Source organism: Aulostomus chinensis, chromosome 9 (genome assembly GCF_037954235.1).
Source record: "Aulostomus chinensis isolate RoL2024-O1b breed Wild chromosome 9, RoL_Achi_v1.0, whole genome shotgun sequence".
Lineage (NCBI taxonomy): Eukaryota > Metazoa > Chordata > Actinopteri > Syngnathiformes > Aulostomidae > Aulostomus > Aulostomus chinensis.
The window spans coordinates 11,841,181-11,901,713 of record NC_141328.1 but is presented as its reverse complement, the minus strand read 5'-3'; the positions used below and the strand labels follow the sequence as shown (position 1 = coordinate 11,901,713).

General features: G+C 41.6%; 2 protein-coding genes across 4 annotated transcripts in view; one reads left to right on the top strand and one right to left on the bottom strand.

Annotated features, from left to right (window-relative positions):
- Positions 1 to 8,531: 8,531 nt before the first annotated feature.
- Positions 8,532 to 41,614, bottom strand: prpf6 (PRP6 pre-mRNA processing factor 6 homolog (S. cerevisiae)). The gene is made up of 21 exons (XM_086213831.1): positions 41,318 to 41,614; positions 40,014 to 40,176; positions 39,812 to 39,930; positions 39,636 to 39,714; positions 39,021 to 39,197; positions 35,768 to 35,896; positions 35,473 to 35,567; positions 35,219 to 35,375; positions 30,950 to 31,112; positions 29,211 to 29,329; positions 28,866 to 29,084; positions 27,339 to 27,461; positions 26,066 to 26,187; positions 25,772 to 25,910; positions 24,862 to 24,981; positions 23,117 to 23,293; positions 22,871 to 23,004; positions 21,446 to 21,537; positions 18,673 to 18,787; positions 18,449 to 18,575; positions 8,532 to 9,991 (listed from the first exon to the last, which is right to left on the bottom strand). Exons 1-21 carry the CDS (start codon positions 41,503 to 41,505, stop codon positions 9,839 to 9,841), a joined length of 2,910 nt encoding a protein of 969 aa, XP_086069957.1. The 5' UTR covers positions 41,506 to 41,614; the 3' UTR covers positions 8,532 to 9,838.
- A 15,846-nt stretch (positions 41,615 to 57,460) lies between these two features.
- Positions 57,461 to 60,533, top strand: part of samd10b (sterile alpha motif domain containing 10b) — a 113,667-nt gene continuing 110,594 nt past the window's right edge. For all 3 annotated transcript variants that reach the window (XR_015117875.1, XM_086213830.1, XM_086213829.1), the window contains exon 1: positions 57,461 to 57,737. Coding sequence is in view for 2 of the 3 variants with exons in the window: in XM_086213830.1 (XP_086069956.1) it covers positions 57,725 to 57,737 (13 nt within the window). In the remaining variant the exon portion in view is untranslated. The remainder of the gene's footprint in view (positions 57,738 to 60,533) is intronic.

The following is a 60,533-nucleotide window of genomic DNA, read 5'->3' as shown; positions in this document are numbered from 1 at the left end:
ATATATATATATATATATATATATACAGTATATATATAATATATAGTCTTTGTTTTCTCTTCTTTGCTATTTTTCGATGAGGTATCATTTCTGTCTATTCTATGGTAACAGTGCTGTGAATGAATGTTGAGGAGAGTGCAATTTCCCTGGCAGAACGTCCAAAAGGGATTAATAAAGTAATCTGTCTGTCTGTCTGTCTGTCAATGTGTCGCTGTTATCTGTTTACATCCCACAGTCCTTTAAAGTGGCAGTGATGAGACCCCTTCTCAAAAAAGCAACCCTGGATCCAGAAGTTTTGGCCAACTACAGACCAATATCAAATCATCCATTTCTCTCCAAAATTCTGGAGAAAGCAGTTGCTAAAAAGCTCTGTGACTTTCTCCATAGCAACAGCCTATTAGAGGACTTCCAGTCAGGTTTCAGGATTCATCATAGCACAGAAACAGCACAAGTGAAAGTTACCAATGACCTCCTACTAGCATCAGATGAGGGACTGGTCTCTGTGCTGGTCTTATTAGATCTGAGTGCAGCTTTGATACCATTGATCACCATATCCTTCTACAGAGTCTGTAACATGTCATTGGTATTAAAGAAACTGCACTTGGTCATATTTACTAGGTCGATCTCAGTTCGTACTAACTAATGATAACCCCTCGGAAACCACTGCAGTCACTTATGGTGTTCCACAAGGCTCTGTGCTTGGACAAATCCTCTTCACCCTTTATCTGCTTCCTCTCGGTAACATTATTGGGAAACACTGAATTCATTTTAACTGTTATGCTGATGACACACAGCTGTACTTATCAATGCAGCCACATGAAATAAATCAGCTGACTAAACTGGAGGTCTGTCTAAAGGAGATAAAAACTGTGTAATTGTTGTACGTCGCTTTGGACAAAAGGGTCGCTTTGGACAAAAGCATCTGCTAAATGAAATTGTAGAATTGTAGAATTGTAAAAACTTGGATGAACCATAATTTCCTTTTATTAAACTCTGATAAAACCGAAGTCATTGTCCTGGGCCCAAAACATCTTAGAGACACCCTATCTAATGAGATAGGTACCCTTGAAGGCATTACCTTGGACCCCAGCATGACCGTAAGGAGCCTAGGAGTTCTTTTCGATCAGGATCTGTCCTTTAATGCCCACATTAAGCAAATTTCTAGGACTGTTTTCTTTGATTTACGAAACATTGCTAAGATCAGACACATCCTGTCTCAAAAAGATGCAAAAAAACTAGTCCATGCCTTTGTCACTCCCAGGCTGGATTACTGCAATTCCCTCCTATCAGGTTGCACCAGTAGGTCTCTAAAGACTCTCCAGCTGGTCCAAAATGCTGCTGCCCACGTGTTGACGAGAACTAGTAGAAGAGACCATGTCCCTCCTATACTGGCTTCTCTGCATTGGCTCCCTGTCAAATTTAGAATAGAATTCAAAATTCTCCTTCTAACATACAAAGTCCTCAACCATGAGGCACCTTCAGCTCCTAGTTCCCTATTATCCAGCTAGAACCCTTCGCTCCCAGGATGCAGGGTTACTGGTGGTTCCTAGAGTTTCTAAAAGTAGACTGGGAGCCAGAGCCTTCAGCTATCAGGCTCCCCTCCTGTGGAACCATCTCCCAGTTTCGGTCCAGGATGCAGACACCCTCTCGACCTTTAAGAGCAGACTAAAGACCTTCCTTTTTTGATCAGGCTTATAGTTAGGGCTGCTTAGGCTAGCCCTTAGATATGCTGCTATGGGCTTAGGCTGCTGGGGGATCTCCCATGGTGCACTGGGCTTCTCTGTACTCCTCTCTGTCCTTCTATATGTATCATACATAAATCATACTCATACGTATTACTAACTCGTCTTCTTCTGCGGAGCATTCGGGCTCCCCACATCCCAGATCCCAGGTGCTGCTGGAGGAGGCTGCAGACCTGAAGAGGCTCAAGCTACCACCCATAGCTCCACCTGCTTTCGTCTCTCTCTCTTTATCTCTGTCCCACTCTTTCCTTCTGCCTAAATGTCTTCCTACATAATCTGTCTTTGTCTCTGCCCCGCTCTCCTGCTCTCTTCCCCCCAACCGGTCAAAGCAGAAGGCCGTCCCCATTAAGCCTGGATCTGCTCGACGTTCCTGCCTGTTAAAAGGAAGGTTTTCGTCGCCGCTGTTGCAGGATGTGCTTGCTCATGGAGAATTGTTGGGTGTAAATTCATTGAAGGAGTGTGGTACTAGATCTGCTCTACCTGTAAAGTGTCATGAGATAACTTTTGTTGTGATTTGGTGCCATACAAATAAAATTGACTTGACTTGATATTGTCCATGTCTGCTTGAGTGATCACATTCAGCGTATTCCCGGTAAACAGGAGAAGAAGGTCTGTAGTGAGAACCTGAACAAAGATCATCACACTGGTCAGGTGAGTAACATGCAGTGGAATGATGTCTGGCATGGAATGGTGAAGGAGAAGGGCTGCGCATCCTGAAACGAACATCACAGGAGGAGGATCTGTCAGATCTGGAGTCCAGTTGCTGAGTGAGGTAGCTTTGTGTGTCTTTCAACTGCTGTACTTCACGTTGCACGGTAGTAACTGTAAGAGTGAGCTGTTCAACTGCATGTAGAAGTTTTTCTTCAGCTTGCTTAGGTCGAACCATGGCCACCTGCTCTGATGATTGGGTAAATGGAGATCAAGCAGTGGTCAGTTGCATCGCTGCTCATGCTCTTTCACAGTGACTGGCAATGCGAACAGCATCATCCATATTCTCAGCTCCCATTTCATATATTTTGGACAGTAGCGTGGAGTCCAAGCCAGCAACAAAGCGACGAAAGTTTTCACCTTTCGAGGCATTTCTGTCATAGTCAGGAAAAGCTTCCAAAACAAGACGAGTGATATGCGCACTATAAATGTCCAAACTCTCCCCCAATTTTTGAAGACAAGCATTGACATGTGTTTGAAAAAATGGTAGAGAATGTTTGGGACCAAAAACATCTCAAAGTTTGTCCTTCACTGAATCATAATCAGTCTTTATGGAAGGAGGCAGACTGTCCCAGTTCAAAAATGCACCATCAATCAAACGAGTTGACACCATAACAGCAGACAGAACTATAAATATATATATATATATATATATATATATATATATATATATGTGTGTGTGTGTGTGTGTGTGTGTGTGTGTGTGTGTGTGTATACAGTATTTGCTTTACAATTGCATTAGACAGCAGAAGAAGCTTTCTAAACAAAATATCTTTCATGCAGAAATATAAGAATTTTTGGTATCCATGAATTTTCAAATTTACAGTTTTACAAAAACCTATAAAAATAGTAAATCACGTTTTTATTTATTGAATTATATATACATGTACATAAACAAACAGCATAAAATGTCTTATTTTTAATTCATAATAAGCATATGCTGTTAATATAATTGCAAATTAATCATATTTTATTCATTTTTGATTTCCTCAAGTAATCACTACTGCTACTACTAATATAATTAATATTAATAATAAAGGTGATGATGATGATGATAATAATAATAATAATAGTCATCATCATCACAATCATTATCATAATAGTTTTTATATAGAATATATAACGGATATATGCAAAACATATTTTTATTATATGGCATACAGTATATTCCCCAACATGACAACTGACAGCTCACAAATACAATTTTTCAAAAAGGGAAATCTTTGAAATGTGTACACTTTCAAAGAACTTAAATGCACTTTGACCACTTTTTAGCTTATGTATGGTCAATATAAAACAGCATCATAAAACATTGTGCAATGGTGACATGGATGGTGGTGGTATTGTTTGATCCCCAACAGAACATTGTAAAGCAGTTACCATTTAAAATGCTGCATCTAGACAAAAACAAACAAACAAAAAAACATATACAGTTGGGCCGGCATTGGAACAGTTTTGGTTAGTCTTTCCTAATATTTCAGTGTATAGACACTCCAAAGTTTGTACCAACAAGTTATCAGTGCCTTGATAACTTTAATCATCCTGATCCTCTTTCTCTTCTTTCCTTGTATTTTCTGTACAGATGAACAAGAGGCTCTCTTCCCCTGAAAGCATTCAGTCAGAGGAAAAGTATTTTTAGGCAACAAAATGCTAGCTTTCACACAGGTTTATTCTTGTAAGATTCACAACACCATGGATGCTACACCATCATCTACAAAAAAATTCCCTGGTCCAACCTTTGGAAGTTCAAAAGAGAATTATTAAAAGTATTATTTATTATTTTTATTTTCTTTGTTTGTTGCTCCTCCATGTACAAGAAGTCAGTCAGATTAGGATTCTACTTTTCTCTACAATTTAATTTTTTTTGTCGTCATTATAGGTTCTTGACCTTTATTGGTATTGGGCAAAAAGTGAAAATCAACATACTCAATCAATTAAAATGAAAGATTAGGAAGTTTTTGGTGGCTCACCAGATAACCAGGACTGCAGTTATGAGTGATGAGCTGCTCCATACTCTCTAGGGGTTTTTCCAGGTCAGACCGCTGTTTGCCAGCGGTCTGACACCGCATCTGCTGTGTCATAAAGTAGATGGAAGCTAGGATGCGATGTGCCTGCCAATGAAAAAAATCATAAAAGAGTAATATTTGGAATAATCTGTCTAGTAATCTGTGCATGGCAGTGAAAACTAAATTCTCTGCTGGGAATATTTCCTTTGCATTTGCACCATGACAGAATAGAGTTAATATTACCCTGTCCATGGTGCTGAAATCACGCCTTGTGTTTACCTTTCCTGAGGGGCAGGTGTCTTGCTCTTTGGGGGAATCAAATGAGCCAGTCAAATTCTGAAAAAGAAGATTCATGAAATTCTATTAAAAGTTACTATACACAGGACACGGTTGGACCTGATCTTTACTAGTAGAGTAAACATGGTGGCAAACACTGGGTAGCACCCCACTACCTGATTTTAGAGTATCGCCCTCATGTTCAGTTGTACAGTAGCAGCAACTGATTCATTTAGATCCATTTCTTAATTGATCTGGGACAATGTTCTGCTTACCATATTCTGTAGATCAACAGAGATGACCTCTCTGTAGGAGCCAAGTATTTCTTTATAGTTACATCTACGTTTACCACAAGAGTTGGCCAACAAGAGAAGCACAAGGACACTACGGAGTGGGGCTCCGTTGAGACACTAAGAAAGATAGAGATGTCTGTTATTGCTTACAGTAAGAATAGTTAAATCAAATATATATGAGCAAAAACAATGAAAACAATCGATCCTCATGTACAAAGTCAGCAAATGGTGCTTTATTTTAGCAGTACTATAAGCTCTTCAGCTCCGTAAATCAGATGTTAGAACCACACTTACCATTTATCATGTTCTTCAGGATCCCCAGGCGAGAAGGATCCAGTTAATTACGGGCTTTATTTTATCCAAAAGATTTTGTCAGAATTTCTTCACGTCCTAGAATGGATAAGTGGACTCTGTGGATTTGAGACTTGCGATGTGGTGCTCCGTGGTTTCCAGCATCACCAAAATCACCGCCGCTCCAATTTCCTTTCCCCGTCATGGATTCCTGACTCTTAGTTTAAAATTTCACAAAACTCCAGTCGTAACAAGTCAAGGAAAACATCTGCAATCAATCACAAAGCTCAGTCCTTTCGGTTTCGCTGGAAGACGTGTTAAAAAGGAATGGTGACTAGAGCGGCTGTAATTTGTGGATGCTTCTATCCGAAGCTGTGTTTTTCTGACATCACTTTTCAGGGGGATCCCGTTTAAATAGTGATATTCATGTATGTTGTGCGTACACCAAACAAGTGAAGTAGGCTTGCAAGCCGGTATGAACGGGGTTCAAGCCCCACCCGCACAAGTCGAACCCTGCGCCCAGCGGACTTGATATGAGTCGGACCTCGCGACCAGTGGAAGTCAGACCGGGCAAAATTTTGCCGAGACGAGATTATATCTCATACTGAATCAATAGGACTAGATTTGCCGAGGCACTCACCACCTTCTGTGCAGAAATTAATACCATCCATCCATCGTCGTCTTCCGCTTATTCCTTACTAGTAAGGGTCGCGGGGGGGCTGGAGCCTATCCCAGCATCTACGGGCGAGAGACGGGGTACACCCTGGACAGGTTGCCAGTCCATCGCAGGGCCAACGTACAGAGACGAACAACCATTCACACTCACATTCATACCTACGGTCAATTTAGAGAATCCAATCAGCCTAGTCCCCAAATTCCATGTCTTTGGACGGTGGGAAGAGTACCCGGAGAGAACCCACGCAGGCACGGGGAGAACATGCAAACTCCACACAGAAAGATCCCTTGCCCGAGCCGGGACTCGAACTGGGAACCTTCTTGCTATGAGGCCACAGTGCTAACCAATGCACCAGCATGCAGCCCAAAAGTGATACCATTTTGTCTATATCGCATATATTGCATTTTTGGGGAAATCAATATTACCTTGATAACTTTTAAGTATGTCGACATTATTTGTCCCAATTCTTGTTGGAAACCGAGCCAAAGACAAGTTGGATCAATCTATGTAATCTATGCATTATTTTATTTTGAATTGCTTTTTTTTTGCTGTGATATGAGTTACTGATTGATTGGCATAAAATTTGAAACATAAATTAAGAGGAAATGGTAAGCATTTAATGCAAGTCGCATGTTAATCGGACCATTTTTAGCGGAGGTACTTAGTACTTCCTGTTTTGACGAATACATTGTGCGATATGTCTGCATTATGAGTGCAAATTTTTGTCCAGAATGGAGTGACATCTTGGCGGCACGCTGGTGCAGTGGTTAGCACGGTCGCCTTACTGCCAGAAGGTTCCGAATTTGGGCCCTGGCTTGGACACGGGATTTTTTTGTACCACAGAATTTGCATGTTCTACTCTTCTCTGTTCTCTCTGGGTACTCTGCTTCCTCCCACAATCTAAAGACATGTAAATAGGGACTAGGACGAGGTAAATTGGATACTGTGAATTCGGCAGCTGTGGCTGAGTGTGAATGATTGTGTGTCTATATGTGTTGGCCCTGCAATAGATTGATGACCTGCCCAGGGTGTGTCCTGCCTCACACCTGAAAGCTTCTGGGATAGCTTCCACCCCCCCCCCCCCCCCCCCCCCCATGATCTACCCTGTAACATGATTAACAGTAGAAGATGGATTGATGGATGGATGCACCACTCTTAAAAGTTAGGGGAAAAAAGTTTATTATGTTTGTGATTTTGTAGTACCATACCCCCACTATTGATTGATTGGCACCAAATTTGGTATGGAGTCATGATGAGGTGATTTACACTTGAGCCGAGTTTCATACTTTTCATCAGTGCAATTACATTATGCATGCATATTTTCATACAGGGCGGCACAGTGGTGCAGTGGTTAGCACTGTTGCCACACAGCAAACAGGTTCCAGGTTCAAGCTGGGGCAAAGGATCTTTCTGTGTGGAGTTTGCATGTTCTCCCTGCGCAGGTTTTTTCCAGGTACTATGGCTTCCTCCTTCAGTCCAAAGACATGCAAATGGGAACTAGGCTAACTGGATTCTCTAAATTGACCGTGAGTATGAATGGTTGTCTGTCTATATATGTTGGCCTGCTGTGTTGTCAAAAATCTTATTTTAGACCACACTATCAGATGTAATGAGTAAGTGGAAGATGGAGTATGGTATGGTATGCATCCATAGCAGTCCTCCGGGTGTTTTCAGTTCATCTCCACGGTCTCAAAATGTGTTCCTGATCTTGCCTGCTATTTTTGCTAAGATCCCTCCTGTCTTCTTCTGCCAGTTCAGGACATGTTTGGATTCAGCACACCACAGCTCCCCATGGTGGGGCTCTGCTTTTTCACAACACTTCCGTACCTCTTCCTGCTGTTTCTGATGAACAGAGAACAGTGAGGTAAGGGAACTGCAACAAGATACATGCATTTTTCACCTAAGATTTTTGGAGGGACAAACAATTTAGGTAACTTAAAATTGAAGTGTACCTAAGATGATAATTACAGGCCTCTCTCATCTTTTAAAATGGGAGAACTTGCACAATTGGTGGCTGACAAAATACTTTTTTGCCCCACCGTACATGTAGCATTTTTCACATGGTCACAAAATGTTTTCTACCATTAAATATGGGTGTTTCATTGATCCCCAGATTCACCTGACATCATAGAATACAGAGTTTATATGATGTATGTAGCAGTCAAAATTTGTACTTTTTTTTTTCATGCGTACCCTATTCCAAAACCCTCCTTTGACTTTCATCAGCTTTGATTAAATTTTGGTTTGGATATGAAAAAAAAAATTATTGCACCATCTCATTGCCAAAACATGTAATTGTTATGTTGTAAGCTAAATTGGTGAGGCAAACTACTGTGCTAAATTTGGTATTGATTGAGCTTATTCTTACTAATATGAATTATTCAAGTTTTGGCCATACCTAGCGGTCAATTGTGGCCAAATATGATGACTTTTTGTCAAAAGCATCAATAGATTATGTCTAGTTTCACATTGATCGGGCATACTGAATTTCAAACTGTGCACCCTTTAGTATTTTGCACACGATTTTATTTTTTTCCCTTTTCTTCCATAGGAACAGGAACTGGTGCAATACAATGTTTATTGGAGGCATTCAAAGTATTTCAAACATATTTCAAAGAAACTCTTTAAAACTTAACTAAAACATGAGAAATCATACAATAGTCACTGACAAAAAAATTTATGAACACTGTCGTGCTTATTTCAGTACAGCCAACCTCTCCTTTATCAGCATGAACACAAAAATCTAACAACAACGTTTGGACTTCTCTTTCAACCCCAACTACTGGGTTCATTCTGAACATACTCAAAAAAAAAGTGGAATCAAATTGCATGTGATTTATGTGTTATGTCTTTTAATTTCTGCCTGCTCACATTTAAGGTTTTCACAGTTTTGAAATGACAATTTGGACAATGATACTCTTCAGAAGATGATTCTATGTGAAAACAAGTTTGACCAAAATTAAGAACAAATGTAAAACAAAACCGCATATTGTTCACTGCACCACCTGAATAACTGCTGGTGCTATCAGTTATCACAAGAACTTATGATAAATTGCAAAAGGTTAACAGAGGCATTAAATACATGTTTTAAATGAGAATAATCACAGCTTTGACAAAAGTACTCCTTTGTATCTTAAAGACTATAGAAACATTTTGTCTGCAGTTAAAATCAATGGGTTATAATGGTTGAACATATTCACAATGACAATTTTTCTAATGAAGTTACAATGTAAGGTGCTGAATCAAAATAAAGACTACCCGCTGCCGTTTCTTCAGCTGGCAGGTATTCCAGACCGCATTTCAGTAAACGGAATACCAGGACCACTTGAACAGAAAGATGGAGAGCAGCCAGGGATTTTAGTGTAAGCTAACCAAATTCACACCACCTAAATAATTGCCAGCACAGAAAATACAACATTGTGGTGACAGCAGAAGGCAGCAGGCCCTTTCAACTGAAGCACAAAACAAAAAGTTGGAAGGAAAACTTCCTAGGTCTTTTAGTTTGAAAAAGCTCTCAAACTAACTAATCTACCCAATTTAAAAACAACTTCAGAGACTAACTCCATGCAACCCACCAGAGTCTGAGCAATTGCATATTTAAGCAAAGCTAAAATTGACTCAAGAATTGAGTTGCTGACACTGGTTTCACTACTAAATAAAGAGGATAAGCTGTATTGTTTAACATTAAAATACCTTACCTTTTAACCTTGTATTTAAAACATTTTTGTTGTCAAAAAATCTTATTTTAGACCACACTATCAGATGGAATGAGTAAGTGGTAGATGGAGTATCCCTGGTATGCATCCATAGCAGTCCTCCGGGTGTTTTCAGTTCAACTCCACGGTCTCAAAATGTGTTCCTGATCTTGCCAGCTATTTCTGCTAAGATCTCTCCTGTCTTCTTCTGCCAGTTCAGGACATGTTTGGATTCAGCACACCACAGCTCCCCATGACGGGGCTCTGCATTTTCACAACGCTTCCGTACCTCTTCCTGCTGTTCCTGATGAACAGAGAACAGTGAGGTAAGGCAACTGCAACATGATACATGCATTTGTACCCTAAGATTTTTGGATGGACAAACAATTTAGGTAACTTAAAAAAAGAACATTTATGAATACAACAGGAGTACCTGAAATCATGCTATAATCATTATTATTAATGGTACTTTTAGTCAATTTAAAAACACTTGTAATGAGAGGAAGTGGTTTATGTGACTGCAGTGTAATTTCACCCCTGATGTGCAAATCTGGGACAAATTAGGAGAAAATCTGATTAAATCCCTAGGAGGAGTTTTTGAATGTAAATGGACATGACAAAAGTAAACCATTTAAATCAACATGGTATCGTTAGTAACCCAGGTGTCTACTATGAACAATGCACCATACTTCTCATCAAAGGGCAGCATTGCAGCTAAGCATCCTCTCCAATGTGTGGTGATGGCAGCAACATCTGACACCCTTGCATAACAACATGGCTTATATAGACAATCTGAGCTCCTTCTGGGGAAAGCCTGGTCTGATTCGGAGAGATGGCGTTCATCCTACTTTTGATGGTGCATCTCTCTTATCTAGGAACATAGGGCAGTTTATGAGCCATACTAATCCCTGACAAGCACCCAGAGTTCAGACCGGCAGGCAGAACAGTAGTTTAACACGCCCCTCTGCTGGTTCCTTCGTGTTGTAACCCACCCAGCCGATAAAAACTGTGTCAGCCTCGAGGCTATATAAGCCTAAACCCAAATCTGGAGAAGTAACTTATAGCAACCTAGTTAGGGCCCGAGCCCAGAGGTCCTCCTTTTATGTTTGCTCAACACACTCGCCACTTCAAAAGTTAATTTGACCACCTAAACATGCTCAAAAACTCACCAAATTTGATACACACATCAGGTGCAGCGAAAAATTTGATAATTAAAAAAAGCTGCGCTCTACTCAATAGCACCACCTTGATACACAAAAAACTATGCCACAGCCTGTAGGAATGTCCTACAGACATGGGACTAACACCGTTTTATTCATCTCATCAAGACGGACAAATCATATAAGACACCCCTGACGTATCTCTAACAGTATGTCCACAATTTGGACACGAATGTCCAATTTTGGACAATTTTTTAGGGCCTGAGCCCAGGGGTAGTCCAGGTACTGTTTGCTAAATATTCAACCTCTCCCATCCAAGTCTCTCCGAGTGAATGATTTAATCACAAATTATCAGATTGGTGTATTAGCACTTATTGAAACCTGGGTGCAGCAAGATGAATGTTAGTTTAAATGAATCTTTCCCTCCTACTTACATTAACTACCATGTACCTCGTATCACTGGCTGAGGAGGAGTAGCTGCAATTTATCAGTCAAATTTGCTTATTAACCCTCAACCTAATTGTTCATTTAATTCATTTGAGAGCCTTACTGTTAGCTTTTCCCACCCAGACTGGAAAGCAGAGAAACCACTCTTACTTGCTGTGGTGTATCGTCCTCTTGCACCTTATTCTGAGTTCTTAGAAGAATTCCCTGACTTTCTGTCAAACTTAGCATTGAATTCAGACAAAGTCATTATAGTGGGTGACTAACATCCATGTGGACGTAAATGATGATTGTCTGGCCACTGCGTTTAAGTCGCTTCTGGATTCAGTTGGCTTCTCTCAGAGGGTACACAAACCCACTCACACTTTTAATCATGATCCTTGATGTAGTACTTACTAATGGAATAGAAGCCGACTGCATCAAAGTTCTTCCTCAAAACCCCGCCTTGTCTGATCACTCCTTAATCACATTGAATTTACTTTAACAAATTATATCCTACCTGGAAAAAAATCCCCCTTCAGTAGATGTTTATCTGACACTACTGTTTCTAGATTTAAGGAGCTTATTCCAGCAGAGCTTGCTGCCACATTTTTTAATAATATAATGGCCAATTATGCTGATTTCAGCCCCACGCAGGTAGACTATCTTGTGGACAGCACTGCAGCAGCACTTCTTGGGACACTTGACGCTGTAGCTCCCCTGAAAAAGAAGGTTATCAACCAGAAAAGAATAGCTTCCTGGTACAGCCCAAACCTGCGCGCTTTGAAACAGAACACCAAACAACTGGAAAGGAAGACACATTCCAACCAGCATGAGGAAGTCTGCCAAGCCTGGAAGGATAGTTTTTTAATATATAAAAGAAGAACTCTGTAATGCTAGAAGTGCTTACTACTTATCCTTAATAGAAAAGAATAAGTACAACCCCACGTTCCTCTTCAACACCGTGGCTTGGCTAACCAAGAACCATAGTGCTGTTGAGCCATATATCCCCCCCAACTCTCAGCAGTAACGACTTCCTATCTTTCTTGACTGAAAAGATTGTGAATATTAGAACAAAGATTGCCAGTAATCGAGCACAGATTACAATACCCATAGAAGCACCTTGCAGACTTGGTGCATACTTGGACAGCTTCTCCCCCATTGACCTGTCAGACTTAACTTTTGTAATTACTTCCTCCAAGTCAGCCACTTGTCTGCTGGATCCCATCCCTACTTAAGGATGCCTTCCCCTTTATCAACACATCTATATTAATCCAAATCAATTTTTCCCTGGTCACAGGTTACGTGCCACAAGCCTTTAAGGTGGCTGTCATTACCCCTTTACTTAAAGAAACCTTCTCTTGAACTAGATGTATTAGCAAACTATAGGCCTATATCCATCCTCCCCTACATCTCCAAGATCCTTGAGAAGGTTATCCTGGAGCAGATACACGAACATCTGCACAACAACGAGCTCTTTGAAGCCTTCCAATCTGGATTCAGAGAACACCATAGCACTGAAACAACATAGGTCAAAGTCTCTAATGATCTTCTTATAGCTTCAGACAGAGGTCTTGTCTCTGCACTTGTACTTATGGACCTCAGTGATGCATTTGACACCCTCAAACACAGCATCCTGCTACAGACACTGGACCATGAAATTGGGATTAAAGGACCTACCCTAAAATGGTTTAAGTCATACTTATCTGACAGGTTTCAGTGTGTTCATGTTAATAATGACCATTCATAGTATAGCAGAATTACATATGGTGTACCACAGGGTTCACTTTTAGGACCAATTCTCTTCATTCTTTACATGCTGCCATGAGGTGACAAAATCTGGAGGTACTCAATCAACTTTCAATGTTATGCGAATGACACACAACTCTACTTGTCGATGAAGCCAGATGACAGAAGCCAGCTCACCAATCTGCAAGACTGCCTGAAAAACATTAAATCTTGGATGTCTTGTAACTTCTTACTACTGAATTCAGATAAAACTGAGGCCATCGTGTTTGGACTGAAACACCTCAGGGACACGCTCTCTAATCAGATCGCCACTCTAGATGGCATCACCCTGACCCCGAGTACAACAGCAAGGAACCTCGGAGTCATTTTTGACCAGGACCTTTCCTTAAACTCCCACATAAAGCATGTAACTAGGACCACCTTTTTCCACCTGCGCAGTATCACTAAGATTAGGAATATCCTTTCCCAGAGTGATGCTGAGAAACTGATGCATGCATTTATCACTTCTAGGCTGGACAACTGTAACTTTCTCCTGTTAGGATGTCCAAAGAACTTTCTAATGAGTCTCCAGTTAGTACTGAACACTGCAGCGAGGGTTTTGACAGGAGTTAGGAAGAGAGAACACATCTCTCCCACTTTAGCTTCTCTTCACTGGCTTCCTGTAGGATTTAGAATCAACTTCAAAATCCTTCTGCTGACTTATAAGGCTCTTAATTATAATACTCCATCCAATCTGAAAGAGCTAATTATTCCTTACTGTCCTGAGCATTCCACTCCCAGAACGCAGGTCTGTTAGTGACTCCCAATATCTCTAAAAACAGACTGGGAGGTAGAGCCTTCAGTTACCGGGCTCCTTTACTGTGTGTTTACTCCATGGGTCAGAGAGCCAGACACTCTAACTACATTTAAGTCTGGGCTTAAGACCGTCCTCTATAACAGAGCTTTCAGTTAGGGCTGGTTCAGGTTAAGGCTGCAACTAACGATTTATTGAATTATCGATTAATCTGTGATTATTTTATCGATTATCAGATTATTCCACTTTTTTGCAATTACCTTTACAATTTAGCATGAAGTTGTTTTAGGCATGTTCTAACAACAATAAAGACAATAAAAATTAAAAAAGAAATCATTTATTTTTCATTTGAAAAAAATACATTCTAGTCATTTCATGTTTCATGTTGATTCTATAATCTGGCACGCAGCAGGTATAGCTGTATAGATGACGTAGATGTCTTGGCTTTAAAGTGCAGGGCTGCATGCTAAAGCCTGATTTCAATTACTGCTCAAAGCTCTGATCCGATCTAGACCTGCCTACTGTATCCGGTAATTACACATATACACATACACGCACATCGTGTTTCCACTCCAGACCAGATCAGCAACCTGCTAAGTGAATTGATCACGTCTTTGCATTCATGTTTCTATAGCACAAATACAGCAATAAATAGACTGATGGGACTCAAGTCCTGACCAGTACTGAGCCGTAAAAACAAACCAGGCTTTCCGCTGTGGAAAGTCCATTTTAAATGTTAAAAGCCAAGACAACTCAGTCTGCTACAGGCAAGCCCACAAGCTAACTTACCGAGGTGAGTCTTCATCCAGCTCCGCTAAAACTCCTACCTACTTTCTGCTCAGATGTTCATTCATGACAGTCCTGCTCCCGTGCCAAGCAAAGTCCTCCTTGCAAAGTTTACAAGTAATTTTTTTTCTTTTCTTTAATGAGAGTGAAATACTCCCAGCCTTTAGCTCTTTTCAGCCTACCGCCACATGCTGCAGCAATGGACGCTGCCATTGTTGTTGTGATCTGTGGTCACTAGTGCGCGCAACTCTTACGGAAGAGAGATGGCTCGTCTCCCCCTAACATTCGCAGCATTACATGACGTTTCTTTAATGATGAATTATCGAAAATCAAATTTGTTTGGCAACAAATTTATTAATCGACTTTTAATCAATTTAATTGATTCATTGTTGCAGCCTTAGTTCAGGTAACTCTGAACCATTTTATAGCTATGCTGCTATAGGCTTAGACTGCTGGGGGACACATCTGTTTACATGGAGCCCTCTCCTCTCCTCTCTGCACATTTTTTAACTGTCATTACCATTACCTGTTGTACTTTGTAGTTTGGCCTTGGTGTCTCGCAATCTCTCTGTTTCCACAGATCCACTGGAGCTCCATCTCTCGGCACCAACTGCCGCCTGCATCTCAATGAACATGCACCTAACCTTCCAGCCCTGCTTTTGGCAATCTATAACAAGGTGCACATATTTGGTCTTCTTCCAGAAATGCGCCTCCTCCAGATGGTCATCCCATGGCACACTTAGTTCCAACAACACAATTCTATTGGTTGCCTCTGACACAAAAAAAGGATGTCTGGCCTCTTGATGGTTGTGCTGCAGGACCTTCAGTTGTTTTCAGGTCCACTAAGAGCTTCAAGTGCTGTGCCATTGCAAGGATTCTAAGTGTACTCTTAGCTCCTGTATTTCTTGGTAGCCAAGTTCCAGTCCTCACAAAAATTAAAATTGAGTCCATAAAATTGAGTCCATTCACAAAGGTGATAGTGCCTTGGAATCCTAACTACCAGCAGCTAATTCTGGCTAATAGCTTCTGCAGTGGGTTTCAAGATGAGGTTGTAGGGCTAGATGTACAGTTTCTGCCCCAAAGATTTTAGGTAACAGCTCAGGATGTCCTGCAACATTCCCATGCCTGGGCATTAAGGGACATTTGGATACTCTGCATTGCCCCAAGTGAAGAGGTTTGATTAACTGAGAGGGAGATCGTATTACTGCCTGGACAAGGAATTTTATGCACAGCTGTTCAGCCTGCCAGACATCAGTTCATTTCAATTTCAAGTCAATGGCCTGTTCACCCTCGTCCAGGCCCACAGGCAGCTTTGTGTGACAGCTTTGCTAAACCTCTCCACTTCAACCGCTGCACTCTCTTCCCCTTGGACAAACTTGCACCTCTCCTTTTCTAAACTGAGGAATAGGGAAGGTGCCCTGACTATGTGGTCCCCGCATCACTGCTCCCACTTTGCAACGTATCCACTCCGACTCTGCTTGCACAGCTTCAGCAGCTCACCATTTTCTCCCAGTTTTCACCTCTGCTCCAGCTTGGGCCACCTTATGATTACTGGAGTCCCCGTAGAACATCAGTTCCCTGGCCCCAGTCTCTTTACTCAGTTTCTCTGAGACAGTTGGTATAGGTTTCCCTCCTATGCTGAATTGAAACATGTCCACAACTTTGTCCTAATCAGGACCAGTTACCTTGAGTTCCTCGGCTTATACTTCATCTTTGCCCATGAATAATCCATCTGGTTCCTGGCACTGACTTGGTGGTGGTCAGGGTGTCCATGAAAGCTCTGATCCGTGGTTAACATACCACTGACTTGGTCTGAGGGCCCTGGCACTCCAGTTCAGCAGACTTAGTGATCATGTACATTTCCAAGGCAAACAGGATGACAGAGATTGTACTGCCTGTGATGCTCCCAAACTCTAGTCTGTGCCAATCTGGCATGACTGACCCCACTGAGACTCTTGTCTTGAACCTGTTGTAACAATCCAGGATGAGGTCTATCACATGGTTTGGCATAAGATGTTAGCTGTGGTCATCTGGACCAGCTTGTGGGGGTGGAGCTGTTGGCAATGGTCGGATCAAGTTAGAGTACTTTTAGGTTTCCCTTGTTCTCCTGGGCTTCTCTGATAAGCTGAATCACCACTCCTGTGTGCTCTAGACACCCCAACACTCCAGCTAAACCTCCTCTTTGCACAAATGCATTGATGTAGCCATTGTTGGAGAGAAAAACAGTCAGCTGCCTTGCCTAAATGCTGAAGAATGTCTTGCTCTAAACAATTTCCAAGAAGATGACTGAACTGGTTGATTCTTGTGGAGTCCTCTTCCTTTGAGATGCAGACTCCCTAAGAATCCTTCACAGTCATTTCAATAGCAGGGGGCAAATTCTTATAGACCTTGTTGGGACTCCATTTTGGGCCAGGGTCTGAGGCTGCACTCGCTCTCCTCACAATGTCATGGACCTGTAAATAATGTCTCTCTACTGTCAAACCCTTTGGCAGGTAAAGGTAGTTCTAGCAAGATGTTGCACGGACCAAGCTCACATGGCCTGTTGGGGTCACTATAAGGTGGTCTGGATGTGCAGGTCAAGCTCCCTCTTAGAGCAAACCAAACTGATGCTGCACTTCTACCTGACCAACTGTCTGGGGAAGCCAAATGGATTGGCTGTGAAGGATGCTCTCTTCCTAGCATTATTCTGAGTTAAGCTTAATCATTGCTCAACAGAGGCTCATGAGCATCTTCCTCAGAATGGTTCACAGTTCAGCCAAAGGTGGCCGTTGCTTCCCACTGGCCTCTTTTTGTATCGCTTCTTGCAGGACTTCAGTTCTTGTGGGGTCTCATGGATCTTAGCTTGATTCATGATGTAAGGTGTTCTAGAAGGCTTCTTGTCCTCTACTCCAAACTTCTCTGCTGTTAGACTGACAATGAATGTCATCATTGTCCGCAGCCTTTGATCTCCCTTTCTCTATCACCTCAAGCAGCTTGTCCACATCCTTGTCTAACAGTTGCCTAATTACCGACATGACTTGAACCTTCTTTGGTGTCTGTTCTAAGGGGTTGACTGCTCTCATGGTGGCTTTGGGGTATGTGGGGTGCTTCAGGACCTCCTGCATCTCAACAGGATACCTGTGAGTTGTAGAACTACCTCTCCTTCAAAACACCTCCTTTGAGTCTGATGACTCTTGAGGCCTCAACTGTTCTTTCAGACCTTTCCACATCTATATTCAATACAAATAGTGGTTTGTACATTAGTCTTTCACCTTTGGTTCATCAGATCAGGATGTTCCCCTTGGATGTTGAAAGTTTGACAGCAAAGTCCTTGAAAGAATACATCTCTTGATGATCCTGAACAAATCTTCAGTGACATGAAGTTTGAAACAGATCTGACTGTGATGGGAGTTATAACACTTTTGTGTTTCATTGACCACTGCAACCACAGTGTGGAAATAACTCAAAAGCTTTCCTATTTAACATCACTCAGGGGTTGAGTACACACTGTATAAATTTGAAAAATTGGATAAAGCCCCTGTGAGGAGTTTGTGAAAGTATGACCCTTGAAATGGACAAAAAAAACACGCCAACGTTGTTTTAATTCAAATTAAAATGTTGGGCTTCTTTTCGGGGGGACATCAAAGGCCAACAGTGCATTTTTTAGGTCTAATTATGTTACGTGTACCTACCAAATTTCATGCATGTAGATGAAACCCATGTCTTGTGGGACTTCTGTGATTTCTAGTGTCCACTTTTGAGGCCCTCAAAAATGTTAATTGTGGAGATTAAAGAAAATAATAATTCCTTGCATTTCAAGAGGGCTTTTGCATTGTCAAGTGCTGGGGTACAAAGAATAAAAAATTCTTACTTCTATGCCATGCTGCAGCTCAAACTTGTAGAAGAGGGCCCAAGCATCTCCCAGGTCTGGCTCAATCTTTACTGTCCGGAGGAACCACTCTCTGGCTTTGGTGATCTTTCGCTCACTCCAGAACAACCTAGGAGGAATACACAAGACATGATTTGTTTTATGCATATTTGTCCCAATAGCAGAGTCTATGTATGAGAGGGATAAAAACAAAGATGCAAGAATACTTTGCTACAGCGAGCAGGACATGGGGATCATGTTCACACTTTTTCAATGCGTCTACACTCTTTGTCTTCCTCTGTGGCCTGGCCTCCAAAAACACTGCTTCAGCCCAGAGGATGCCTAATTAAAAGGAAAAAGGAGATGAGGTAAACAGAATTTGAGTAAATGAAAAAAAAACATTATAATAATACAATATAATAAATGCAAAATGTATTCATGGATAGGATGTATTTTTCTGAACATGTTTTTAGGAACATTTAACAGAAAATTCAGGTTGTAAACTTGAATTAATTCCATTGTTTGGTGGACCTTAAGTTGCAGAACTTGAGTGAACGGGATTTGTTTCATTTTATATCTCCATGAGATGATGAAACGTAAATGCAGAACATTCAGCTGGTATAGAGCTGGGCGATAAACCGAATTAATTCGATTAATTTGATTTTATTTTTTCAATCGATATGAAAAAAATTTAATCTCAAAATCGAGTTTAATGTTTCAACTCCGGTGTGTGTAATACACACAGTCACCACAGCACGCACATACATTAGGAGGACTGGCGCTGTTTCCTAAGCAGACTGCGGTCCGATCAAGAAGAAGAACATCGGCTTATGCCCATGCTTGTGCCTGACGGACATGTAACACAGACATACATGAGGGATGGAGGCGGCAGAAGTCACGGACACAGAGCACAATATTGTTCAAAAAAAGGGAAGCGTGACTTCGGTGGTATGGACATGGTTTGGATTTGCGAGGTCGGACATGGAACAGACCGGTGTGTTGTGCAAACTTTGTAAAAAGATGGTGAAAACGAAGGGAAGCAGCACAACAAATCTTTTCCAGCACATCAAGAAACAGCACCTGCCAGAGTGGGAGCAATGTGTGAGGCGTTGCCTTACAAGCATTGATGCTAGCTCTATGAAAAAACCTCCACCAAAATCACAGCCGAGTGTTGCTGCGGCATTTTCCAAAGCTACGCCATATGACAAGTCAGAAAGAGATGGAGGGACATTACTGATGCGTTGGCTTTTTACGTATTTAATTTAATTCAAAAAATGATTATCTTTTAAAAATGTATCTGATGCTTTGGCATCAATAAAAATTATATTTTTCGAATTATGTTTAAGTGTGCTTTTTTACACAGGAAAAAAATCGATTAAAATCGTGAATCGGATTTTAAAATTAAAAAAAAAAAATCAAGATTTAATTTTTTGGCTGTATCGCCTAGCCCTAAACTGGTATGTTGATAACTTTACGGGTTGTCAGAAATGTACAACAAATAATCTATGGTTGCTTCTGAAAATACTTTTATCGAAGGAATGTTGATTCCCCTAAGCTGAATTTGGTCATATATGACACACCCATATTTGCTTGTGAACATTTTTTGCAAAATTGTGAAAAATGCTTAACATCCTTTTTCAAACTCATCCATGGGTTTGTGTCTGATAATCACAGATTATGCAGATATGATCAACAGATACTCCATAGAAATAGTCATAACAGGAATTCTGATATCTTTAAAACTGCAAAAGTTATAACTAATCTACTTCCTGTACACTGCAGTCCAAACAGAATGTGTATATTTTCGCAACAATTTATACGGTTAACAAGAAAACTGATGTGGGCATTAAATAAAATGTCTTAGACATTCGCGCCAAATTTAGTTCGATGTCAATTTATAAGGGGCACTGTGACACAAAATTGTACCACCTGAAAAATGCATTTTTTTAACTTCTCTAATGCTGTTGGTCCATTTAGGACAATTTTTCACACACGATACATGAAGAGTTATCAAAAGAATTTTACTAACTCTAAAAATGCAAAAGTTAGAAAAGTAAAATACTATAGTCAAAACAGCAAGTTTCTTCAATCTTTGCAAAAGTTCGTCAAATTAACATAAAACAATAAAACCCTCTCCCCCTTGACCTGTGTCCCAAATTTGGGTCGAATTATTCAGTATGGGTTGCTGTTGCACAAAATTGCATGAACATGAAAAACAGACTTTTTTATAAACTGATTTAAGGCTGTTGGCCAATTTAAAAAAAAAAATCAAGTGTAGACAAAAAAATGTTATAAATAAAAAGGAAATGCTGTGTATCTGGTAACAAAAAATCTGTTTAACATGAAACTTGACCCAAATGTTGAGTCATGTCAAGCTAAACTTCTGTGCCAGAATTTGCGACAATAAGTCTGACTGACTGATTGTAAAGCACAAAATTGTGCAAAATGAAAACCATACTTTTTCAAACTCCTCTTAGGCTCTATCTATTTCAGACAAAAATTTGGATACAATGTATATACACTCAATAAAAATTTATCACAATGTTTCAAATTACACAAAAAATTCAGAGGTTACAAACGAAGGGATATCACTTTCGAATCAAATGCTGTTCAGCATCTCATCAACAATTGGTCCTGTTGACATTAAACAAGACTAAGTTGTGTCTGATAAACCCATTTAATCTTTTTGGAAAATCCGGTGCACAGTGTAACTTGCATCATGTCAAATGGGCCAATGGTTTGCCTTGCAGGGGTGGGACTTTGACTTTGCTTGTATATGTAGTTTTATTTGATGTTAAACTAACAAAAATGTACAATTCCAGAATTGCTTAAAGGCCTGCACAACTTTAGTTTGTACTAGTTACATCGCTCAAAATACCTGTGGAAGTACAGCAATCCACAAATGTTCATGTTTGCATCTAGGGTGGGTTGGTGTGATTTATTGCTGGTCATTCGAACTTAATTTTTTTGAAGAAGTAACAGCCTTTATAACCTTCCTACCTGAATTAGGGCACTCCTGCAGGGCTTTGGCCATCAGTGTGTTTGCAATATTCTTCAGTCCAGCCCGGTACTCTAATCTGACTGACTCCAACCTAGTGAATATGAGAGACAACACATAATTTAAGAGTTTAACATACCAGTATTATATAGTAATTTCAAATCATGGTTGAGTTAATTACTGCTTTTAAAAAAGGGACAGGTCTGGCTTACTATACTGTATCTAAAGAAAATGTTCTAAACAATCATAATAAATGCAGTATTGGCACTTCATGAGTAAGTTTCGAAAAGCGAAGTTAAGCAAGTTAAACATAACTGTCAATCAAATGTTATTTTGAGTACAGTGGTCCCTTGCTATAACACGGTTCACCTTTCGCAGCCTCGCAATTTTGTGGATTTTTTTAGTGCAATTTTGCATGCTTTTTTTTTTTAATGGCGTACTGTGTTCTGCGTCCTGATTGGCTGCAGACCATTGTCAATCTCCTCTGTGCCGTGTCTCCTGTACAGTACAGAATAAGTTCAGCTTGCCAAATTTAATCTTTGATCGTTAGCAGTGTGACTCTGAAGTGCTGAACTGTATAGCCCCTTTCATACTGCACCAAAAACGCGGGTGAACACGGGTGTTTGGGCACTCTGGTGAGTCGGTTGATGAGGGTCGAGGCGACTCTTTCAAGCAACTCGGGTGTTTAGCGACTCAGCTCGGCTCTGCTCAGCTCACCTGCAGTGTGAAAAAGGCAACCCGCATTGTCTCAGGTTTCACACGACCTTCCTGTCGCAATCCGATTTTGTCACTGTGCCACCTATCAGGCTGTCATTATGGAAGCTCCAGGAAAAAATAAATTAAAAAAAAAATTGGGCTGGGCTGGGCTGGGCTGGGCTGCGCTGCAAGAGCTGCTCACTCATCTCTCAATAAAGTTTTGGCCTCTGCCATAAGATCAGTCTTCCTGTTGATGTCCCCCAGACTCTATTTCACTCCTTTTTTTTTTTTCAAACAAATTACAAATGTATGATCTTAGGTGAATTAATCTAGGTTTTAATTAATCTGCTTGGGAACTCCCACCAATCGTGAACCCTAACGTGAACTGTGCAAACACACATCTTTTTTATTGATCATGGCAGCGCACTGGCAAGATCCTGAAAGTAAGCGAGCTGCTCGCCATCTGCGGTGAAGTGGAGATCCGGCGGCAGATTTCTGGAACTGTACAGACATGGTGTTTTATGGGAACATCACCAGCATTTTGAGACACGGTGCACGTGTAGGTGTGCAGGTGTAATGATGACATTGGCAGCGCGATGACGTACGAGCCGCTTAAACAGACAAACAGATTCCACTTTTACAAAGGGAACAGGACACAGAGAGTCACATTTTGAGGCTTGATACAATACCTAGCCAGGTGATGCAGTTCAAGCTGAAGCTCATGCTCTTACCACAGCTCAGGGCTCTGGGGGTTTTTGAGTCTAGACTTCTCCAGAATTGCTCTGGCTCTGGTCAGCTGTCCCACTCTCTCTTCCAGACGAGACAGCAGCAACCACAACGGCACAGAGTGGGGACACTTTTTCAACTATGAAAACAATAATTAAGATAATACACACTTTTTAGAGCCATCAATAAAAATAAATGGGGGCAAAATGTTCTGTGTGGTTATTACAGTAATTGCACTTCCCCAGACTCACCCCTTGGTTATAGGCCTCCCTTGCCTTGTCCATATTCTCACACTGCTCTTCAATCTGTCCTCTCATCATCCAAAGTTTAGGGAAGTCCTCGTAGTGTTTCAAGGCTTCAGTGCATAACTCCTGAGCAGCTTCAATATTCCCCAACACCCACTCCAACTTTACGGACTTCATGAAAACCTGTAGAGATTAAAAAACACATTCCAGCCAGGAAATATTACCAATTAATTCCCTGATCAAATTCCCCAGGGATTGCAACAGACATAGCATAAACTCACTATTTCTGGAAAATAATTTGTATTTTCCATCCAACTTTCAAACATATCAAATACCATGAAAGGAAAATGAACCACCCCACACTGACAGACTTAACTAAAACTTTACTATGAGCAAGCAACCATTTCGCATGTGGCTTCCTAAGGTGTGCTCAAGATGCAAGTACTCAACGGTATGATGAATACACATAGACGATAACTGGTCATGTGACCTATTTAAATTTCTCCAACTGTAAAACAAATAAAAATATAAAAATAAAATAAATAAAAATATAACAAAGTGACAAAATGCAAGCATATTTACAAAACAAATCAAAAACTATAGGAAGTAGTTGTTCATATTGTTACACTGATTATCACTAAAAAAAATATGAAAAAATATGTTTGTTGTGATTTGTTTTGCAAAAAGTAGAAGAGGGTAAAAGTCTCAGTAAAATCTATCAGTGGGCCATGGTTAATTTTACTGAGACTTTTACCCTCTTCTACTTTTTGTGATTTGTTTTGCAAAAAGTAGAAGAGGGTAAAAGTCTCAGTAAAATCTATCAGTGGGTCATGGTTAATTTTCTTTGCCTGTTATTTACATGTTCCTACAAAACAAAAAAAGCTTAGCAATTTACACATGCCTTAACTGATAGAAGGTCCAACCAATTCTAAAGAAGGCTTTGTATCTGTGGGCAAGTACAATTTAAGTAACTGCAGGGAGTCTGGCCAGATGCTCTGATAGTGTGAGTGACTGTTTTTGTGCCCTTCTGACAGCAGCCTGAACCAGAAAAAGTTGGAGTTTCTAGAAAGCACATTAAAGACAATTAACTTATTATTACAAACAGAATGTTGAGTATAGATGTATAAATGCTGACAGTTCAGCTAACCCAACACATGGCTGAGAGTAGGGATGAATGAGTACACCATGATGTGTTTCTGTATAACCAGCAATTTTATCTGTATCTGCATCCATACTCAGTGGGGACAGGCTAAACCCAGAAATAGATGGTACTTAAACCAGAAGCAGGCTTAATGGTAAAGTGTGTGTTATTTGTGTAAGTTGTCTCAAGAAATGAATACAGATTGATCAGAAGTTGCTACATTTATTTTTTTTTGTTTGAAAAGTGTTTTCAAAAGCCTCTGATTAAGCTTTAGTTCAATGCTTATGATCTGAAGACTAAACTAGCTACAAAACGGTCTCTTCTGTGTGTGTGACTGGCAGGTCAGCCTCTCAAAAAAACACCTAAGCGCAGAAAATGACACATTGTTACTTTTTTGTTCCTCAGCCTACATTAAGTAACAAAAGACAAGCTGTCTGGTATGAAAGTGTGAAAGGAAAGGACCTTTGAATAAACTTAAAAACAAAAAAATAGTTCATTCCATCATTGCCTAGAGAGATGTCTGAATCTAGATTCTGAACCTCATCCCGTAATTGGCAAGTTACCCTAATTATTCTGAAACAGGGAAAATCTGTTTCTTTTACATTCTCACCCTGGCTGTGGGGGCACTGCTGCGGGCCTTAGCAAGCAGTCGACGTGCTCTCTCATACTCGTTATTCTCAGACTCCAGCTTGACAGCAGCAAGCCAGATTTCTTCACTGTTAGGGTTAGCCTAAAGAGAAGGGACATAAATGAGAGTGTGTGATGTTGTGCTATTCAAACACAATTGAGCCCGCCTGTAGTTCAATAGGAGGCACAAATCATGGAAGTTTACGGATGTACGCATTTTTCTCATTATTTACTTAACAGTGCCAACCAAAAATGGGGACTGTGGTGGTACACAGTTGAATGATGAGAGAAAAAACAATGCCATCTAATGTCCATCATGCAGACTGATTAGAAGTCTACTGACAAGTTTTGCCTTAGATAGTCTAAAACTGGACAGTATGAACAAGGATTAAGAGGGTAAGAAACAATGAAAGTGACATACTACTTCAGATACACATCCACAATATTCTTTGAATCTCAAGACAATTTAAAATGGTCATACAACGAATGAGGACGGAAACAAAAAACAACTTAGTTAAGTATGGCAGGACATTTGCAAATATGACACCTTGTAAATGCAACGGACATAGAGATAGGGGTAAGGCGGACATGGATAGGGAACTGGATGTGTGTGTGACTATTGGTGTAGGACTGTGTCTGTTTGGTATGGATGCACATGGGGGGATGTGAGCAAATGTCTATGGGTATAAAATTGTGTATATATCTGTGTGATTTCATTGGTGTGTGTGGATGTATGTTATGTAAGAGATGGTGCTGGTAAGGTCCCAATATTAACTTGGTATGAATAGTATGTACTGGTGTAAAATCTCTGAAAAGTAAATAAATATAATTCTACAAAAAAAAAAAAAAAATACAGTCAGGCCTCTGTTATCAGAGTTGCATGGATACAACACCTGGAAGGCCAGGGCGAGAATACTTCTTGCTGCAGGCACATCCTCAGCCAGCCACTTGGATTTGGCGCCCATAAGCCAAAGGACCTCGGCCTTGGGACAGTGAGCCACAGCCCTCTGAAGCAGGGCCTCCAAAGACTCCCTGACAGATGCATGATGCAGGTGGGAGATTAAAAATAAATAATCAGAGGATATGATTAAAAAGTCTTTACAAAGAAATGACATCAAACATTCAAAAAGACAAGGGAAAGTAAAATAACAGCATGTTTGCAAAATTCAAAACACAAATCTGGTTACCTGGTACCATGGTTTTTTTCAAAGTAGGCTGCTCGAAGCCAGACACTTTTTTTACTGGGGAACACCTGCAGAGCATGGGCATAGATGGCCCTGGCACACTCCAGTGCTCCATGGGCCACACACTGAAACACAAGACACACACACTTTTAGCATGTAAAGCTGCCAACCAGAGTCTTAGAGGGGCCTTTCCAAACATAATATACAAGGGATGCACCCATTGCCTGCCAAGGGACTGGAATAAGCCAGGTTACCAGGTTACCGGCCGGCCAGCATCATGTCTTTTTGATTCCGAACAGGTCACTTACCACGGTGTACTGCTTCGCTAGGAGTAGTGGCAATAGAATAGTGGCAAATCTATTTTTGACGGATGGCATGTAATTCTGCACAGGGCAGTTTCAGCCAGACAGGAAATTTTCACACAAATGGCATAGTATATCCAGTAAATTTTCAAAATATGACATATGCAGGCTGTGTGCAGTGGTACAGCTGTGCCCTATGGGAATTAGACATCAAGCTCACAATTTGTAAAAGATGTAGCACCAAATATTCTGTAAGGCCACAATTAAAACTTCAACAAGAAAAACCTAATCAGATACATAAAAATTCCATCACCCTGTTGAGCCGGCCCAGATAGAGAAAGCTAACCAAGGGAAAGCAGCTAAGGCTAGTAGGCAGAGCTCAGAGCCATGCCTCACCTATCCCTTATTGCAGGGGTGTCAAACTGATCCAGTAAAGGTCCATGTGGCTGCAGGTTTTCATTCCAACCAAGCAAAAGCAACACCTGATCCAACAAATGAGCTGTGTGGGCACAGCTTAGTTGATTTCAGTAGAAACAAGCATTGCTTTTGCTCAGCCTTTACTGGATCAGTTTGACACCCCTGCTTTATCGGCTATGACATTCAACTGCTTTTTTACAAGAAGTAAATGATATTTCAGACACAGTTTGATATACAGCAAACTGATTTTCAGTGGAATTTTATTTGTACCTCTTTCCAGTGGGTGTGCACTCCAATTGTTTATTTAAGTTGTGTAAGAAAGGAAAAATCCAGTATCCCAGAACAATTTGGGGGACACTGTAAGAGCAATATTTCAAACATTTTCAATTGAAGAAAAGTTGATATGATGTTTTATGTTCTGTCAAGTATCGTTCTTAGAAAATTGGAATTGATTAAAAGCTGTATTGGCAGGTCCCACTAACAAAAAATAAAAAACGAAAATGGAGTCGGCCAAGAAAAATGCAATTGGTGCCTCTCTCTGATATACCCATACCCACACTGTCTGAGTCCTCCATCCAGGTGTGTTTGCGGTCCTCCTCTTCTATGCCAATCCCAATGACTGCCCTTATCACAGCTTGACAGGTAGCCACACTGCCTGCTTTGTCACATTCTTCAGCATCCTGCAGAAAAGAAAGAGTGATTGTGGTTACGTAGACAAAAAAAAAACAAAAAAAACCTGAAGGCATAAACTCTTGAACTCAATAAGTTTGCGATTTCCAAAGAATGATGAAGCTATTTCATTAAAATAAACATGTTTCAGGAAATTCTGACAGAATATAGTCTCTATTATAATATAATCTCTTCATTGATTATTTTTGTGCTACAGTGGTCCCTCGCTGTAACACGGTTCACCTTTCGCAGCCTCGCTGTTTCGCGGAATTTAGTGTAATTTTGCATGCTTTTATTACAACATACAGTATGAACGGCATTGTGTTCGACATCCTGATTGGCTAAGGGAGAACCGCACATGTGTTCTGCGTCCTGATTATCTAAGGGAGTACAGAATGTGTTTGCAGCGCCAGGACAAAGAGACACCATCAGAGGAACTGTGAAATACGCGTGAGTTACTGGTAATAATTTCTTATGTGTCAAAACTCGTAGATTGATCATTAAAATGAAATTTGTTAAAAATGTTTGGGCTTGAAAACAGGTTTTGATCTTTGGTTTCATTTACAAATATTGTACTTGTTTTTTTAAATATGCAAAAGTTTGAGCTTTGAGAGTGTTTAAATAAGAGAACTGTGAGAAAGTGTGAATGCCTGTCTGAGAAAACTGTATAAAAGTGTGTGGTTAGGGGTTTTACGGCCTTAAAACATGTATAATAATTGTAAAAAATAAAGCTGATTAATTTGCGGATTTCATCTATTGCGGGTTATTTTTAGAACGTATCCCCCGCAATAAACGAGGGACCACTGTATATTTTTATACAGTAAATCAAAATAGTAGCATGGCTATCATCATTACTCATAAATTAGGTTATGAAATACAGCTATAGCCTGTCAGAGTCAGATGCATTTACTAAGTACATGACATGAATCTTGTTTAATAATCAGGTTCAAAATAGGCACACCAAAACAACTCAGCTCACTCATTATTCACCTCTCCAGTGTTTCTTAACAAGAGATCATCAGCCTGATATGTGAAAAGTTGTGGTTACCTGGCAGGCAGGGGCAAGCTGAATAAATTACCACCTGGAAATGGTTCAGTTGCTTTGCAGCATGTCACATTGTAATTAGGGAAGACTCAACACACTGAAAGTGCGAATCAGTGTGTTGAATGGTATTGTTTTTATATTGCATCATATTTGGCACATAATGTGAGTTTGAAGTACAGCTTTTGAGAAAAAAATTCCTTTCAAAAACTCTACCTCAAATCCAAATTATATGCCAAATATGAGTCAATATTAAAACAATACTATTACTAAATAGTAAACATTTGCTGCGTAAAATAATAAATATATCCTACCTTGGAGTTGTCCCATCGTGACAATATTTTACCGTAGGCACAAAAGGAGAGGAACACACCTGTATCCATTGCTCCCTGTTGATCTCCACTCCGTTAGCACGCAGAGAGGTGATGGCTCTGTCAATGATCTTATCCACCATCTGAGTGTTGCCATTGGCCTCCTCCAATTTGGCGGCAGTGATCCAGATGTGGCGATCAGTGGGGATGTTCTCTCGAGCTTTGTTCAGGACACGACGGGCATTTTCATAGGTCTCCAAGCGTGCCAGTGCAAGCCACAGCTAGAAGGGATAGACAGAAACAGTTTGAAATGCAAGTAAATGCACTGTAGTGTGTGACTTATATTCCATCTACACTTCTGAAATGGTTGGGAAAATATTATATAATATATAATACAGCAATTGTACCTCCACGCTTGTAGGGCAACACTCCACCGCTCTGCTGAGCATGATCCTAGCATCCTCTGGCTCCTCCAGCTCAACAGCAGTCTTCCACAGTCGAACTGACTTGGACACATTCTCCAGGGCTGGGTACAGATACAGCAATAACACCACTGAGAAATTTCACTGCCGTTTATGGAAAATTCAACATCAAGCCAAAAAACTATCTTTGATCTTCTTACAGGAATTCTATAAACCAACTGGCCACACTGGTATGATACTGGCAATATTTAATAAAGAAAATCCATCCATCCATCCATCCATCCACTTTTCTTCCACTTATTCCTGTTAAGGGTCGCGGGGTGCTGGAGCCTATCCCAGCGGCTTTTGGGTGAGAGGCAGGGTACACCCTGTTCAGGTCACCAGTCCATCGCAGGGCCAACACATATCGACAGACAACCATTCACACTCACAGTCATACCTATGGTCAATTTAGAGTATTTAATCAGCCTAGTCCCCAATTGCATGTCTTGGATGGTGGGAAGAAGCCGGAGTACCCCGAGAGAACCCAAGCAGGTACAGGGAGAACATGCAAACTCCACACAGAAAGATTCTGTGCCCGAGCCGGGACTCAAACCTGGAACCTTCTTGCTGTGAGGCAACAGTGCTTACCACTGCACCATTGTGCCGCCCTAATAAAGAAAATACGCAGACTTTTACATTAGTAACATGCATGTGCAGTGGCAAAGTGAAGGCACTACATATTTTTGTTAATGCACAAGTAAAAATTACTCAAACTGCATATCCCACATTAAAGTACAGTGGTGTCGGGGTCGGAAGGCAGATTGTTTATCAAATAAAGGAAAGTAGAGAGGAGGCTACAGAACATGTAGAGGCAGAGATGGGTCTTCCCCAGATCCATCTCTGTCAGTTGGGTATGCTGCTTGGAAATGGAAATATTGGTGTGAGTGTGCTAGGGCATTGACACCATGGTTCAAACAGAGTCACTGTCCTTGACAAATAGCCAGAGCCTCAGCTGCCAGATGAAATCCATCTGAAATACTACCGCAGATCTTTTGCATAGATCAAGTAGTTTTTGCAGAGGTGACATTCATGGGACAATAGACAGTTTGAAACTGGTGTAGTATAACTGTGCCACAGGAATTAGTGTCTTCCTTTTGGCAATGAAACATTCAGTCATTGACCACATCATATGCACCACTTACACACTTTCCCCATGACAACGTAACAACATCCATTTTCTTCCACTTATTCCTGTTAAGGGTCGCAGGGGTGCTGGAGCCTATCCCAGCGGCTTTCGGGCGAGAGGCTGGATACTACCTGGACGGGTCGCCAGTACATCGCAGGGCCAACATTTAACTCATATAGACAGACAAACATTCACACTCACAGTTATAGTCAATTTAGAATATCCAATTAGCCTAGTACCCTCTTGCATGTTGCTTTGGACTGTGGGAGGAAGCCGGAGTACCCGTAGAGAACCCACGCAGGCACAAGGAGAACAAGCAAACTCTACACAGAAAGATCCCGTGCCCGAGCCGGGGCTCGAACCCGGAACCTTTTTGCTGTGAGGTGACAGTGCTAACCACTGCACCACTGTGCCACCAAAATGACAACATAGTTTTTTTAATATCAAAATATTACTCATATTATCTAAAGACTGCAAACATAAAAAAAAAACGAAAATAATTTCTTTAGGACCTTTTACTTTCATCATTACAGTACATATTATCTAACAACCTTACCCTTCCTGAGGACACGTTTCTTTGCCCTGACGTCTGTCTCTAGCTCTGCAGCTCTGATGTAGATTCGGACAGACTGTGGTAGGTGTCGAACAGCCTGGGCTACAACAGCTTTTGCCGTATCGCCAGGCTGGAGTCTGGCTGCCTCCAGCCATACATCCTCACTCTGATGAGTAGATAGGAACACATTTACCAGTGAGAGCAAGGACCATTTTCTTCATTTGAAAGGCAAGTATCTTTTTAGCCAATAGTCTGGAGGAGCTGTTATCATACTAAGTCATGTGAAAAAATTAGGACACCCTGTTAAATATCCATTCCTTTACGAAGAAATATTCACATATCGATGTCTAATCTTGTTTTTATTTATCTTTTAAAAAGAAATTGATTTAATTGCAGGTAAACAACAAAAACTGACCTTGTTTGACTTGTGAAACTAAAGATAAACAAAAATGTGTATAGAAATAACTTCAGTGAGACACTTCTGTAGCCATCTACCAGTCTGACATTGGTCTGAGGAAAATTTGCCCCACTCCTCAATGGAGAATTCTTTCAGCTGTGAGATTTTTGAGGGGTTTCTTGCGTATACAGCCAGTCACCCCACAGTATCTCAATGGGATTAAGATCTGGGCTTTGACTCTGCTATTCCAGGACTCTCCATTTCTTAGTTTTCAGCAGTCCTTGGTGGATTTACTGGTCTGGGTCATTGTCATGTTGCAATTTTTTTTCTTTTTAAAGATGGCCTCTCATGTTCCTCAAGCACTCTCTGATACATGGTAGATTTCATGGTGGATTCTATGATGGTGAGCTGGGCAGGTCCAGCTGCAGCCATAAAGCATGACATTTCCATCTCAATGCTTCACTGTTATAATGAGGTCCTTTTCTTGTAATTCAGTATTTGGCTTACATCGAACATGTCCTCAGATCTAGTGTCCAAATAATTCAATTTTTGACTTATCTGTCAAAAGAACATTTTTCCAGATGTGCCAGTCTTTGTCTATGCTCTATCTGGCAAACTTCAGTCTGGCCTTCATGTTGCTGCATGAGCAAAGGTTTCCTCCTTGCACAGCTCCCATTCAAGTTAAACTTCTGCAGCTTCTTTTTGATTGTAGGGGCATGCGCTTTGACATCAACAGTAGCAAGAGCCTACTGTAGGTTCTTTTAGCATATTGAAGTCTGTTCTCAGGTTGCACGTTCTTGGCCAGCCAGACCTGGGGCCTCATTTATAAAACCTGGCATAGGATCCATACTAAAAGTTTACATACACCGAAAAGCTGAAAAGTGCCTACGCAAAAAAAAAAAAAAAAAAAAAAAAAAAATCTGATTTATAAAACCGTGCATAACACCTGTACGCACTTTCACTTTATAAATCACAGTCCAGCCGGAACGTTGCGCAGCAGGATTTGATTCATGTCCCTCCCTCTCCACACCCACAATTCACCATGTATCGTCAAGCAAATTACCTCATGAATGTGTTTTGCATATAAATAGGCATGATGGATCCATGGCATTTCACGCTCAATCATGGCATCAACCAGACAAAAGAGGAACTTTTCAGAGGCCCAGATGGAGGTGCTTGTTGATGAGGTGGCGGCAAGACGGGAAACTTTATTCGGCGGCCATTCAAGTGGAATTACTAACAAACGAAAAGCCACTGAATGGCACGCCGTGGCCACAGCGGTAAGCGCGACTGGCACGGAGTGCAGCGTCACCGACATAAAAAAGAAGTGGTCCGATCTGAAGATGGAGGAAAAGACAAAAGTGGCTTTGAACTGCCAGAGCGTGGCGGCTACAGGTGGGGATCAGAAAACACATGAAACGTGCAGTGCGACAATAGTGTTTTAACAAACGGCTCCATTATCAACTGCCGCTTATATGGTGAAAGTTCGTAAATAGACATTGTAAAAGCACAATCAAAAAAGGATTTAGTCACATTTATCTTTAAACAAAATCTGATTGATGCATATGGAATTTGTTCTCTTGCACATGAAGTCTACATTTGTAAACTAGTCTATGAAAAATCTTAATCTGCTAACTATTGGTTACATTTCAAATTAAATGTTGTGAATATAAATCCTAAATATCGCTACATCGAAATGTTAAATCTAACGGCACCCAATAACTGCAATGTGGTTTCATGAATGAAAAGCGTAGCACTACTTAATCATGCTTGCAAGGTTCATTTTCTGTGATGTTGCCAACACCCCTTTGTGAGTTTTGCCTGAGCACAAAAAGTATTATTTTTACACATATTTATATGTGCTCTTTCCATTAACCAATTGTTCTCACCTTGTCACAATTGTCTTCAAAATGTGCGTAAGCAATGTCTGTAGTTTGCTTACAGTTACGCACATTCCTCACTAGTCTTTTTTTAATAAATCCCAACTCTTGTGTTAAGAAGTTGCGTACGCTCTTCCAAGCCCGGTTTTGTGCGGAAGCAAGCTTTATAAATGAGGCCCCTGGGCATGTTGGCTGTTGTTTTGAATGTCCTCCACTTATACACTACTTAGCAGACAGTGGAATGAGTGATTTCAAATTCTTTTGAGATATTTTTAAATCCCTTGCCAGACTAAGAAGCTACTATGAACTTCTTTCTGAAGGCCTCAAGTAGGGCTGAGCAATTTTATCTATTCTGCGATATATATCGATATTTTGTTTCCCGAGAGAGTATTGCTTTTTCAGCTGTGAGTATCGATACATTAAGCCCCATTCAAATCCCACTTGTGCCACACTTTGCAGGAAGAGCAATTTGGTCTGCCAGCCGCTAGATGTTGCTGTAGAGCATTTCTAGTTTCTAGTACCCAGACACCTTTCTCATCTGATTAGAGCTGAGAGATTCAGGAGAATGGCGGCAAGTGTAAATCCAGTATCTGCATGCTTAAACACAGATGTGTAGAAACATTTTGGGTTCAAAAACAAAAAGGAAAGCGATGTTTTAGACAAAAGTATGGCAGTTTGCAGACTATGTCACACAAATGCTAAGTACTTTGGAAATACCACCAACCTGCGAGCCCACTTAAAACGTCACCACCCAGACAAGGAAATGCGAACTGAGAACGAGCCAAAGAAGCAGCAGCGTGACCCCTAAACAAACCACGCTGGACAGTGACGGCTGTTGTTACCCCAAGTTCCCATCTTCACAGAATTGCAGAGTCCATTGCCTACTTTATTTGTCAAGATTTTAGACCTAATTAGGTGGTGGAAAACACCGGCTTTAGGCACATGGTGAACGCGATGGAGCCCCGCTATGCTATAGTCACCCGCAAATTGAATTATTGGCTGCCATGGTTTATTTTTAGTGAACCTGGTGCCGAGACCGGCTAGTAGCTACCTCATATGTTCAGCATCAAGCTAAAAATCCACCAAAGAAGGCCACTTGCTGCACTTTAACTCTCCATTGTTCACTTTACTTTTCAAATGCTTGCAAGCTACAATTTGCACTCAGTTTCAATAAATGAAACTAATTTTCTCACCACATCTTTGATTCATTTTGTCCAGCATTTGCAAGCTGCCAGTTAGAGCCATATATTGTGTAATTGATGCTTTCAGTTCAATTAATTCAATCCAAGTCAATGGAACACTCACAACATGTCACCAAAATCACTTTGTCCCTTTAAAATCTTTCAGAAAAGGATTTCAGAGTATCGAATTGTATTGTGAGCTGAATATCGTGATATATGTTGCATCGTGAGACGAATATCGTGTATCGTATCGTTTCGTGAAATTAGTGTATCACTACAGCCCTAGCCTCAAGACAGCTCTTTTGATCTCACCATGACATTCACTGTCATTTCAACAGTTAGGAGCAGACCAAAGTAAATCTCTGCTAAACTGGACAAGCCTCCATCAAAATGCTGAGTAACAATGTTGAACCTAATAATGTGCACGTGATGTGATAGACCTTTGTGTGATTTTAGCCATTTTAAGTGGGATTGATGTGGGGGGTGTCATTTATTCCTCATCAGAAATTGCAATTTTTTTAGAATTACATGTTACAGAAATTTTTTACAAGTCTTTCCTTTTCCTTTTAGTTGTTTAGATATATTATTTGAATTTGTCAGTACAGTAAAAATTGATATTGAATATCCATTCCTCCATCCATCCATTTTTAACTCTTATCCTGTTAAGGGTCACAGGGATATAAAATATCCATATGTCCAAATACGTTTTAAAAACACAGGCTTTCATAGGGTGTACTAATTTTTTCACAACTGTATTGTCACAAGTGGTCTAGTTTTCAATGAATTTAATTCACAGGTATCCAATATTCTTTACCTTGGGACACATCTCAGTGCCTTTCATAATGAGATTCCGAGCCACCTGCAGCTTCCCAGTAACTTCTTCCAGCCTGGCAGAGGCAATCCAGGCAGGTGGGTGATGGGGATTGGTCTCTCTCACTGATTTAAGGAGCAGACGAGCCTTTTTGATGTCACTAGTGAGCCAAAGACCAGCCATCAGGGACTAAAATGACTTACTATCCACAAATAAGCAAAAGAAACCTCTAGTGTTGCCACTTGTTGTGATCCTACCTAATGTCTCCTCCATGTGTGGGTATCATGGAGTTGAGATCTGTTAAGTAACCCTTAGGATCCACCACTGTCTGTCCACTTACAGAGTCAGAAACCTTAAGACAGACAAAATACAGATACATGAGAAACAGAATAAGATAATAACATTTATCAGGCATAACAACAATACAGCAGCTAATGTGATCACTTTAGATTGTAGCCATTACTACCAGTGACATTTTAATGGCATTATTGTTTATTTGGTCTGCCTGCGGGACCACAACTGAAACTGACTGAGTTTGATGCACCAGTTTACCTGACTGAGTCTCATATCCATGAGTGTGTTCCTGGCCTGACCAATTTTCCTCATGTCCAACTCTCCTGTTCCTGGTGTCATCAAACCAGGGGTCATGCTGCCAGGATAAGGTGTGTTCAGACCACCAAGCTAGAAGAAGAGAAAACAGGATAACTGAGTGAAGAATCCAAGTTATTTAATGACAGAGCAATGAAAGGCCTTCCTGCACTGTAGAACGGAATGAAACAACAAAGCTGAAATCATTGGAAAACTGTGTATTGGAATATGATACATAATTGAAAAACAATTTTCAATACTCTATAATAGTATTGTTTGCATGCCGTATTGATAGGTTGTATGTGTCAAGACATCTTGTGTGACAAATCTCAGCCAGAAAGTGTGTTTTCAGTTACAATGCTTGTTTCAGTTTCATCCTTAAAACACATTTTTCATTCTTAATCTCAGTATTTACCACTTCAAATGCTACATATCAATTCAGTGCAGCCCAAATATGCAGAGTGGTCACCAAACTATGCAGGACATTTGCACCAAATCCCTTGAGAATGTTTCTTCACACATCACTGAAGTTTCTCTGTAAATTGGATCTGTTTTGCAAACCATCTCAACTGGTCATAAGCCCTATTATTCTAAAGTTATAATAAAACATACATTCTGACATTTTAAAAATGAAATAAACAATACAGAAACAGTATCTAGATAGATATTTGATCAGCATTGCTGAGTTTGATAGTTAGGGCCTGAGCCTGAAGATACTACACTCAAACACTAAAAACTCAAAAAAAAAAATCACACTAAACAAGCTCCAAACCCCACCAAATTTCATAGGCAGGTAACGGAGCGGGAGAGGGGGTGAGGTATAACATTGGTTTCAATGGGGGGGCAAGAGAAGATCTGTTTTGCAAGGAATTCTTTATTAGTCTTTCTTATTACGTCACTTCGATCCTTAATTTGATCCCCTAAACATGCTCCGAATTTTGGCACACACGTCGGCGACAGCAAAAAATTTGATATTCTGAAAAAAAGTCTGGAAAAACTCAATAGCGCCACCTAGGGACACAAAAAAACACCATAACACACCGTACGAACGTCCTAGAGACACGGGACCGACACCGTTGGATTCGTCTCGTCGGGACCGAAAAATCACACACACATACCACTGCTCTAACTCTAACCAGATTTGCACAATTTGGACACAAAGGTCCAATTTTGGCTGATAACACTCCCCAAACAAAATCTATCTCCTCCTAGACCGTTCACGCGATGGCTTCGAAAACTGAACACATGACTCAAGACACTTTAAGGATCAAAAGTTGAGAAAGGCGACATGATAACCCACTCCGTTCCCATTTTATAAGCCCTCAAAGTTGGGCCACTTTTTTCACTTATAATGGAAGTCCATGGGGAGCAGATCTCCTCTCAGGCACATAGTCTCAAACAATCACTGATCACATCTAAACTACAACTCCCATAGCTTAGAGAAACACACCGTTGGATTCCTGACAAAAATCCCTACAAGACTATGCTATTTGATGACACGTTTGGCCAGGATCTGGGGAGTTATTAGGCTTTGAAACAGTAAAACTGTCTCAGTCCTCCTCTGCTCTCCAGTCTTACACAGCTGGTAGAGAGCGGGGGGGAGGGTTTCTTTAAAGGACCAGCTCTCAGCTCAGCACTCAGACCAAGCATCGCACTGAGGCTTCCATCTCCTCAACTACAGGTCGCACCGATTTTCATTCTCTTTTGGGCCAGCTCCCTGCTCTGCTCTCAATCTCTGCATCAGACTCAGGCTTCTAATTCATAAACTCCAAGGCCTACAGATTTGCCAGATACACCGTTGGATTCGGGCCAGTGTCAACATTACTCTCCCAACTGTGCTGATTAAAAGTTGCTTAAAACTTTGTAATAACTCACTCGGTGTCCATTTTAGAAGCCGTCAAAGTGAGGGAGACACATTTTACGCCTACAATGGAAACCAATGGGGACACCATGTCCTGTCATGGTACATACTGTCAAACAAACGCTTCTCACATCTACACTACAGCTCACACAGCTTCACAGCTGAACATGCATGAAATTCGCTGAAATTTGGCACGCACATCCCGCCCGGCGAAAAATTTGATATTCTGAAAAAAAAATTCACAAAAACTTAATAGCGCCACCTAGGGACACAAAAAACACCATAACACACCGTACAAACGTCCTACAGACACGGGACCGACACCGTTGGATTCGTCTCAACGAGACGCAAAAAGCATAACCATGTACCACTACTCTAACTCCAACCAGTTTTGCACAATTTAGACACAAAGGTCCAATTTTGGCCAATAACACTCCCCAAACAAAATCTATCTCCTCCTAGACCGTTCACGCGATGGCTTCGAAAATTAAACACATGACTCAAGACACTTTAAGGATCAAAAGTTGAGAAAGGCTTAATTTTAACCCACTCCGTTCCCATTTTATAAGCCCTCAAAGTTGGGCCACTTTTTCTCACTTATAATGGAAGTCCATGGGGAGCAGATCTCCTCTCAGGTACATAGTCTCAAACAATCACTGATCACATCTAAAGAACAACTCCCATAGCTTAGAGAAACACACCGTTGGATTCCTGACAAAAATCCCTACAAAACTATGCTATTTGATGACACTTTTGGCCAGGATCTGGGGAGTTATTAGGCTTTGAAACAGTAAAACTGTCTCAGTCCTCTTCTGCTCTCCAGTCTTACACAGCTGGTAGAGAGCAGGGGGGGAGGGTTTATTTAAAGGGCCAGCTCTCAGCTCAGCACTCAGACCGAGCATTGCACTGAGGCTTCCATATCCTCAACTACAAGTTGCACTGATTTCGTTCTCACACTGTTGGATTCGGGCTGGTGTCAAGGACGCGGCTGCGGGCGCGCGGGGGCTCAGATCCTAACAATGCTGCTTGTTTTATCTGAGTTTGCTAGCCCCATATGTTGTTCTGGATGGACCTCATTTGCAAAGCTTTCAGATCAAGAGATGCAAATTCAGATATATCAAACTGCTGTGCGAGGTATATCACACACTTTACAGCTGGGCTCAGACTATATACATTGTATACAGAATATGTCAAGTCTCTACCGTGATTACACCGACCCATTAACAACAGAATTTGCTTCCTGCAGAAACTGTATAGCAGAAGAGATTTCCTAATTCATAATAAGATAACCTGACTCCTGCTGGTGCAAAATTAAACTAAATGATGTGTGGGACATGTATTTGGATGTATACTGACTCCCTGAAGAGGGTCAACAGAGGTGTGATTCTCTCCAGTCTGCAGGTGTTTGGAGAAGAAGCTGTCTGGGACAGGAGTGAGCTTTTCATAGCGGGGGTTCCTCTGACGTTTATTCCTGCCGTCCCCCACCTCGGGGATGCTCAGCCACTCCTCCTCTGAAACCTCTGACAACTTCCTCTGTGTACAGAAGAAGACAGTAAAGAATCACGAAATAAAAATTGATCATAGCTGAACCAGCAATACAGTTTTAGTGTATTGTCTTAAGCAAAGGATATTGCAGCAGAATTGTATTTACTAGGAAAGTAAGATAAGGTCATTCATGAATTATGTAATGAGTGTGCTGCAGCTTTACAGTCCTTTTTTTCCCCAAATCAAAAACACTGTTGTGATCTGGTGTGTCAAAATGGTTGAACTGTCTGAGATAAACATCCTCAAAGAATCCATTTAGACAATCTAATGAGTTTATGGTGGCTGTGTTTATTTACTACAGAGGAATAAATATTGTTTAGTAATGTTCAGAGAAAGGTCTACAGAGATAACAAAAGCAAAAAATTTAATGTGATTAAAGTTCAGAAAGAAGGGAAACAGGTTTGTGGACTGTATGCAATTTTGAACCTTTAGATCAGAGAACTGCTGCTGGATTTTGGGTCGCTCCATACGATATTTCTCAATTTCTTCCTTTTCTCTCAGCTCCCTGAAAACACACAGGGTAGCAATCAAACATTCAAAAAAATCATAGATGCTTTCATTCTTCAATTCATGAGGCAAAATGTTGTTGTTTTTTGAGCAACCTTCTTTCTTTGCGTCTTTCGTCCATCCTCTTGTCCAGTGCTGCATAGATAGCATCTGCTTCCTCATCATCTTTCTCATAAGGTCCACTGGAGAACAAGCTCCCTGCATATCCATTGAACTACAAAATTATAAAGCAGAGTTATTCGATATTCAACTTTTTGTCTCACTCCTAGCCTGGAATTCAAGTATGATGAAGGGCACCTCATCATAGTTTGTATCATTCAGATCTTCATCATCATCATCCTGGTTCTTTTTCATTTGGTCCCCAACTGTCCTCTTTCCTGGGGGTGCATGGCGGTCATCCACAGGATCATTAGCATCTCGGGCAGGACCAATGTCTGATCGGGTGGTGAATCCAGTTGCACTGGGGAGAAACACTTGGTTTAAGGGTTACAGAAATAAAACTTGGACATGGTTACGACACGCTTGTTCACAGGTATGTTCAATAAACAGGTAGTTGTTGCTCATTTGTAGCCATGCTCTAATTTTTACTGCTGGTTTATTGAATTGAAGTTTAACCATATATGCCCAATTCCAGAATGTGGCCACAGTCACAAATCAGACAGAGGCTTCATCCATCCATTTTCTACCACGTATCCTGTTCTGGGTCGCGGGGGGGGGGGGGGGGCTGGAGCCTATCCCAGCTCCCTTCAGGTAAGGGGTGGGGTACACCCTGGACAGGTCACCAGTCCATCACAGGGCACACACATAACACATGTAGACAGACAACCATTCACTCTCACGTATTGTCCATTTGGAGTATCCAATTAACCTAGTCCCCTCTTGCATATCTTTGGACTGTGGGAGGAAGCTGGAGTACCTGAAGATAACCCACACAGGCACAGGGAGAACATGCAGAAAAACCCTATGCTAGAGCCCAGTAATGACAATAATGACCACTACACCACCATGCTACCCCAAACAGAGGCTCAAAGAATCAAACACAAACCATACTTGACCCACCCATGACTATTTCTGACTGAAAGTCATATCTAATACACATTGGCTGGTCCAGCTGAGTTAATTTGCACAGTGCCTTTCAACAACGAGGCAATTTTTTTAACAAACATAAAAAGTAACTAAATGATAGTGGATTTAAAATGCTGATACCTATGTATAAAATGGTTTATCTTCAATAAGTAAAAAGCAATCAACAAACCTTTCTTTTATGTTTATTTCTACCCAGTATTATGGAACACGATAATATAACCCCCCCCCCCCCATCTTTAGTTTGGACCCCGAGAACAGAATAAAAAAAAAATGCCTCTGATCTTAGAGTAAGCCAAATAATATCTAATAATTTACCGTAATTACATGCATCATTGATGCTTTAATTAAAGTTCAAGATTACATATACATTACAAAGCGGATTGTAAAAACCGTGTCAAATTTTACTGCGATAAAGCACAATCGCGAAGTATTCAAGCACACGATCATCATGTGTGTTTTACCTAGCTTGCTATGTTGCCGTAAAGTTAGCAGGCTAGCCATGAAAGTTAGCTTACCCTCTGCCCAGACCGGGGACATAGCCTAGCGGAGCAGGCATCCCCAAAAATGGTTTTTTCTTTTTCCCCATAAGCGGAGAAGCGAGGGGCATAATCGGCGTCCCGCCGCTTGATCCCACTGCCCCTGTACCCCCCGCAGATGTTTTAGGGGAACTTTTAGACAACTGTTTTGCCGTAGCGCTAGCCATTGTTGCTCTAATGACGACGGGGAAACTTCCGGCCAAATGACATTCATACACGACTTCCCTTAGATGCTCTTCTTCTTCCTCTTCTTCTTCTTGACTGCGACTGCTACCGTACGAAGCATTATCGCCACCCATTGGGTCCATATTACATAAATCCCTTGTCTTCATACCAGCGTTGTGAGAGTTGGGGACTTTCCAGGGTTGCTTCCAAACTGTGTTTTAAGGTCCGTATGTTGAATACTTTTATGTTCAAGTCCATTTCTTAATGTCAGTCCATCATTTGCAATTGTAATACATTGAAAAACAACATGTTCTACTGTCTCCATTTGATTACAACTGTCACAATTTCTGGCTGGATGTTTTCCAATGAGGTGTAACGAAGAATTCAACTTTGTTTGTGCCAGTCTCCACCAACCACTCCAACCCGTCCCTTTAGAAGTATCTGTTGTTGTTTATTACAGTTAGTAGACATCGGAAAATAGGGTCTCTTCCTATTTTTACGTCTTTTAGTTTGTATCACATTAATAAAAGTTTATTTTCATGGGGCTTACACTGCTCTTATTCCATAGCGTGTTATGTTATAGTTCGACTGAAATAATTAAAAATGCGATTATTATATAATGGTTCACATAATTGGCTGTTGTTAAGTATAGTCACAAGAGGGCGTAAAATGTTCAAGAATGAAATGCTTCTTAACGGTCAGTGCAATTATAAAATAAGTATATTTGGTACATAATAAGGCACTTCTCCATGGAGTCAATAGTTTATTCATGATTTGCATCACTGAAGTATTGCATTACATTTTTATAAATATAAAACTGCCCCCACCCCCACCACCAGGGGTTTTAAACAGGACCTTTATATTTCAAAGGATAAATTTGTATTGTGCAATAAAAAACATTTTTATCAGACTATATCTGAAGTACCAGGAGAGGTCAGTAAAAAAAAGTGCCATTTTCTTTTGGAGGCTTTCTTACATACGATTGTTGATGGAGCCATACATTTTAAGCAATTCCACAGTAAAAAAAAAAAAAATTTAGCCTGTCCTGTTCAGGAGCTGGGGCAAGCAGCATCAATGATCCTGGTGCCTTGTTGTACTGAAGCAGTTCTACTCTGCATAGGTAGAATCTGATAAACTCCTCCTATTGCCATTTATGTTTAATTTTATTGGGAATGGTATTGGTTCATTGATAAAGCTACCGGACTGAGGCTCAGGAGTGGATAGAAAGAGAGAACAGGGACAGGATAGGGAAGACAAGGGGGAGGGGGGAGACAAAAACAACAGCAATAGCAGAAAAAAACAAACAAACAAACAAACAAACAAAGAAAAAGTAACAACAACAACAGAGAGGAGAAAAGAAAAAAAAAGGAAAAAACATTGGTCAAAACTATCATACTCTCATCTTCCTCCATACAGGGGCTGAGTACTCCATAGATGCTGATACGGTCCAGGGCACCTCAGACTTAGTGAAACCGCCAGCGAGCGATCCACCACACAACAGCAAGGCCCGCGACAAACCCCAGCCCAACCACCACGCCGGGAGGAGGACGACCACTCCCCCCCCCCCAAGAGCACCGGCCAGGCCCCCAGGTCTGCAATGGTGCAGTTAGCAAAGGAGGCAGCACTGGACCCACTCCCCGCCCCAGCTGCCCCCCCATCCCAACATGGGTGCAGGGTGCGTGTTGTGCATGGGAATGTAGATGTGATGATGTGGATGACTAGAATGTAGTTAAAATTGAGGGAGGCACCCAGGGCATGGGAGCCCCACCGGTTGTAGACGGCAGAGTCTCCCAGTACATCTTCATGCACTCCCCCAAGCCCTAAATGTCTATAATGTGATTAAAATTGGGGGGTCCAACCCCTCAACACCTAGTGTCACATGAGATGTGATGTGATGGGACAGAGAGGCGATGAGAGGGGCTGAGGAATGGGCCAGACCTGCAGGGGGCCAACTTCCAGACTGGCCCCGCTGACCACCCCGTCACCACTGCAACCAGCCGACAGGGAGTCTAGCCTACCTGGTCCAGGGGTCAGATTGGAGTACCAAGGGGCACTGTCCAGAGATCCGGGCAGAGGGTCCACCATCGCGCAATGCGAGGGCAGGGAGGGCCCAGGCCCCCGGTGCACGGTGGAACCCCCAGCCAGCAGCCCATGGTCAGGGCCCCCAGTTCGATCAGCATCAAGGAGGTCAGCCCCCATCCCTCAGACGTCCCCCAGCATCCTCCCATTGTCCGGGAGTGGCGGCAGTCCAGGACATCGCACCAGGGCCCAGCCCGCCCGAGGTTAGCAAACCTCTCCCAAATGTGGGTGCGACCCCCCGGGGGAGCGGCAGGGTCCCAGGCCAGCAAGTCCCAGGTACCAAGCAATCCACCTCTACCTCCCTCTCCACCCCCTTACCTCCCTCCCGACCCCCCTCCCCCTCCCTCCCCAATGGCGGCACCCTGTGGGATTGGGGGTTGGGGGGTGCTTGGGCTGGGTCAGGGCCTCCACCCAGTATGGGGGGGGGGGGGTCAGGGGCCCTTGTAGCCACAACAAGCCCAAGCTAACTAGCAGCAGCTAGGAAGCTTGACTCGGTAGAGGTGTTCTTAGCGAGGTGAAGAGCGTAAGAACTGAAGGATGACTGTGGAGGTGCACACATATATAGTGCAGGCGGGGCCTCACATATGTCACCACAGATCATCTGCCGTAAAGGCGTGAATAGAGGTGTCTTCAGTCAGGCCACGAGGGGGCATGATATCCCATACTATACGTGTTGTACTAAGTGAATTGACTGAAAGGTAACAGCCATGATAGGTGTCACGGAGTAAGCCGTGACGCTTGCGCCAAATGCGCGCACCTAGCCACTCACGCAAGCGCATAGGCAGCTATCTGCCTGCAAATTAAAAACACCAGCTGACCTACCGCTGTGAGTAGCACTTCATCTACATTCAGTTTCTGTCTTGATTTACCTGGTTTTCACGTTCCACACTACACCGTTTCCCATACAATCTCACCTATCTCAACTAACAGAAAAACACCAGAATACATAAACACGATCTCACCAGCATTTGTTAGAGTGTGCAGGGGTGGCCAACCAGCATGTTCAACACGTTTATTTTTTGTTTCATCACTCGTATTTTGGGGAAAATATATTTTGTTATGTGTAGAGGGGATTTTGGTTATTGAAAATGTGTTGAACATGCTGGTTGGCCACCCCTGCACACTCTAACAAATGCTGGTGAGATCGTGTTTATGTATTCTGGTGTTTTTCTGTTAGTTGTTATTTCTCATTTAGAATTTTGTTATTTAGTAAATTGATTTATTTTTGCAACTGGGCTCTTCTGTGGGGAGGAGCTGCGGGTATAAAAGCCCTGTAGAACACTCCAGAGCGGGGTTTTGTGGTGTAGACGTCGGTGTGGAAGGTACTGAGCAGTTTGCTATAATTTAGTTTTGTGCAAGGTCATTTTTTATTTAGCCTGGCAAACTTGTTTATTTTTGCATTTTGATATTTTGTTTCGCTTAGTTTAAGTTCTGCATTTTGACTTTATTTTTGGGACACTGTACATATTTGCACCGTTTGGAGGAAAAATTTTAGAAAAAAGGAAAAAATAAAAAGCGCTATTTTTTTAAAGAAGCGTCATTGCTGTCTGTCCACTCCACCGCCGTCCATTCCTGCAACAATAGGTGTAACTCTGAATTTCTGTACTCAGAAGTTCAAATGAATGACCAAAATCCATTCTCTGTGAATGATGGTAATTCAAAATAAGCTATAACACTTTGATTACAAACATCCTCATTTGTACCGTTATGGGGATGGGATACGTACCAGGAGGGGGAATGCATTTTTTCAACATCTTAACGTACCTGTTCGCAAAATAACGTTTACCTAACGTTAGCGAAGTTAAGCTACCTAACAGCAGTTAGGACAATATCACACACAATTAGTCCCTGTTTTATACATACCTTGAAATCCTTGGTTAGGGTTAAACCCCTAACCACTCAAAATGATGAACTGTCCATTGATGAAGTCGGGTAATTTCGACGCTATCGTTGTCTTCCTGCTTCACTGTGTCCAAGCTTGGGTACTGCTGTAGGGCCATGAACTCGTGCATGAACACCAAATTCGGGCCAACTACCTACTGCGCATGACTACATGCGGGCTTCTTCTTCTTTTAGTCCATGGGCCAGATGAGATGTCTGTACCACTCAAGGTGGCAAAGGAGTCACAGCTAAGTTAGTGTTATCAGCTGTTGAAAGTTACACTCCCCCTTTGAAAATACCCTAAATTCTGGACTATAAGCCGCGACTTTTTTCGACGCTTCATGCCCCGCGGCTTATACTCCGGTGCGTCTTATACGAGGATTTTACCTTCACCCTGGGGTGTGGCGGGCAGCGGCAGCGGGCAGTAATTCCCTATCGTTCCTGATGGCAGCTCCAAGTACCGTACTTAGGGAAATTCCTAGCCAAATGTTATGGTAATTTCTCTAAGTACTGTACTTGGAGCGTCCAGTCCATGCCGCGGTGCAAAAGAGCATCACACGATATTTTCAGTCATTTGTACTCACCCTCAAGATGGAGAGCAGAAGAAGGAATGCTAATGATGCAACTTTCAAGTTAAAGGCAATCAATCTGGCGGTTAAAGATGGAAATAGAGCTGCAGCACGTAAGTTTGGCATAAACGAATCGATGGTGAGACGCTGGAGGCGGCAACATGACGAACTGACCCAATGCAAAAAGATGACAAAAGCTTTCAGAGGACATAATAGCAGATGGCCTGAACTTGAAAACGCTCTGGAAGACTGGGTCAACACGCAGAGAACGGGCGGCCGAGGTGTTTCCACCGTGCACCGCGGCTTATTTACCGGTGCGGCTTATACGTGTACAAAGTTGATTTTTTTCCCTAAAAAAAGCATCTGCGGCTTACATAACGGTGCGCTCTATCGTCCGGAATTTACGGTAAATGTTTTTAAGACAGGTGCATATCTTGCTATTGGCCTTTGTTAAAACATATTGGAAACTCTTACTTTGTTATGCTTGGTATAATTTTAAAGGGGAGACTCTGAGCTTACAATCAAGCCCTTTTTTGAACATTTTGGATAAGTGCAGCCAACTCTGGAGCTCTTAAAACATGTAATCACAAACATTTTCCTGCCATTTCTGCCCTAAATCATCTTTTGTCTTTTAATCCTGTGGCATCAGGGAGCATCAGAGAAACAAAATCAGAGAAAAAAAAAAGTATACCAAATACAGTAAGATTGATTCCCACTCATTTTATTAATTTGTTTAAAGAATTGCAATAAAGGATGATAATTTCAAATTCAATGTACAACTATGAACAACCAACAGTACATTTTAAATTGTCAGGCGCAAACATCATCATAATAAAAATAATAAAAAATAATACGAATAATCAGGTTTGAGAATATTAACAAGACTCATCACTCAAAGAGGTCATCACTTTCTTCATCTGACTACCCAAGTTCAAAGTTGGACTGAGGATCCTCATCTTGTTTTTGCTGTCTGCAGGTTTGCAACTTACACATATCTGTGCAGGACAGTCCATTCGACAGACATGTGAAATTTGGAAGCTTGCATGAACGTATGAACTTGCATGAAAGCAGCTCCAAAACCACTTCTGGTGCAGGTGGGGAACACACCCAGTGAATGGCCAACTTGCCATCATCATCAGTCCATCAATGCAGAGTTGGGCTTGGGACCATGGGAGAAGTTTGAAGACAGCACCTCCAAATTGCTGCTTGATAGTTTGACTGTTGAACATGCATTTAAAGACAATCTCGACATGGTGGCAGCTGGCTTGACTCAATGACTTCTCTTTTGGCATGGAACATGGATAATCACTGACTTTGATCCTGCATTAGATGCATGCAATGCATGCAGCAATAAACGTGTGTCAGCTTCCGCATGCAACTCTGTTACTTCCTCACACTTCTCCTTTGTCAGCTTGTAACACATTTCTTCACAGGTCAAGTACAGAATTTTGCCCTGCAACAATTGTCTGTGCTGTGGATGTTTCCATTCTGCCACCAGAAACTTGATGAGGCTCTTCTTGTTGGAGGAGCTACAAAGGAATTTCCACCACCTACAAGAGTCTTGTGCTGGACAGCAGAGTCTGCACCCCGGTATACTCGTTCAGCATTTTTGATAGAAGTTTGATGATAGACATCAAAAACAACATCTATCCTCTCACTTTCCACACCTTCTTGCAGGACCAGCATCAACACTGTCTTTGCTATCTGTGCAAAGGTTCTGTTATCAACATAAATTTTTTTGGATAAGGCTCATCCCAGGAATTATGCAAGTAGATGGTGTTTGGATGTTCTCTGCAGGAGATACATTCTTTTCAAGCTCTCTCGTGAGTGCAGCTTTGTTGGTTTTTTGTAAACTGCCATCAGTATTTGCCAGTGCCCATGGCAATGGGCCAAGTGGGTGAGCAAGAACATCCTTCATATTAACATTCCCGCTTTCAGCCACAGGGATCATGTGACTGAACAGGTTTCGATCGGCCTTCATAACAACTTCTTGACCTTTCTTTCCATGAGGTCTTTTTGTGTTAATGTTGGAGAATGTTTTGAGGCCGTGTGTTTGGTCATCTTTTCATGAAATTTTAAAGATGTCGGGTCCTCTTCTAGTCTTCTAATCATTCAACCATGTCCAAGTAGGACATCCAGAAGGCAGAAAGAGTGCCATTTCCATTTCTAAGGAACTCACAGTACACTTCGAACAGCTCCAGGATGCAAGCACAAGGGCTGCTCTCAAGGACCTCCTTCAAAGCATCGTGTGACACCTCTTCCCTGAGGCTACAAATTGACTTCTGTGTTTCCTCAAGGTAACCTCTGGTGGTGGAGTGGTTATCTTCCAACCAGGCCAGGAAAACCATTCCAGGCGAACTGCATTAATGCCTCAAACAGAAGTTTATGTAGTCACACTGCCCTGTTATACTTGCGGCCATCCAATACACCAGCAACAGAACCCTCTGCTACAACACCAGATTCAATGCAGAGTTCTGTCCACAAGATAGTCTACCTGCATGGGGGTGAAATCAGCATAACTGCCCATTATATGACTACAAGATGTGGCAGCAAGCTCTGCTGGAATAAGCTCCTTAAATCTAGAAACAGTAGTGTCAGATAAACATCTACTGACGCGGGATTTTTTTCCCAGGTAGGATATAATTTGTTAAAGTTAATTCAATGTGATTAAGGAGTGATCAGACTAGGCGGGGTTTGGAGGAAGAACTTTGATGCGGTCAGCTTCTATTCCATAAGTAAGTACTAAATCAAAGATATGATTAAAAGTGTGAGTGGGTTTGTTTACCCTCTGAGAGAAGCCAACTGAATCCAGAAGCGACTTAAACGGAGCCGCCAGACAATCATCATCGACTTCCACATGAATGTTAAAGTCACCCACTACAATGATTTTGTCTGAATTCAATGCTAAGTTTGACAGAAAGTCAGGGAATTCTTCGAAGAATAAGGTGCAGGAGGACGATATACCACAGCAAGTAAGAGTGGTTTCTCTGCTTTCCAGTCTGGGTGGGAAAAGCTGACAGTGAGGCTCTCTAATGAATTATATGAACTATTAGGTCGAGGGTTAATAAGCAAATTTGACTGATAAATTGCAGCTACTCTTCTTCCTCTGCCAGTGGTACGAGGTACATGGTAGTTAATGTAACTAGAAGGGGAAGATTCATTTAAACTAACATTCATCTTGCTGCATCCAGGTTTCAGTAAGTGCTATTACAATTTGGTAATCTGTAATTAAATCATTCACTAGGAGAGACTTGGATGAGAGAGATTGAATATTTAGCAAACCACATTTAATCGTTTTATTGGGTTGGTTTGCTGGAGCAGTGGTTTTAATTTTAACTAAGTTACTATAAGTTACTCCTCCAGATTTGGGTTTAGGCTTATAAAGCCTCGAGGCAGTCACAGTTTCTATAGGCTGGGTGGGTGACAACTACATAACTACACAACTAGGACACAACTACTTCTTTACATACAAATATATCATGTGTGCAGTGCTGGAAAGTAACAAAGAACATTTCTTCAAATACACACACCTTCTTTAAGGATAACACTGTTGTGGATCTTGTGAGGTTGAGGTTGAAGTATGAATACTAAAAGACATGCAGAAAAAACTTCAGAATACACACGATTGCAAATTAAATATATATATGTATAATATATGAATACAGTTGAATAAAATTGAGTACAACTTACATATTTGTCCTCATTGTTTTGTCTTGTGAATACTGTTGTTGACTTTCTCCAGCACCAGCAGCATCTAAAAAAAAAGCCCTCTCCTGACAGAGGCAAAGTATATACCCGCAACATAAGAATGTTACACCAACCCTGGTCTTCCCCCAGGGCCCCCTTCCCTCTTTGTGTGTGCTTCTTCCTTCCTCCTCAGGGGCGGGTCCCAATGCTGGCTGCTGCTGACTGGCACACCCGCTACTCATCAACTCATCACTCTCCAGTTTAAATGCTCTGGTTCTCCAGCCACTCACCACCAGATCTTTACAGTCTACCATGTGGTAACTGCGTCAGGCCCCTCGAGTATTGTTTTTTAATCACTTGCTACCTCGAGTTTAGATCTCCTGTGCTTCCTGTCTCACGTCTCCGCTCTGCTCTCCTACCTCCCTAGAATCCCCGGCCGTACCAGTTAGCAGCCAAAAGGACCCACTCCCTCCTTGACCTCAATCCTCCCTGGGCCTCATCCTGGACCTCCTCCTCCGTCTGTCACCACCGTCAGTTACCCGGCTGAACCACCAGCAGCCCCCCACTCCCTCTGCCATTCACCCCTCAGTGCCTTGAATGAATTGTGTTTTCGAGCTAACCCGTGTCTGCCTGTTTGTTCCACCAGCCACCTGTTGCAATGAAGAAGGCCTAAAAGGTCAACATTTTTCCCAGCAGTGACACCTAACAACAAACTAACAGCTGAACAAATGTAATGAACACAAAGACTGAGTCAAGCGCCTCCCATTCGCCTGAAGTACCTTCAGGCTCAGGCCCTAATTAAAGCTGCAAGCAGCGTTGTTGCGGCCTATGGCCGCGTCCTTGACACCGGCCTGAATCCAACGGTGTATTTGGCAAATCTGTGTAAGCCCTGTAGTTTAGGAGTTAGAAGCCTGAGTCTGATGCAGAGAGTGAGAGCAGAGCTGAGAGCTGGCCCTTTAAGAACCCCTCCTCGCTGCACTGCCTTTGATCTGTGCTAGAGTGGAGAGCAGAGGAGAATTAACAGAATTGTAGTGTGTAAAAGCTGAATAAGTCGGCAAACATTGGTCAAAAGTGACACGTGATATCATATTTTTGTAGGGATTTTTGTCAGGAATGCAGTGGTGTGTTTTTTGAAGTTGTGGGATGTATGGTGTAGAAGTGAGAAGCGTTTGTTTGACAGTATGTACCCTGAGAGGACATGGTCTCCCCATAGGCTTCCATTGTAAGCATGAAACGTGTGTCCCCGACTTTGACGGCTTGTAAAATGGACACCGAGTGAGATATTACAAAGTTTTTAAAGTTTTTTGAAGAGCACAGTTGTAAGATTAATGTGTGAAAGTTTGGAAGCGATACCATTAATGCCCTGGGAGGAGATAGATTTTGTTCAGGGAGTTAAAAAAAAGTCCTCATTTTGACAGTTTTGTCCAATTTGTGGACATTGTGTTGTAGATAGGTGAGGGGTCAGAGTGTATGAATTTTGCGTCTTGATGAGACAAGTCCAACAGTGTTGGTTCCATGTTTGTGGGACATTCGTGGGAGGAGTTATAGCGCTCCAAATTATAAAAAAATTGTCTTTTAGTTGTGTGGCTCCCTAGGTGGCGCTATAGACGTTTGTGGTGTTTTTCTTTTTGATTAGTGAATGTTTAGCCAGACCGGACAAGTGTGCCGAATTTCAGCGAATTTCATACATGTTCAGGGAATGAAATTAGATTATGCGCATAATGCGCATAATGCGCATATTGCACGCGCTCATTGACAGCAAGAACAGTATAATACCAGGTTTTGAATGGGTGTGTATGTGAAAACGAGCAAACATATTCGGGTCTTCGCCTGATGTACCTTCAGGCTCAGGCCCTAATTATCACCTGGAGGCTGACTCATTTACCTCATTCATGACCACATTTAGGATACGGATGCAGCAGGATTTGTTTGTACAGAGAACCTTGACTGAATGCAGGAAATGGTTCATGAGTCTCAGTCTGCACACAGCAAAAAATACCTTCCCACAACACAGTAGTTTTCATGTTACCCCTGTACAGTAAAGGAAGATATAGAAACACCAACATCTGGTTTCTGTCTGGTGGAAAATATCAGCATTCATTCACAAATTACTCTTCAGTGATATTACAGTTATATATCAGCTGATGTGACATATAGTTTTGAATATGACCAATAAATAAAAGACACAATTATGAGGATTATGTTACACTTAGACTTTTCAATGATCAGTCAGTTGGATCTGACTCATACATACTGTAGTTTTACCACAAATATATGGTACTCAACTACACAAAATTACTTTGCAAGTCTGTAAAAATCACAATGAAGTTAAGCAGAGGTTGATACATCATCCATATTAACAATGACAATTTTTTGTATCAAAGCTAAATCAAATTGGGAAGATTAATATTGTTTTGTCATCTCTGGTTTCACATCATTTTATTTACTTTGGTTAAGGCATGGGGGCTAACGGCTAAAGGAGAGTTAAGCTCTGTTCAGGCTACACAACTTTTTTTTGTCTGCGACACGCCCTGCTGTTCACACCACCCGGCGCTCAATCTGGCTGCTGTTCACAGTACAAGATTTGTTGACTTCACAATTTTCCCTGTCAGAAGGTGTGGCCGACTGCACAGCTGGCCAGGAAACTCTTGAATGCAGCACACGCTCCTTTCATTGTAAACATGGACGCAGAGCAGAACGTAGCCCTCCAGGTCGTTTGTGTGCTACTATGTAGCGGAAAAAAACAAAAAAAAAAGAGGAAGAGAGTGTGAGCAAAGGAATGGATTGGCAAACGCGGACAGCATAAAGGCAGGGGTGCTTACGCCAATGCTCGACCAAGCCTCCCACATTCTCCCGTGTCCACGGAAATTGCAAACCCTTTGTAGAATCCATGCCTCTCATCGTTGTTTTTTGTTGTTGTTGTTGTTCGCTATGCGCGTCTCCCTGGCTACCGGAGCTCTTTTTGTCTGGATTTGCGGTATCTCCCATGTCTGCTTTCATTGGCTGCAGCTGCAACAAGTCCTGTGCTGCCTCCAAATTGCCAAGTGGCAATCTACGTCCTACTGCTAAGACATACCGCTACAGCCTACTCCTACAACCTAAACACGGCGGCACCATTCGGACACCCTAGAAGTTTGGTGGTGAAACACGGCCTCTGCTGGCAGAGCACAGATACTGCAAATAGGTAGACAGCACTGACGAAAGCCCCCACCTGCCGACCTGGCTGTCGCACTGCACGCCACTCTGAATGCACTGTACACTCATTCTCTATTATTAAGCACATTAACACACTTGTAAGTCATAACAATGACTGTAAATGTAATGGCCTTAGCCGTGGCACATTTGCTGCCGAAAGCATCATGTCTGCTGCATAGTTTCTTGTGTCAGGGAGGACTGTACGGCAATGCCAGTCCAGGGCCCGCAGACGGCTTCTGTATCAGGGTTTATTTAATTTCTTTGCAGAGGTTAGCTACGACATGAAGTCTCTCCTTTCACTCGTATATTTTTGTGGTTTGTGTACACACCTACAGAGATACACTGATACTGCAGTCAAAAATCAGTGATATTTGTCATATAGCCCTGTAATACAGCCTATCCATGTTTCTTGTTGACCCAAGGGAGTAAAAAAAAAGAAAAAAAAGTAGTTTTTAGGTTGTGTTGGCGCGTCTGAGGTTTGACACGTGCAAGCCAGGTGTTGTCATCAACATAGCCTAGAGCACAGCTGACATAATGACTTTACAACATTCATTCAATAATATAACATTATTCCTTTTCACTGACATTCCAGCGTGGACCCCGCAGTCCATACTGCCAGCTGAACACCACCGTGCCCATCATTCTGCAGTTTTTGGATGACACAGTGGACCTGCGCCCCAACCTTCACCTCTCTCGTCAGTCCCTTGCTGCACTGACTGCTGCCCTCGACCTCAACATGGCTGAACCAAGAACATTGACTTTCTTCTTTTTGTTTTTTGGCTGGCCACACTGCATCCTACAGGATGGTGTGTGCAGCCTTTGACATTCCCAAATCCACTGTGCACGACATAGTCCACAGTGTCAGCAAGGCTGTCATTGCCATCCTGGGCCGCACCATTGGCTTCCCCACTCCCGACCAGCTGGAGAACATCGGTGCTGGATTCAGCCACCTTGCTGGTTGTCCAGCTTTTGGGACAGTAGCTGGGGCAATTGATGGCTGCCATGTGTGCATTAAACCACCAGCTACACATCAACAGGACTACTTGGACTGCAAACTGTTCTTCTCCATCCAGTTCCAGGCCATCTGTGACCACCAGGGGAGGTTCTTGGATGTTTGTGTGGGCTTCCCTGGGTCTGCACATGATGCCCGTGTGCCAGGTCTATTACAGGCAGCTGTACCCTCCGGAGGACTGGTGCATTCTGGGGGATGGAGGCTACCCCTGCTTGGCAGCACCCATCTGCCTCCTGACACCTTACCGGGAGCCTGTGGCCAACCCGGTGCAGGCCGATTCAACACCACGCACAGGAAGGCCAGGAACATAATTGAGCAGGCATTTGGAATGCTGAAGGCCTGTTTTCGGTCCATCTTCTTCAGGGCCCTTGAGGTGAAGCCAGCGTTTGCATTGGAGGTGGTCACCTGTTGCACTATCCTCCACAACATCTGCATGGACAACGGTGACCTTTCTTGGCATTACACAAACTCTTCAGAGAATCTCAGTTCCAAAAGTATACAGACGTTTATTCAGGTCAAAGGTAAATTGTTGGCATCACTGGACTCAGACTGACAGGACCCTTGCGGAGCCACAGTCACAATGAGCAAAGATGCATGGAGACGTAAAAATGCGAACGTTCACATCATCTTGGTGGCCTGGGCCTGCCCTGTACATTTGCATTTAACATTTGAATAAGCATGTTTAATTTTGCTGTTATCTTTAGACTGCTTACTGATGTATGGAAGTACAATTGACATATTTAACATAACTTAATGAATCTTCCATATAGCGCTTTTCTCAGCACTAGTGCACAGAATGCATTGCAAGAGTTATAAAGTGAAAAACAAGGAAATCTGGACCCAAAAAGGCATGTATGTAAAGGACACATGCTCAGCGAGATGGGTAGAAAACAGGTCAGAGGTCAATGGAACATCAGGTGGCTTGGTTATCAGAAAGACGGGACAGCAGGCTCGTAGAAAATTGCTCATCAAAAATCGGAGCAGTGGTTACCTTCTTCCTTAAACACTAAATAGTAGCTGAGGCTCTCAAAACAATCATGGGATAACCCTGCTCTACAGGACGGAGAATGGGCCAGATTATAAGAAAGTCCTTTACATTCAAGCATACACATACAACAGAGGCACTTGTGAACTTAAAACCGTAACATCAATATTGGCTTCCCAAATAATATAAAAGAAAGCATAAAAGAAATACTATAAATGGAAAAACACCTACTTTTCTACCTTTTTCCTAATATTTCCAGGACTCTTAAAAAACTTTCCTCTCTTTCCGCTGCCTCCCTGTCCCTTCTAGCTTCCCTCTCTATCCTCTCCCTTCTTTCCTCTCTTTCCCTCTTTTCTCTCCTCTCTTTCCCTCTGTCTTCTTTCCTCTCTTTCCAGCATCTCTCTATATCTTCTGTCTTCCCTGGCTTGTGCCTCCCTCTCCTGCTCGTCCATTCTGGCCTCCAGCTCCTGCTACATGTCCTCCATATTTGGCCTCCTTCTCCTCCTCCTCGGCCTCTGTGGGGACTGGTCCCTGGAGTGAGCGTCAGCTGCCGGTGACCCGGAGGCTGGTGTGAAGGTGGAGGTGGAGGTTGGTGTGGAGGCTAGGGTGGAGCTGGAGGTGGAGGGTCGTCTGGATGTGGAGGGCAGAGGGAAGCTGGAGGGTGGGGCCAAGGGGATGACAGTGGCCGAGGGTGATGAGGGTACAGCAGCATCCTGGCCAGCTGAGGTGATGAGGCATGGTGGTGTGACATTGGGCCTCTCCCCCAATGCTTCATTCATGAGCATGAACCATGGCCAGGATACTGCTGTATCCTCACCACCCTCAGTGCTGACACCTGTCCTGGGAGCCGTCAGTCTCAGTAGGACATTAGTACATGGATATTAACCTCAATGATTAACAGGACAGCAGAATGTTAATGACAAATGTTGGCCCAACATACCCTGTATTTTTCTCGCAGGTTGTCCCATTTTTTCTTAGTCATCTCAGCTGTTATGTGCCTCGGTAGGCTGGGGCTGTCCTGCAAGAACTTCCTAAGGCCAGAGAAGTTATCACAATTATTGCAAGTTTGTAGCTGATGCACGTGGATGTAATTTTTCATGTACATGACATGATCAGGAGCAAATTGCCTGTAAAGACCCACCACTTAAGGTGGGATGGAAAAACCATATACAACACAGATGACGTCACACCAACATCACGTGACACCTCTGATGAAGGCTGCAGAAGCAAGGTAGCCAAAACTGTCAGGTAAAAATGTTTCACCTTTCAGGCCTTAAGAGAAGGAAAAAAAACTGTTTTAATGTCTGTAAAGACCTTGACCACTGTGGGGCCAACCTAAGTGATGGCAACAGTGCGTATTTGTGGCAGCATTTGTCTTTTTCCATTAGATATGACACTGATTGTGTGTGGTTGGTACATCTGTGATTTACACTTTCATCCATCCAAAATACACGGGGTAGCAAGAAAGTGGATATGAATGAGCACGTCAAATTCAGCTTGTACTGAATTTGACTTTTCATCATGATACAAACAAATAGCTTGACCCTGTCCCCTAAGTCATTTTACATAATAGGTTGTCGGCTGGAAAATTGGAATGGCATTTGTAAGGGTGATGGATTGTGTATCAATAGCTTTCTGTAGTGCTATTCGAGGATGCCAAGTGGCAGTACAATTACATTTCGCATTGTTCCCTCAAAAAAACCTTGGTAGTTGTGCTACCAAGTACTGACGTGCACTGAGTACGCATATATCTACCAAAGTAAGTTGACTCTTGAGTTTTGCAAATATGACAACCAGTAATTGCGACAGGACTGCAGATTAATGAGAGAGTGAATTCATTGCAACTTACATCTGTACTGAAGCGGTCCTGCCTGCTCCCTCTGCTCCTCCATGGCTTTGACACTGCAGCCAGCCGACATTCATGTTGCATAAGAATGGGAGACTGTTGATGGCACAAATTTGGCTTGCCCGTCCACAAGTTTTTAGGGGATGAAGAAGAAGTCTGCGGTGTATTGTGGGCCATAGGTAACTCCGTAGGTTGCACCTGAGCCGACCAACAATGTGGGCGTGTTTAGGCTGGAATTTAGGTTGCGAAGTAGGTCGCTACTCGCGCCAGTTGTGGTTTCAGACAGCCTACAACCTACGATCTGACCTACTTGGCAATTCGGACGCAGCACTGGATATCTAGCAGTGCTAGATATACACTTTTTGTCGCTGACGTTGCATGCGACCTCCCAGTCCATTGTCTTCGAGCTGTTCACACCTCATTACTTTTGTTGCAGCGGTCCTTAGTGCCTCTCCCTGATTTGGGGGAGGGAAGTCGTCTACGCCTAAAACCGTGTTGTAGGAATTGGGCTTTAGCGAATTTACGCTGCCTTTGTTTTTCGGTGTGCCTGTGTGTGTGTGTGTGTGTGTGTGTGTGTGTGTGAGTGAGAGAGAGAGAGAGAGAGAGAGAGAGAGAGAGAGCATGATTTATTGTGGTTCTAGTAACAGCTGGTATCGATGCATAATGACCTTGTTTCTCCCAGCGATCAGGTAAGGAGATGGGGGCGGGGACTCACAGAAATGGACTCACCATATCGGGACTGGTCCGGGCCAACGACAGACATGATCCGGCAGCAGAGAGGGATGGGGAATAATCGAGGCTTTTTCTTACAGTGCGACAACAATAAGAGCAGTCTCCCTGCTCACATCGATATGTATATGGGGCAAGACGCGCTCACGTGCGCTCTTTATTCATACGCTTAATAGGTCTGGCAGGAGAATGGGTAAATAGTGTCCTTAAAACTGGGAGATCCACGCTGAGAGCGGCCATGGCTGTGGACGGTAAGAGCGTTTTCTCTTCACCAAAACATCCAGATTAGCCCTTGACGTAACTGTGGCACCCAACGGCAAGTCAGTGTTAGTTTTAGTAGTTTTTTTATGTAAATTGTGCATACTAGTGTCAGTTTCCCTGACATCTTCGTCAGGACATACGTTTTTCTAGAAGAGTGAGTTGTGGGTTTATCAGAGGCGTTCATACTTACATGCAGCTTCGTGTAATGTGTTTACCATTTGTGCTCTTAAAAAAACAATTAAAAAAGAGTTAATAACCAAAGCTCCCGACTTTTTCCCGACCAATACGTTTCCATCTATGTGTTTCAGTTGGAGTTGGATGTAAAATGGATAAAAATCCCCCCGATATCACTCAATTATGTTATCATAAATGTGATAAACATTTTACAGGTGTATTCGTCTTCAGTGGCGGGTGGGGTGTTATATTCATTGTTGTTCGGTTAACTGGAGACAGAACTATATTAGAAGTGCTGTGATCTGGATTTTTACTGTTGCTGGTCTGTATTTTATTTGTGGGCTCTGATATCACAACCTGCTTCATCTTGATGCATTATAGCCAGTATTCAGCTAAAAAGATTAATGATACAGCTTTTCCTCTTCCATTCTTTTGTTGGATTACGAAAAGAGACCATGGGGTCAAATTTAATGTACAGCTGTATGAAGTTGTATCAGAGGATAGGATCCCCTTTATAATTGATTAAGTTTTTATTTTACAGGAATAAAACTCAATTTATACCCTATCACCAGAATCCCAATTATTTTTATTCAGTCTTGACAAACTCAAATTGGAACAATAAAAGAAAAACCTAATCCTCTAATCAAAATGATTCATATAATTTCATGTATCTATTTACTGAATTGAATTCTTGTGAGAGAACATGTAAATACATATGCAGCAGCTTGAAAAAAAGTGTTCAATTTTTGAAACACAAAGCACATCATATATTATGCATATCATGCACTTCACATAGCTTTAGGGGACAAACCTGGCTGGCTATTTGGGCTCTGTGCAAAAAATACATGAATAGAAAATGTAATTTAAAAAAATCTGTTTTTGATTTGTTTGTGCCATTTTTGTTGTTCTTCTGCCCCTATTTTATTTTGTGGTTGGCTGGCTGTTGTTTGCTTTAGGCAAACTAACTGAGGTGAGGTCAAATCACAGTCTCTCTCTGCTCAAGGGCAGTACTGTGTGTGAGAGCATCGATGGAGAAACAACTGTGTTTTCCATCTGTCTGTTGTCTTCTGACGCAGGTTAGCTCTTCATTAGTATGGGTGCAGGGAGCACACATATGCATATATGCCTTCTGAGACATTGTGCTATAATTAATCCATACTTTACTTATGCATCATTAATGAAGTCAGTACCCCAGGCATTCACTTCTTATGGCAATGTTCAGAGCCAATGGATATCAGTATAATTTTATCTCAAAACCTTTACCCCAAGATTTAGAGTTCCCATGACTATGGGGCACCCCGTCATGAATCATCTTCTTGTTGTCTGGTATAATAGCTGAGTTGATTGGTAATGTTCATATTAATTTCCTTCTGCAATTTCATTGTCAGTCAGGCTGCTGTGAACAAGGTGCAGTGTGCCTAAATGGTAAACATATTTACCTCATCTTAATATAAATTCCTGGGAGACTTACAGCTAACATTTTCTTCCCTTGTTGCCTGCTGACCAGAAAACATGTTTTAAAAATGTTAACCAAATGTTTGGGTATTCAGAATGGTTAAAATTAATGAGGCTTTTGCTTCATTGGACATCTGGCCTTGTTATTTCTGAAATAAATGTCTGTTCAAATGAAGATAACAGATCAATGTATTGTCCAGTGAACATTATTCTTTGATAGTTTGTTTTTTTAAGAGTTGAGAGCAGCATGGTTCATCTCCTATTAATATTTTATATATATATATATATATACACACACCCACACATACAGTATATACATACATATATACACGTATGTATACGCACGTATACATGTACATACATATATACATACACATATAGACATACCTATGTACATACATATATACACACATATATACATATGTACATACATACATATATACATATGTACATATAGACATACATATGTACACACATATATACACACATATATACATATGTACATACATACATATATACATATGTACATACATACATATATACATATGTACATACATACATATATACATATGTACATACATACATATATACATACATACATATATACATATGTACATATGTACATATATATGTACATACATATGTACATATATATATATGTACATACATATGTACATATGTACATACATATGTACATATGTACATACATATATATACATATGTACATACATATATATACATATGTACATACATATATACATATGTACATATATACATACATATGTACATATATACATATGTATATGTATATATACATATGTACATATATACATATGTACAGACATATATATATACATATGTACATACATATATACATATGTACATATATACATACATATGTACATATATACATATGTATATGTATATATACATATGTACATATATATACATATGTACAGACATATATATACATATGTACAGACATATATATACATATGTACAGACATATATATATATATATACATATGTACATACTATTATCCACATATGTACATACATATACACACATGTACATACATATACACACATGTACATACATATATATATACACATATGTACATACATATATATACACATATGTACATACATATATATAC

What these genes read in the sequence shown, in the direction of transcription:
- prpf6 (XM_086213831.1), bottom strand. Translation starts at nt 41,505, where the DNA reads ATGGCTAGCGCTACGGCAAAACAGTTGTCTAAAAGTTCCCCTAAAACA. An exon ending in ATGATACAAACTATGATGAG is followed by an intron (nt 39,931 to 40,013) that starts GTGCCCTTCATC and finishes ATAATTTTGTAG; the next exon opens with TTCAATGGATATGCAGGGAG. An exon ending in AGCTGCAGCATGGCATAGAA is followed by an intron (nt 9,992 to 18,448) that starts GTAAGAATTTTT and finishes TCTGTTCATCAG; the next exon opens with GAACAGCAGGAAGAGGTACG.